Source organism: Silene latifolia, chromosome 2, assembly GCF_048544455.1.
Source record: "Silene latifolia isolate original U9 population chromosome 2, ASM4854445v1, whole genome shotgun sequence".
NCBI classification, from domain to species: Eukaryota; Viridiplantae; Streptophyta; class Magnoliopsida; order Caryophyllales; family Caryophyllaceae; genus Silene; species Silene latifolia.
Window position 1 is genome coordinate 185,521,587 of NC_133527.1, and position 70,262 is coordinate 185,591,848.

Here is a 70,262-nt window from a genome sequence, read left to right on the forward strand (position 1 = left end):
GACAATAAAGATGTCAGTATATATGTACCAAATAAATGAGGTTACATTACGCGTGAGCTTACACAGTTAATCTCAAACGCTCCCGTGATTTTCACGGGTACAAAAGCTAGTTTCATATTAAAACTTTACAAGTTATAACTAACAAAAATAAAATTAGGAAGGAGCTAGTAAAATTGATGAACAGTTGATGTGTGTAAGTGTAACACAAATTATGGAGTACGTAAGACACTTTTATATTGTGAAACAATCCATTTTTATAAGAAAACAATATAGGTAGTGCTAATAATTTAGCGGTCTTTTTATACCATAGAACGTCTCACAATATAACACCGTCTCACGCAATAACTAATAGATGCGTAATTGGATAGGCCTTAGGGCTGAGCAAAAAATCCGATTATCCAAACCGATTCGATGTGCGATCAGAATCGGATCCGATTTTTTGGATATCCGATTTGAAATTTAAGTTTTGATCGAATATCCGATCCGAAATCTTTGGTTTTGGTTGGATATGGATATTAGAACTAAAACATTTGGATGTCCGATCTGATTCAAAACTATAGTTTTCTAATATATTTTCGAGAAAATACAATTTCGTCTGATACACAAAACTTAAATAAAGTTTAAAATATTAGAGAAATATGCAAGTGATACTAAATTTTATGGCGAGAAAATTGGAGTAAGAATATTATAATTTCAAAATTTGGATATCCAATGGATATCCGCATCCGATCCGATAAATTTGGATATACAAAAATTGGATATCCAAAACATTTTGTCTGAATATGGATATCTAACTCTAAGAATTACTAATATGGTTATTCGATTCAAACTAAGACTTTGGATTGGATATCCAATCCGTGTTAGCCCTAGATAGAGCCCAACATTGGATACCATCTATATAAATCTCTGGATACTTCAAAGTCGAAACCCTACACCATAAGATCCGACAACAAATACTCATTTCCCCTGAGAAGCAGACAACAAAACTCAACAAAAAAACAATATAATAATGGCTCTTTCTCGTACACTGTCCAACCTCCACAAACACATTTCCTCCACCACCAGCAGCACCACCGTCATGACAGCCTTCCGCCACCAAATCCGCCGCAACAACGTCTCAGCAGCCATCAAAGACGAGATGTTTTCAAAGAATGAGGTATACAACGGTAATTTAGCCAAAGGCTACCCACTCCCATACATCTTTTATCACACCAACAAAAGCTACGTGTTCCGTCTCGATGTACCCGGTATCCGTGACGCCGATGTCCGTTGCTCCGCCCGTGGTTCGAAATTCAGTTTTTCGGCCCAAGAGTCTAAACCCCACCGGTTCGGGTCGGGATATTGGGAACCAAGGTATTATGAGGCTGAGTTTGAATTTGACCCTGTTGTTTACCAACCGGACCGGTTCACTACTAAGGTTAAGAATGGTGTTCTCTTGATTCATATTCCCAAAATCCCGGGTTCAGCTGATATGGGTTGGATGTGTCTTACTATCGGTCGGCTTAAGTCACACATAGATGCGGAGGGCAAACCTGTCTCTATTGTGCCCAATCCTAATTATTAATTAATTACTCTATCCATCCTAATTATTTGTTTATCTTTAATTAAAAGACTTTATTAAAGATAAACAAATGACTAAGACGGAAAGAGTGTTAGGAGTATTATTGATGGGGCATATTCTGCACCGCTGACCAAGTCAACATATTGAACGAGGTCAAAGATATCCACAGCAAGTCAACGACTTAGACCGCCTAGCCGATGCAGCCCATCGGCCTGCTAGCCAGGGTATCGGCATGGCAACCCGCCAGCCGGGGCACATATCAGCGTACTCACATCCAAGACCCTCGGCCGGCCTGCCGTAGGTCCATCGGCTGAGGGTAGAACGGTCTTTCCACCTGATCAGCCACTTGGCCACTTGGTCACCACGCACGTGCCAGGTGAAAGCCTATATATACTCCTCAACCTTCATTGAGGAAGGATCCCACAACTTAACCTAAATACACTATTCATCCAGTAATATCTCCTCATCTCTCTACAATACATACCTAGCCAAGCAACACAACTTAATCCTTTGAGTTTGCTGACTTGAGCGTCGGAGAAAGACGCAGCGCACAAAGCCAAGCCCGCCGATTCGTTCATTGTTGCAGGAGAGGCCGAGAGGAACGATAAGGACAAGAAGAATCCAACCAAAGACATTACTCTACAAGCCACGGGTGGTAACGATACTTGCTCTGGAATTACACCCGGAACAATTATATCTATAATCTATCTAGTTAATTAATGTTATTTTAGTTGCTGCGGCTTAGCAATTCTAACACGGCTATGTAATTTCCGGCAGTAGTGTTCTTTTTTTCAATTAAGGTTGTTGTTTAGGAGTGATTTAATGGGGATTGGATTTTCCTAATTAAATACCCCATTCCGGCAGTAGTGTTCTTATTTGTTTATTTTAATGCTCGATGTTTTTGTTTACTTTTATCTAATTTTAAATGCGTAATAGATTTTACATGGTGATAACCCAATTATTTATTGTTTAAAATCGTCTAAATTTAAGACCCTTCTCGATTCTCACATCCGATAAAAATAGAAGTGTAGATAAAAAAGATTGTAAAATGTCTTAAATTACTACGGGTTTAGACAACACAAACCGATGGTTAATTGGTGATAGTAGCAAAATCAAAACAAATATCCCCAAGTACACAAATTCTTATTTTAGACTGACATATCCGTCTGAAATTGTCAGACGGATACCATTTCCTCTCACAAAAAATCCATTTAGGGTGTGAGCTTGTAAAAGGTCTTATTACGGTCTGAAATAAGGCGGTCTGAAGCAAAACGGACTGCCCCAAGTAAAGGCAGGTGGCTTACTTTTTTTTTGAAATTGTCATCTCATTAATAATCAACTAGGCGTAGGTTACAATGAACACTACTACAAATCCAGGCAACTACAACGCCCCTTTAACAACGAATATTCACGAAAATCACAATAGACGTTGTAGAATGTATGGCGCGAATTTTACTAAAATCAATTACAACGGGTATGGTTATAAAAACCGTTGTTATTCGTTTTAACAACGGGTCACACATGCACAACCGTTGTTAATAATTTGGCGCAAAATTGGCGCAAAGTTAGTGAAAAGTAATCACAACGGTTATTTTTGAAACCCGTTGTTAAAACTTATTTAACAACGGGTGTTTTCTACAACCGTTGTTAAAACATATTTCACAACGGTTGTTGTTTAATAACCGTTGTCAATACCTTCCATACTATAAACCACACAAACACAAGTCTGCTGCAGCCCCAAAACACAAACCTTAATACACAAACACAAACCCAAAGAAAGAACCAAACACAAACACAAAACACACACTTTCTCATCGTCTCTTTCTCTCTTTTTCATCGTCGCTTTATCTTCTCGCCGTCACTGTGATTTCATCGTCTCTTTACGTACGTTCGTAATTATCGTGTTTGTTTCATCGTCATTATTTTATTGTTCTAATTATTTCATTTCAATGTATGTGTTTTTATCGACCATTAGGTTCCGTTCAAAGATCTGCTAATTATTTCATTTCCATGTATGTGTTTCTAATTATTTCATTTCCATCTTCTTTGGCGTCCTTGAGACGGATCGAGCATAGTAAGAGTCTTAAGGATGATATATCATTCATTTTGTTGGAGTTTGGAGTTTGTTTTGAAAGATTAAGGAGAGGGTTAATTTATTTGAAGTTTGTTTTAGCAGTTAGGGTTTGGAGAATATATTGAGATAATGGAAATGCATGTTAGTTGAGATAATGCAATGTATTTATACTAATGTGTGGGTTGAGTTGTTTTTTAATTAATATATATGTTAGGAAGTTGTGTCATATATGTTAGGAAGTTGTGCCATAATCAGATCTTGATGATGATCGATAGATCTATGGAGTTGAAAAAATGGAAGCAAATCAAACAAGCATAACTCAACACTTTCAAAATGATCATTTCATTTAATTTTAAACCAAATACATTAAAGCAATTATCGTAAATCAAAAGATGTATAATAAGCCGGAACAACCCCGGTTAAGCGTAAAAAGCGCTTCTCAACCTGCCACCAATCACGCCACTCTGGTATACCGCTAACTTCCGGGTCATTGGCTTCATATTTTGCAATAACAGATTGAATATATGCAAGGACACGACTTGCATGTGGAGATAAGGTTGGAAGAGTACAACTCAACATATCTCTGCCGCATTGCGACCAAGTTCGAGTAACAAAGCCGACGAGGGTATGAAGATGATGATGATGATGATGATGATGAGGCTTTGTTGACAAGCCGGACCGCTTCACGCCTCTTAATCCAATAATTCCGTTGATGTTCAAGGGATGCTTTGATTAATGGGTGTTGATCGGAAGGAAGCTTGGCGAGAACCTTCCCATCATCTTCAATCGTTTGTGTAAGCCATTCTTCGTTGTTGATAAAATTAGGGTTCATTGCCATGTTGTTTCAATTAATGAATGTTAATAAAGGACGCTTTAATATGTTAGTAAAGGATGCTTTAATATTTATAGCTAGTAATATTTAATTTAATTTTTTTTTATTTTTTAAGAACAAACAACAACGGTTATTTACAAACAACCCGTTGTTATAACTTTCCCCCCAAAATTGAGTCACACTTTCCACAACGGGTTTTTATACTTAAAACCGTTGTTAATATTTTTCACAACGGTTTCCTTAAGAAAACCAACCGTTGTTAAAACCTTTTACAACGGACGCTTTAACAACGTCCGCTTTTTTATATAACAACGGTTTTTGACCGTTGTTATAGCTTGTATCTGTAGTAGTGGAAGATAACAAAAAGACAAAGGAAAATCAAGATTGCTAACGTAAAAAATACATTCAAAATAACTATCTAAATACTGGTAATGGCGCTGCCGCTACAAAATCATAAATTTCTTGAATCTATGAATAATCGATGTCTTTGCATCCTTCTTGATGGAGGGAAACTAAAGAATTTGATATTGGGTGAAAGATTGATTTTGTATATATTGAATTGAATAATTTACATGATACAATCTATGGTATATATACACCCAATAATAACATAAAATAATATATCAAATATTATCACTTTCCTAATTCCTAGGCCTAGATATAACTTGTCGTACAATTAAGTATATCACAATTAGGAAAGTATAATTTAATACTCCCCCTCAAGTTGGAACGCTCGGTAACGTAAGTCCCAACTTGGACTGAAGATATGAAAATGCTTCTCCTCCCAAGGCCTTAGTAAATAGGTCCGCAATTTGCTCTTTACTTCGGACGTGCGAAGCCACAATATTTCTATTTAGGAGATGATGACGAACGAAATGACAATCTATTTCAATATGTTTCGTCCGATCGTGAAAAACCGGATTTCTGGCGATGTGCAAGGCTGCCTGATTATCACAAAAAAAATTCATTGGATGTCCATGAATAATTCCAAGTGAGCCAAGAAAAGACTTTAACCAAAGCAGCTCACTTGTGACACCTCGTAGTGCGCGATATTCAGCTTCAGCCGTAGATAATGCGACGGTGGTTTGCTTCTTAGCTCGCCATGAAATAGGCGTGTTGCCTAGAGCCACGAAATAACCAGTAATAGATCGTCTCGACAGTGGGCACTTTGCATAGTCGGAATCCGAATAACCACGTAGCAAAAAATCACAATTCTTGATAATGACAATTCCTTTTCCCGGACAGCCTTTAATATAGCGAATAACTCGTAACGCTGCTTCCAGATGCTCTTTTCTCGGGGCATGAACAAACTGCGACAGAATATGTACGGAATACACAAGGTCCGGCCTAGTTATCGTCAAATAAATCAACCTACCAACTAGCCTTCTATACTTCATGGGATCACGTAAAAAATAACCATCAGCCAAAGCAAGGTTGTGGTTGGGCTGTATAGGCGTGTTTTCAGGCTTCGAACCACTCAGTCCTGCTTCAGTTATTATTTCAGTAGCATACTTGCGTTGACTGAGAAATAAACCTAGTGGACCATGCGCTATCTCAATTCCTAGGAAATATTTTAATTTTCCTAAATCTTTAATTCCAAAGCTTCGGTCGAGAAATTGTCGTAGTCTCATGCTTGCCTCGTCATTATTGCTTACAATAATCATGTCATCTACGTAGACTAGGACTCCAAGAAACACTCCGTCCTTATTATAGGTAAATAAAGAATAATCGGCTAAGGACTGAACAAAACCGTACCTTGTTAAGGAGGAAGTCAATTTTGCAAACCAATTCCGCGAAGCTTGCTTGAGACCATATAATGACTTTTGCAACCGACATACTTTATTTTCTCCATGAACCTCAAAACCCGGTGGTAATCTCATATATACTTCTTCACTCAAGTCTCCATGAATGAAAGCGTTGTTTACGTCTAACTGGGCAATACTCCATCCTTTCGCTACTGCCACTGCCAGGAGACATCTTACGTTTGTCATTTTAGCAACCGGTGCAAACGTCTCGTGATAATCCACTCCTTCGATTTGACTGTATCCTTGAGCTACAAGCCTTGCCTTGTATCGTTCAAGGGTTCCATCTGCCTTCAACTTCACTTTATATACCCACTTACAACCAATGGGTCTTTTGCCAGACGGTAAGGAGACGACCTTCCAAGTACCATTATCTTCGAGAGCCTTAATTTCAGCTGCCATAGCATTCCTCCATTCGACATGCTTGGATGCTTCAAAATAATTATTTGGCTCTTTAATAGCATCGACACGAGCTAGGAAGTTCCTGTGGGATTTAGAAAAACAATTTGCACTAACATAATTGACAATTGGATAGCGAGTACCTGACTTTGACGATGAAGTTTGAACCGGGATTGCCTTTGGAACGGGGTTTACAACTTGAGTAGACTTGCATATATAGTCGCTTTTCCAATATGGATCAAATTTCTGCCTAGCTCCACGCCCCATCTGAGCTTCTTCGACATCCCCTGTACTCCCAACTTCACCATCATCGGCATTTGTCTCATCTTCTCCCTCACTATCATCATTCACATTACTCTCACTATTCTCGATCAAATCAGGCCCCTGCCTCTGATTAGTAACACGCGGAACAGAGTCCGAATGGGGTGCTGGTTCGGTTTCATGCTGTTCGGCACCTCCTTCGAAAAATTCAGCAGATGTTTCTTGGTTCTCAATACCTTTCGAATTATCACTAAAGTTTGCAGCATCATGATTTGTAATGAACGGAAATACATGTTCATAAAATGTAACATCTCGAGATACGAATGAAACTTTAGTTTTTAAATCATAAACCTTCCACCCCTTTTTATTTGATGGGTATCCAAGAAACATACATCGCTTTCCTCTTTCATTAAACTTGTCCCGTGGTTTATCTTTGTTGTGAACATAACATAAACTGCCGAAAACCCGAGTATTAGAAAGGTTCGGTTTTTCGCCATTTAAAATTTCAAACGGTGTCTTTCCATTAAGAATTCTAGTAGGTGTCCTATTAATGAGATAGGCTGCCGTCAATACACACTCTCCCCAAAACCCTACTGGTAAATTCGCCTCAAATCGCAAAGCTCTTGCCTTCTCTAAAATATGTCTATGTTTTCTTTCTACTCTCCCGTTTTGTTGCGGGGTGTCGACATTACTAGTCTGAAAACGCATACCATGTTCTTCATAATAATCCTTCATTGTATTTGATAAGAATTCAGTACCATTGTCACTTTGTACCACTTTTACTTGTTTTCCATATTGGGTTTTGGTCATAGTAAAGAAATTGATCATTAAACGACTAGTTTCACCTTTATCTCGCATTAAGGAAACCCATACGGCCCTACTACGGTCATCTACGATGGTCAAAAAATATTGAGCCCCACTTGAACTCTTAATATGATAAGGTCCCCAAATGTCACAATGTATAAGGGAAAACAATTCATCACTTCTTTTATTATTTAAATGAAAACTTGAACGAGTCTGTTTTGATCGACAACACGAGTCACACACAGTACTAGAATTCCAAAATAATTCACACCCAACTAAAGGAGAAAAATAAGATAAAATACTGCTTGAAGGATGGCCGAGTCTTTTATGCCATAACCGAGAATCCGCACTTGTGCTTGTCTTAGCTACAACCTCTTCTCGATCATACTTCAAGTAATAAACCCCGTCCTTGAGCTCACCGCGTCCAATCTTCATCCTCGTAGACTGGTCCTGCACAATACAATGATCAGTAAAGAATGTAACAGTACAATTGTTCTCTCTAATTAATTGTTGTACCGATATCAAGTCACAGGTCAAGGAGGGAACGTATAAAACGTCTTTTAAAAAAAAATTATTATTTATGGTCACTGAACCATATTCATTAGCCATAATCTGTGAGCCATTCGGTAGAGTTCGATCGCCGACGGTCCCCCCGTCTTTCGTTCCTCTAATAACTCGCGCCTTCCCGTCATATGGTGTGAGGCACCACTGTCAATCATCCAATGGCCAAGAATTTTACCTGGCGTTAATTTTTGATTCTGATTTGCACCTGTTTTAGACGCCAAGAAAGTCTTCAATAGACTTAGTTCATCCGCGGTCAATTCCACCTTATGATTGTCACCTTCACTTGTCGAAGTAGCATTAGCGTTCTTGTAACACCCCCATACTTGATGTGCCTTACCAGGACCACTCAGGTATAAGGATGCCACCATCTCGGTTACCCGAGGCATGATAATCATAAGACAATGAAGAAACATACTTTATTAAATAAGTTTAAGTGATTACATTACAAAACCAATTGTAAGCAAAATACAACTGTTCTCAAACTATAAACCAACTGAAAGGGACTGTCCTAACAAACACAGCGGAAGACTAAAGACTCTGATATGTGATGACTCCATCCCCTGACTAGATCCCACGCGTATCCAAGATATACCGCAAGCAAGCAAATCGCTCACCACCCCCGAATGGATCACCACAGTTTTAAAACATTTAAACGGGGTCAGTACTAATCACACAATTTATATAATCCAACAACACAACAAACAACACAGCTCAAACGGTCACACAAACACAATCACACCCACTCCAATCAATCTCCGTCACCGACTGTCCACTGGACCAGCCCTGCCAGTGGGGGACCGCAGCCGTTCCCACCTAAGCCCCGTTCATCATACCGAGCGATAACCCTGTCCCATTAATGTGCACATCCCCTTCCGTGGCGGGTTCCACGAAGGGCGAAACTAGGGCGTGAAGTCACTCCCGCAAGTGACCCCACTCAGCCGAGAACGCATCTCGAGAACCATCAACAACAATCACAACCACAAACACAGTATAATCATCATATCAAACAACCAAATACAAAGACATCACCGATATCCCATTATGGGACTAATACCGAGTAGAAATCCTACCCGGAAAGCAACACAATCATCGACGATCTAGCAATTGCCTCAAAACCTCTCCTTTACAAATCCTTCTCCTATCACATAATCACATAATCACAATCTAACCATAACAAATCATAAAAACCCCCAATCCCAAAATTAGGGTTTAACCAAATCAAAGGAAAGACAATAAAAAGGGTACATAGATCTTACCCTCGACGCAAGGAACTCAACGGTATAAACAACGACAAGAACCGACCGTCGAACTCCGGAATTGCTAAGAATGCGATTGAGAAGATGAACTTGTTTGCTTTCTCTCTTAAAAGTAAATTTAGGTTTTGGAAAAGTGATTTGGAAACAATGACGGAAGTGTTTTATACTTTAATCGCATTATTAACAAAACCCGACAAAACAGCCCCCGCAAACCGGCTACTCGAACGAGTAGCTAAGGTACTCGATCGAGTGCCCCCTTACTCGATCGAGTACCCTAGTTACTCGATCGAGTACCCAACAGGTCAGAAACTATTTTATATCGCAAAACTCCCTTACTCGACAGAGTAAGGCCTACTCGATAGAGTACCCCAAGACTCATAAATACGGAGTATTACAGTTCTGGTAGTCTGACCCGCGACCTCCGCGTCCACGTCCACCGCGTCTGCCACCGCGGCCACGTCCTCTGGATGGAAATCCGTGCTTAAGAAAGCACTTATCTTCGGTATGCCATAACTTCTTGCAATGGGTACACCTAGGGGGCTTGATTTCTTCCTCGATTTGCGAGTCACTGGACACGGTTTGAACAGCCATGGCTATCTCAATGACTTCCTCCTTGACTTTCGTCACAGATTTGTGTCTTTCTTCTCATCGCGAGGGCATATGCTTTAGTCAATGAGATTATATCATCGTCCATCAAAAGATTAGAGCGAACGTGCCCATACTTAGCCGTGTCTAAGCCCATTAAAAACTGGTGTACTTTCTCCTCTTCACGCTCCTTTATGAAAGCCGTCGCAGATCCGCAAGTACAAGGAGGTATACGGATATAATTTGCTAATTCATCCCATATAGCCTTGAGTCGGGTATAATACTCGACAATAGTCTCATCCTTCCCTTGTCGACATTCGCTGAGATCCGCTTTTAATTGATGCACTCGTGGTGCATTAGCAGTGGCATATCTTTCCTTTAATTCCTTCCAAATTTAAAGACAAAGTGCGAGAAAAAGTAATACTTGGATGAAGTCGTGTCTCGATGGTATTACGTAACCATGACTTGATCATAGCGTTGCACTGTCGCCACGCTATAGCTTCAATATTCTCGAGTTCCCCTTCACCGATTTCAGGCTTCATAACGGTACCCTCGACTAAAGCTAATTTATTTTTAGCGTCGAGACCGTTCTTAATTGCATCAGCCCATAACTCATAATTGTCACCGTCAAATTTAATTTGTGTTAATAACAGGCCAGGATTGTCAGAAGGATGAAGATACAACGGTGAAGACGGAGCAATTGTTTCATGAGTGTTGCTACTTTCGCCTTTCTTTCCGTGTATGCCACCCTTAGGTCCGTCGCCTTTGTCTTCTCCGGTCATGATGAAGATTGTTCGTGATTGATTTAATCTTTTCCAAGATCAACTGCTCGAGATACCATAAAGAATTTGATATTGGGTGAAAGATTGATTTTGTATATATTGAATTGAATAATTTACATGATACAATCTATGGTATATATACACCCAATAATAACATAAAATAATATATCAAATATTATCACTTTCCTAATTCTTAGGCCTAGATATAACTTGTCGTACAATTAAGTATATCACAATTAGGAAAGTATAATTTAATAGAAACAGTGTAGCCGTCTTGATGTATTCATCCACGAAACAAATCTGATAATCTCCCCGTCGATTAAAACTTATTATATTGAAAACAATCCCACGAAAAAATGGAAAAACCCCGAAAGAAGGGACGGAACAACAGATCTCACCAAAAGGGAGACTATTATTGAAAATAAGATAGATCTGCATAATATTAGTTGTTTAAGAAAGCTTTTGTGGGGCTTACCATCGATGGATGATCGATGGAAGCCCCCGAATAATAATGGAGGCTAGGTTTTTAGAGAGGGTTTTTTTAGAGAGAGAGAGAGTTGGCTTTCAATCTTGATGGCAGGTGGCTTACTTGGTTCAACTACAATCCAATAGGTTTGACATGATAATTCAAGTCAGGGCATGTGGCTCATGGCTGGGCAAGCGCACGTTCACGTTGGGCTGTTGGCTAAACAAAAAGCCCATCATATCTTATATTTTGACCATATTTGCTTCAACGACCAGTCAGGCTAAACCTGTTAAATGATAACCCGATCCAAAAAATAGAACAACACCCTTTCGAAAGTAATTCGAATATGAAGACGAAAGTAATTAGACGTGATCCATATTTTATCCAAACCCAAAATAAACCAACCCCGTAACTTGCCCACCCAATCCGTTTGACAGGTCTGGTTATGGGGGTTTAGATAGCAAAATAAAAAGTATAAAATGATCAATTCTTTGTCGACCATCGTCATGGGGATTTATCAACTCTACTTAAACGGTGCGGAGTGCTTACAAAAGACTGGCGGGGGAGGTGGGTGACATGGCTGGGGGTTCGGACTGGGAAAGAAACAAATGGTTGTGGTCTCGGCTTTGGAAATTTTCGGTTTGGCCTCGCGTTAAGCTCTTCTTCTGGCAACTGTGTAGTGAAGCACTGACAACAAGGGCGAACATCGCTGCTCGAGTGGGAGGTGAGTTCTCTACTTGTTCTTTTTGTCATTCTTCCATTGAGTCGAGTCTTCATTTATTTAGGGACTGTGGGGTGGCAAACTGGGTTTGGGAAGGGTTGGGGATGGAGAGCGTGACGGAGTGTAGGGGACACAGCGTGAAGGACTGGGTGGAAACTTGTTGGAGGGATATGGAGGAGGAGGAGAGTATGAAATTAATGGTTGGTTGTTGGGCCATTTGGGAGCATCGGAATAAGGTGGTCTTTGATAATATGGATGTTGGGGTGGATATGGTTGTGAGAAGAGTGCGGGATGTGTTAAATGAAGGGGTTAGGGATGTGGTAGAGACGGTGGAAGGGTCGGAGAGGAGGAAGCCGGTAAGGGGTGCGGGGAATGAAGACCAAGGGTGGAAAGCAGCACGAAGTGGGTATGTTAAGCTCAATGTGGATGCGGGAGTGAAAGAAGGGGAAGGAGTGGGGACGGGGGTGGTTTGCCGCGGGCAGAGAGGTGAGGTGCTGTGGGGTCTTTCGATTGGCCGTACTAATGAGTGGGAGGTTCATGTGGCGGAAGCGGTTGCGGTTCTGGATGGGTTAGAGGAAGCAGGTAGACTCGGGATACAAAGAATCGAAGTGGAGAGTGATTGTCTACAAGTTGTCGAAGCAATCAAAGGAAGGAAGACTGGCAGGAGTATCTTTGCAGCTGTTATAGACGATATTATTATGATTAGTAGTACCTTTGAGTCTTTTATTTGGTTGCATGTAAATCGTATTAATAACTGTATCGCTCATGCGTTAGCTCACTGTGTTCCACGGGTCATTGGAAGGGTTACTTGGGAGGATGGGCTGCCATCTTCTGCGAGTGCAGCTGTAACTTTTGATCGTTTATTATTAATAGAGTAAAGCCTTCGGGTTGTTTCCCTCAAAAAAAAAACTCTACTTAAACTCTCATCGTGGGTCTTGAAAAGGCAAGAATTATGTCTCGACTCTCGACTAGCTTATAGAGTAATTCATATGGACAATGATCTTTCTGTTCAACTAATAAAAGAAGATCAACTTGTTAGGTAGTCTTGGTTGGTTGATGATTCTTTATAAAAAAACTCATTTAAATGGGAATTCAATCGGACTACTAACTGGCTCAATAATAAAAGAGTAACTCGTTTATTGACCCGACCTGCGATGGCCATAACCCAATTCATTCATTGGCCAGATCAGACCGACCAGACTATTAACCTGAAATTGACTCAAAAAATGACCTAATTCGAAATATAACCTGATATAGACTCGGAAATTGACTAGAAATAAAACAACAATTACCCTCCGTCCCAATCATTTATTTGCCTTTGATTAAAATACTCCTAACCAAAAATAAAAAAGGCAAACAAATGATTGGGACGAAGGGAGTAACAAAAGTACTTAATATTAATTAATCTGAAAAGTCGGCAAAAAAACTAGGCCTCGTTTGGTTGCCGATCCAATTCATGAGACTTCTAAAATCCTATGAATTGTGGTTTTTGGAGTTTGTTTTGTTACCCCACATTTTATAAAATGGAATAGTTTCCAACCCCTACTTAATGGGAGAATTTAACTGCCTACCCCCTCACGGTCATTGAAAACTCCTAGGAAACAAACTCAAGAATGAGCAACCATGTGAATTTCATAAGACCTACTGGGAGTAACAAAAGTACTTAATATTAAACAAACCAAAAGTATTATTGCAATTCATGTGAATTTCGATGTAGGAATTAAAATCACGTGCATTACAAATTAGCACATGAAACTAAAATTCAACTCCAAGCAGTAAAATAATCGTAAAAAATCGACCTCAATATGGATTTAGGAGCCAAACCATACAAAACCTATCTCAAACCTGTAATGACAATGACCTGACTCGATAGTAACCCGACTGAATAAAAAACCCGTTAATAACTCGACCCCCTACAAAACTACCTGAATGACCCGACTCGACAACTAGGGGTAGGCAACGGTCTAAAATCGGACCGGATTACAAAAATTCCGGAGACCGGACCAGAAAAATTCCAGTCGCAGACCGGACCGGAATTTGCCATAATATGCCCACTTTTTCAAATTCCGGTCCATTGGACCAGATTGGACCGGTTGAACCGGGTTATAATATATTTTTAAGAAAATAAAAAATAAAAAACAATAATTCCGGTCCAAATCGGTCCGGACCGGAAACAAAACCGGTCTTGCACCGGACCGGACCAAAATCTTAAAAAATGGTGGACCTGAGAGCGGACCGGAATTTTTAATTCCGGTTCCGATCCGGACCGAATTTTTGCCCACCCCTATTGACAACACCCCAAACTCGGCCCAACCCGAACCTGAGCTATAAATCGGCCCGACTAACCCAACTAATAATTGACTCAAACCCGACCCGAATATAGTCGAAACGATATGGCCTGACCCAATCAAACCCAACTCAAACCGACCTGATCGACACGATTGCCACCTCTAACGGGTCGGGTCCGGATACACTTCCCCATCCCATTGACAATTTGACATCATTGTCTAAGGAGGAGTTTTCCCATTTCACGTTTCACCCCACTACCCAAGAACACCGAGAAACCCCCAAAAATGGCCAGGCAAAACCGAAACCCACCATGGTCAGACCTTCCGCAAGAACTCCTCTCCGCCATAGCCAACTTCTTAATCTCAAACCCCATCTCCATCTTCACCTTCCGCTCCATCTGCCATTCATGGCGATCCTCTTGTCCCCCTCTTTCCAATTCGTCTATTTTTTCGCCTCTCCTACCTTTCTCCATCCTTTTACCACTTCGTTCCTATACTCCTTTCTACGATGATAGCAGTTCTTCTTTCATATCCGTCACAGTAATCTATGCCCTCCGTCGCCCTCTTCAACTATCCCAAGGCCGATTCTCATCCTTGTCGCCCAACGCTTGGATTTTATTCGTCGATGAGTTCACTCCTGGAAAGTTGAGTATTCGCAAACCTTTTTCAAATGACTCGTATTGTACACCCATTAATTTTCCTAATGTTAATTTGATTGATTCTGGTTTTCGTGAATTGGGTAGGTTTTATAACCTTACTTACTCCACTGATTACGATTACGATGAAATTCGTAGGTGTAAGCGGAGTAAACCGCGTTTTTGGGATATTGAAGTTAATAAAGTGGTTATGTTTCCTAATGAAATTGCTGCAATTAGGCTTCACGAAGACGGGACTTTGGGGACTTATAGGTTGGGCGCACGGAGTAACGAGAGAATTACTAAATGCGAGTCCAAACACGATGGTAAAGGGTTTCGCTTTGACGACATTGTTGAATATAAGGGTAAAGTATTGGGTATTGATCGTAGGGGGAGGGTTTATCAGATTAACTATCATTCGTCTGAGATGACTCCCTTTGTTGCTCCCATTGCGGGTGGAGGTGGGAGGCGAAAGCGGTTGGTGGAGTCGTTGGGGAGGTTATATTTGGTGGTTAGGTGTTATGTTGATGCTGGACATAACAATAAATTGGCTAGATTGAAGTTGTGTGGGCCTGATGGGATTATTAAGGAGGAGATTAGGAAGATTAGGTTTAAAGTGTATGAGCTTATTGAAGAGAAGAAGAAATGGATTGAGATATCGAGTCTTGGTGATCGCTCTTTTTCTTTTGGTCGTAATTTCTCCTTTTCTGCTTCTACTCAGGAATTAGGAACCTCGGTAAAGAACTGCATTTTGTTCACTAGACATAGTTTTCTGTCCTATAGTTCGAATGATGATGACTTTACAGGGTTCAAAAACTCTGAGCTTGATATCGGTGTATGTCACTTGCATGAGGCTGATCATTTTGGTGATATTGAATCATACCCTGGTTACTCGGATTCGTTATGGCCACCACCGAGTTGGCTCTGGTCTATTGACAGGTAAACGTAGTAATCCTTTTGTGAGGAAATTATGAATCTGTTGGTAGTATGTTTGGTTTGAGCATCCAAATATGATTATCTCCCTTCTTTACTCCAAATTAACCCCCCTTCCCCACTTTTTTGGGAGAGCCCTTGAGTCAGTCTCGTAAATTTGTTGTAGCTGTTGTTGTTCTCGTTGTCTCCGAGAAGGCTCGTGTCCATTGTAATTGTACCTTGTGGCATAGTTTTCGATCCTATAGTTTCATCCCTTGTTGAGTATATCCTTCTCTATTCTATTTATGCCTGGACACTTCTGACAAGTCTTGTATCATGATGCTTGTGGCAAGGGCCGTAAGGCATATGATTTTGGCAGTGGCAACTGGCAAATGACATGAAATTGGTTTCTTTATTTTGTTGGAATAATGATTTTCCTAGTCCTCCACAGTAATATTTAAAAATCAAGTAATGCTGTCAAAAAATAAAATGTTAGGTAGCCGAACTCATTATCCTGAACATTTGAGGTAGTGTGTCTCCAGAAGACCCTTTCTTTCTGGTTAGCTCATTGGTTGTTGCAAGGCGGCAACTCCGCATTTATGTCTTATGGTTTACCAAAGTGTATATATTAATGGTTTTTGAAGATATTTTGCCAGTAATTTTGTAGACTTTAGAAATACAGTGGAATTGAAACTTCTACCAGTTTCCTCAAGTTTTGTACATTTCTTCCAGGTTGAAACGTATTGAGATAGTTGAAACTGCAATTGACGGAATACTTGACAAGGTTCCTAAGGACGATAAGGTTCGTTCTCTTTTATGTCCACTTCTAAAACTTTTGTTTGTAGTGTTATCCTATTAGTGCACTGTCACTGCACCATGAACTTGGGGAGTCTAGAATATGACATCCAGTTCTTGCAAGTGCTCTTAAAAATTGAAGGGGAGCCTTGGCGCACCGGTTAAGGTGTTGCCATGTGACCGCGAGGTCACAGGTTCAAGTCCAAGTCCTTGGAGCGGCCTCTTGCCAAATTGGCACGGGAAGGCTTGCCCTTATTACACCCTTATGGTTGGACCCTTCCCCGGAGCCTCGCCTTGCGGGGACGCCATTGTGCACCGGGCTGCCCTTTTAAAGGCGAGTTTTGGCTTTTAACTACCCCATATGAAACAAACATGTAGATGGCTAGATGTCCTGTTAATTGCAATTGTTCAATGCAGACTGATGTAGAGAGAGCTGGTGACCTAAAATCGCTTGTCTTGGAATTTGTGAAGGTTATTCTAAAGTTGAAGAAAATGGCGGTTAGATTCCGAGAGGAAGAAATTGAATTCAAGAAGGAACTCCACGAGGTAATGAACATCTTGAATCAATTACTCATGCTTTATGAAATTTTGTTGATAGGCTTTTTCCTCTTTAAGGTTATGGATCTGAGTATATGAAATTGAACACTTATTTGTTGTTTTCAGTTGGATGGGTTGTTTGAGCAGGCAAGAACATCGAGTCATGCGACCACTGAAGAAACACTTGGAAAGCCTGATATTTTGAAGACGAGGCAGGCTTGTAATGAGAGGCTTTTACGCGTGACATTAGACATGATGCGTATACGTGATACGTACCTATTCTTTATTGAGGAACACTTTACGGAAGTGGAATTGAAATCACGACTTGCGCCTATACTGACACTGGCTCAGTAATCTCCATACTTTTGTACACTTGAGATTGGCAGCACATTTTCGTGGCTTACGTAGTTACTTGACAGAAGTCTAATTTCTATGACATGGTTGGGTGTTTCTATGTATCCTCGACGAACAAATTTCATAATTAATTAGAAGGAAATTGTTTGGAATATTTCCTCATGGAGATTCATTAATTCATATACTGGTATCTGGTAGTATCTTGGGTAATTTATTCTAATTGGGGTTATAATCTTTTGATTCCTAATTAGGGTTCTAATTTTCCATACTTTATACAAACCTCATCCTTGGAAAATTTGACCGGAATAATCCGACCAAGTTGGACTTGGCCGATAGATAGGTAAATGTAGGATTAATTATCAATTATGTTTGTTGGAATGCTGATGACTGTAAGAGGTTCTATTACATTTGTACCGGTTTTTGAAACTGGTTTGTCAATAATGACTCTGGGCAACCGGCGTTTGTCTCAAAAGATCTGAGGGTTATTCTCAAGTTGAAAAAAATGGTGATTGGATTCCAGGAGGAAGAAATTGAATTTGTGACTAAATTTCGAAAGTCCATGGACATCTTGAATAAAGTACTCTTCAATTTTTATCTGATGGTTTCTGAAATACTTCGTATTGGTGTTACGCCTTTTTCCTCTTAAAACTTGTATGCAGTCTGATGTTTGTTTGCCGTTTTCAGGACAGCTTGTTTAAGCAAGCAAGAACAGGGACTCATGGGAGTGACGGAACGACTGAAGAAAGGCTTGGATGGCTTGATATGCTTGGTAACTTCAAGACAGACAAGCCTACTCATGATCATCTTTTACACTCGGCTATGAGCATGTTGCGCAAACGTGATCCAACTCTATTCTATATTGAGGAACAGGCCACTGAAGTGGAACTGCAAGAACAACTTGCAGATTTACTGACACTGCAATATTAGTCTTCATAACTGACAGTTACTTCGGTATGCTCTAGATTTCAAAGCACATTTTCGTGGCTTACTTGACAATAATCTAATATCTACATTGTGAATTGGTGTTACATTAGCTGTAGTCGAGAACAAGCGATTACAGCACGTCTAGTAGGTTTGGTTTTGTCTGAAATATGGTTTGGTGTTATATTAGCTGTAGTCGAGAACAAGCAATTAACTGACAGTTACTCAGTTACTCCAGTTTTGTCTGAATTATTACCCCGTATCGTTTATCAGTAAATCACATCTTATTAAAGAGACAGTAACAAAAATTCAACTACATAACTGACTACCTTGACATGATTTTAACAACAGTTTCATGAATTAAACGCTGCACAATTCCTCCTTATCTCACCCTGATTCCCAGTCTTAACCCCAACTCTACCAAGCTGTCGAATTGCGCTAACAAAGGCAGAATCGAAGTCCCTTTCACTGTTAGCAAAATTGACGACTGTTGGTCGAGACGACTGGTCAGTATAGAGCACTTGATCAGAGGTAAACAGTCCTCTTCCTGCAACCAAGTCCTGATAATACAAATTATCAAATGTGGTCGGCGTTTGAGTCTCCATAAAGACTACAAAGTTGGGGTCTTTATTCTTTGAGCATTGTTGTTGCAGGTTTTGAGCATATGAAGGGTCCATGGACGGGTCAACCTCGTTTGAAGATGAGAAGTTAGAGACCCGGCTCGCGAATTTTGAGCAGTGGGAAGCTCCTATGGTATGAGCCCCAGAGAGAGCAATCATGTCTGTTTGGGTTAGATTGTGCTTGGCAAACATTGATACAAGTTGAGCTAAGTTGAACTCGGGTTCAGGTAACTTCCCCGTCACGTCTGTTGCCTTGGAGCTGAGCCCATCTCGTCGTCCTAGTTCCACATTATATGAAGGCCCTCCTGCCTATACATAAAAATTTTATCACAATTGAAACCTTGGTATATAAACTTATGTTGCTCAGACGTCAGATCACTGTATTAAATCTAGGCTACGACACAAATATCACAACTACTTCGTGAAATTTTTAATGTTAAAACCGATCATATTTTGAACGCATGTGGGGAAAGGGTTGAGATTAGGCTCTGATGACTAATTTTGAAATCAACTTTAGATCAATAGTCGTATATTATGAACGTAACTCGAAGTATCGGACATTAGCACATGTCCAATTATTGGCAGTGGCGGAACTAGGATCTGCCGTTGGGTGGGGAATAATGTCTCAAGGAAAAGTTGAAAAATTGTCGAAAATTTAACTAGAAATTTTGGAATTTTCATTTTCCAGCGGGAGTGAGCACCCTAGTTAGCGTCCCCTCGCTCCACCACTAATTATAGGGATATTGATGAGTAATACATTGTTGAAGTTTTGCTTAAAAAATGATCAGAGACAAGTTAAGCACGAAACTTACATTTCCAATAAGCAAAAACCATCATTTAAGCATTTAATCACTCATTCCAAAACAGTAGTTTTCCTCTAATTTGGTAAATGAATCCAATTTTTAAGGAAATTTCCCTTGGAAAGAAATTAATTAAACCCAAAGGAGTCTAAGACCATCCCCAAGCAGAAGGTCGCCTTAATCGGGTCACCAAAATTTTTCCTCTTAATCGCACCTTATTAATCTTGACTCACTTTCACCTTCCCAAGCAGAAGGTCACGACCTGGGTCACCAACTCAATCATTTTTCCACTTTCCAACATTTTCAATCATTTACCACATTCACTACCCCACCAAAACCTCTCTCTTACTTTTACAATAAAAATACAATTTACAAAATACAAAATATTTAATATTTACAATACTTACATAAAAATACAATTTACAAAATATTACCACTCAACTATTTCAAAAAAATACAATTTTTATTTTAGAAAAAAACAAAAAAACGCTGAAAATTAAAACAAGGAAGTTGCCGAAAAGAAAGGGGAGGAAGACAAGCAAGGATGAAAATGGAGTATGCAGCAGAGAAGAAACAGAAGAAGCAGAGTAGCTGTAGTATTTGTTGTACTTTTTTTATTTTTTTTATTTTTTAATGTTGTAAACCAATAGAAATACGCCACGTGTAAGGTCACCAACTTTTACCAATTTCTAACTCAAGGTCACCCGGTGACCCTGAGTTATTCAAGGTCACCAAATTATCACCTTATTACTCCTTAATTACCGTCATTAGCATGACCCAACAAGGTCACGACCCAGTTGGTGACCTTGCTTGGGCATGGTCTAAGGAAGTACTTTAAATCTTACCAGAAAAACAGAATCCCTTGTAGCAAGGGCCAAAATATCAGCACATGACACAACACCAGGGCAAACAGCTTCAACAGCTTGTTTTGCCTTATTCACCGTGTCAAATCCGTCTCCTGCTAGCGATAGATTGATCGGCGCGTCCTTCTCGGCATCCCCATTTGCGGAGAATATCATGATAGACGCATCACATCCCTGAATTCATCACAAAGTTATTAATGGACTAAACATATACGCATTACTATACCAGTTCTTTGTACTCTGCTTCTAACGTAACACAAATTTTTGTTTAACACGGGAGTATCCGTCTTGTAATATTACATTTTCTTTTGTCACATTGTTGTGATCACTTATATATGCCTTCTATTTTTACCATACAAATTATTTTTTTTTTTTTTTTTTTTTTTTTTTTGAAAAAACATGTATATATGTTGTAGAGGTGTTATAACAACCTCGACTATTCGATTACACAAAAGTATGGTTATGGAGAATCGGAGGCTCGCACGACAAAACTAGAGGAATAGATCAATAGACGGGTGCATAAAACACGGAATATTTTGTAATAATTTCAAATGTATTGCTTTTGAAACAACTTTTTATTCACATAAAAGAAAACAAATCTAAATAATTTGAATCTTCCATTTAAAATAGTGTTTTGAAGACGTGTTTATATCTACATTCTAAACTGAAGTTCATAGGAAATAACAAAACACATAGGTTCAAGTTCATCATAAGAACTGACAATATATCTTGTATAAAGTACCTCAATACGAACTTATTGTTGTACTATCCACAATCCAATATAAGCCTACGTTTACACCTCACACGAGAATTTGTAAACAAGTTATTACCTCGACGAAACAATCATGGAAAAAGAGACGAATAGTTGCCTGAGCAGTAACTGAAGTCTGACTGAATTTGGTAGAAACGGCCTGTCTCACAATAGGTTCGACAAACGGACAACTAAACCTGTAGAAATTCTCAGACAATTGAGTTTTACCCACCCCTATAATCATCACTATTATCATCATAATTTTGCATACATTTTTCAATAATGCAACCATCTTCAAATTAATACGTTTATTATTATGATATGGTAATAATAATAAGATAAAACTTGCATGGCATGAACTCGTACTATATATATAGGCTAATATGTAGTGTGGACTAGCTAAACAACCAACCTAGAATAAATCTAGGTTATTTTATAGTATGGGTGATTGGTAATTGTTTTTTTCATGTGATGTTGAACATTCAATAATATGTGGCACGTCATATTTATTTTACGTTGGTAGCGTAATTCATTTCATCAACCAGAAATTACTGAATTTAGTCAATTTGTTAATCATCTCCAACCTTATGGTATGGAATTGGCCTCATGTTTCATGCATCATTGATTGCTAATATTACCCGTGGAGGACCTTAGTTATATCGGAAGGGGGTCTGACCTTCGGCCCACTGATTTTTCATATTTCAGTGTTGTTAATTTGTCATCCCCTTAACTCAATGATTGAGTATAATATTCACACGCAAAGTTAATAAGAAATTAACTTTCGGAGTTCGGTTAATGTTTGCTCCAAAATCCGCCACTAAATAATTACTCCCACCGTCTCAACTCTGATTATTTATTTACCTTTGGTTTTTACTAAAAGATCAAGGAAAGAGAAGAAGACCAATTATTAGATGATAAGTGGACCAACTTGAGTGTGTTCCTACTTCCTAGAATATAAAGGTAAATAATTGACTGAGATACCCAAAAATGAAATAGATAAACAAATGATCGGGACGGAGGAAAGACTATATATAGTGACCCCTACGTGCTTTTGAGTTTAATTGTTTTCATTATTCATTGTTCGAGAATTACTATCTATCTTCTCTTTTTTCCATACATTGCAACTGTAAAAATATTGGAAAAATTAATAATTTGATATTAAAGTTTTACCTAATTTTCGCTGGTCAATCAACTCTTATAATCTCAGAGCAATTTCTCTGTGTTTTAATTTTTAAATGCTTGTGGGTTGGATTGGGGTTGTACGGAGTATATTTGAAGGCAATGCTACTATATACTCCCTCCGATCCAAATCAAGAGTAACATTTACTTTTTCATACTTATCGAGATACGTTTTGCAACGTAAATATCTTTAGTTACACATTATTAAAAATTATAAAAGTTTGATATTCTAATAGCATTTATGACGAGGAATCAGACAAGATCTCACATGAATATATTTTGTCTTATAAATTAAGAATAATATTAAAGATTCTCTACGGCCATAAATAGTGTCAAAAAGTCAATGTTACCTTTGATCTGAATCGGAGGGAGTATACTATTGTTATTACCGATGGTTATGATCTTAGCTATGCTATTTCTAGTGATAATTCATTACATGGCCTGGCCTCACATGTTAAGGTTACCACTATACCAAGAACTATATGGAAATTTTCTACAAGTGACATTATTAATTGTAATTATTTACATGGCTCACATTTTCAGTGTCGTACTTTTATAATTTGTACATAAAAAATCGTCTTAAGCTCCATGATAGGATTGAAATTGCACCATGTACACGATTTATATGTCGAGTTGTGATGGATGGTGAAATGGTACATTATCTGTATATTACTCGTATATAGAATGTTACTTGTGAAATTTAGCAAGTGATGAATTCCAGTTATAAACATATCTTTGAAAATGACCAAGTACCAAATGCCAGCTAAAATAGTTGCTATGCATGCTTAGCGTGCCACCATTAATTGTCTACCTTCCCATGGACGAATGATAGTTTTAGTAAGGAACTTGTTCACATTTTATGTTAAGGGGAGGTTCCTTCAAATGTGACTCTCCAGCAATTTGGGTTATGTATGAGTTAAAGGTAAGGTACGGTTGGACTTTACAAATTTTCATATAAGACGGTATTATATGAGATCCATACATTTAGATCATAGAAGTTAAAGGTAAGGTATGACTAGTACGGAGTATTTTTTCAAAATGGGGTCTAAACACATACAAATTAACAAAATGGGTTGAGTTTCAAAGTATTTACCCAAAATGGGTCCACGTTATCACCGAAGTTAGGCTCGGATTCAAGTCGCTCTCCCGCTCAACGACCTTACCCAAAGTGTAACTTAATGTTCGCCTACTTCAAGGCAAGTCGCTCGGGGGGTGAGCGATTTCAGTTCAAATCGTCCTCCCCCACAGCGACTTTAGCTTTTGCCAAAAAAAAAAAAAAAAAAAAAGCAGTTTAGCAGGATCGAACTCAAGACCACCCACGAAATTAACACTTATTCTATACTACCTAACCAGCAGAGCAATTCAATTTATAGGTCAAAATAAAGTGCTTAAAAATAATATTGAGTAATTGTTGTACAAGTCCCAGAACGCATTTATTACTACTAACATTAAATATCTAATTTTATTCTCCCTATTAAATCATAATATTATATTGGGTGTTATGGTTATGGGTGTGGTGGGATTGTTTTAAATTCCATGTTCGATTCCCATCAGCTACTTTCTTTCTTCCCCCCCTCCCCCCCAGTCGCTCAGTGGCTGGGCGGTTTGACCTCAAGTCGCTCTCCCGCTAAGCGACCTTAATCTGAACCTAGCATCGCCAGAACCGAGCCTACGTGGACCCATTTTGGGTAATTAGTTTCAAAGTTACCATATTTCGTTAAATTGTTTGTTATAAAACCCTATTTTGGAAAAAAAATCGTTGTACAAGTATTGAAGCACTTATTTGGATAGCTATTTTGTTTCTTTTCATCTTTTGGCCAGTAATGACTAATGACAATTATTTGTTGGAATAGAAAATAAAAAGTTGGATTATTACTCGATAGAGGGTTGAATTACCTAAACAAACTTTACTCATGTGCAACTTCGGTATGAGTTTGGGTGTGAAATTGAACACAAATTGTTATGTAAGACTACTTTATGTGTAAGACAAGTTCAATTACAAAAAAACCCAATAAAATTATTTAATAAATTAGTTAAAAAATATTTTATTTTAATAACCTAATGTTTTATATTAATAACTTACTGATTTAAATGTGTCAGTATTACACATAAGATATCGAGTTATTAAAATAAAATTAAAATGCAAATATAATATATTAATAAGTTTGGGCTATTTATCTATTGGGTCAGTCTTATACTATAGAACGATCCTACAGAAGAGTTGCTATAAATTGAATTATACATTACCTTTGAATTTTGCTAAAAGTCAAGTTGGGCCAATATTGGTTCACCATTAGTTTTTGTTTTGCAAGGCCTTGGTTTAGTACAATCAAACTAAAATTTATAGTATTAAAGTAGATTTAGCCACGGGGTAAAATAACTTGATTTAAATATAAATTTGACACGTTTTGAATTTGAAAACGAGTTTAACTTGGAGAAGTCAAGCCTAGAAAATAAATAAAATGACACGACCCAAGCATGGAATGATGTGTTTCATGTCGTGTCAATGAAATGGAAATGTTCGCCTAAGCAAGACACAACCCACAACGTACCATGTCGTGCTTGGGCGTTCCCAACAATTCCTATACTTAATTTTTTCTTCTTCTTCTTGAGTGTGCCTAGGCGTGACAAAGCATATCGTGTCTGGGCTAGGCACAATCTTTTTTCTCAAACTTCGGTCAGTCACATACTCACATGCCATAACGTGTCGTATCATGTCGTACTGAACAACCCATGACATGGGTTGTGTTGGGACATACCAGCTCAACGAGGACAACGACCAGGGGCGGATCCAGCCCATTGGCTATATGGGCTGGAGCCCAACCTGTTTTCTGGAAAAAGAGTGATATAAATATTACATGTAAAATGAAATTTGTAAACTGGAGTTGGTCTATTGGTAGAATATGTGTCTACCAATTAAACAACTTATTAACATCCACTTGTACCTTTAATAGTTTTTTGGTTCGTGAGTTTGAAACCCAGCGAAAGAGCATTTGTTAGTACTCTATTTTATTTAGGCTTTTAGACTTTCACAATTTGCCAAACTTTTTTTTTTGTTCACTTTACCTCCTCTTAAAACAATTAAAACAACTTATTAACATCCACTTGTACCTTTAATAGTATTTTATTTTTTTCTTAAAACTTGTGCAAAAAACTTATTTGTACTGGGAAGTTGAATGGAGGTAGTATAATTTAGTAATGAGTTCTTCTACGGTGTACATGGTACACTCGTATTTTTTAAATTCTCCGTGTGATCTCTCATCTTTTGAAACTATCACTAATATTCTGAAACTTAATGAAAACTTCTTAAAATACCTAAATGCTCTAATCCGCCTGTTTTATATGTTCAGTTTTTTTGCACTTATTATTGTTTGACAATAATTTATGAAACATTTATAACAAATAGTGTTTAGTCAGTCTTAAACATATTTTCTTTATTAAATTTGGTAGTATAGGATAAAACGGGTATAATTACCAACTGCAAATCTTTTATAGCATTTCAAAAAAAAAAAAAATTATCATAGAACAAATTATCTAACCCACCGTACATTTAAATCCTGAAACCGCCCCTGTCAACGACCCGCATACCCACTACCATAATTGCCCACAAAAAAAGAAAAATATGGACAAGTTTGAACCCAAATCCTAATTGTAATACACCCATTTCAAAACACACCCAAAAATTCAAGTTTGAAGTTTGAGTTTGAACGACGACATTCAACAAGCACCGTGTTCTGTGCAACAATCCTATTGAAAGCAAAGATCATTTCTTTTACGAATGCCCCTTGATTGGATCTGTCATCCAAGATCTGAACATTATTAGTTTCGATGAGTTTGTGTCAAAATATGATAATATTACAAGTCAAAGTTTTCTAACGAAACTTAATTTTCTCAAAGATTTAATTTCAAGAGATGATTTCACTAAGATTATCTTTATTTGGTGGAATGCATGGTTTCATAGAAATGACATTATCTTTAATAATGTTAACTTAAATATCAGCAAACTTATTACTTTATGTAATAGTAGTATTAAGACCTGGAATGTGACGAGATTTAAGGATCTCAACAATCTCGAGATAGAAGAGTCAGCTAGAAACAATCCTAGGAAGGAAGAAATTTGGTGGGAAAAACCTAGAAACGGTTTCCTAAAGCTAAATTTTGACGGATCGAGAATAGAAGGTAGTAAAGCTGCCTTAGGATATTCAATAAGAGATCACAATGGTAAAGTCGTTTTGTTAGGAGCAAAAAAGTGCGGTTCCAATAGTATTCTTGTTGCGGAAGCTCTCGCTTTAAAAGAAGGCATTTTAGCAGCTAAATATTTAGGAATCTCAAAGTTAATTGTGGAGGGTGATAATTTATGTGTGATTAACTCGATTAGAGGTACCTGACAAATTCCTTGGGAAATTTCTAGTATTATTAAGGATGTGAAATTAGACCTTCATTTTTTCGATGAAGTGATAATTAAACATTGCTTTCGTGAAGCCAACAAGGTTGCTGACTTCATGGCTTCTATTGGACATTCATGTCCAACTCTTTCGAGGTGGTTTGATAGCCGGTGGCTTCAACTCACCTCCCTCATTCGAAAGGATGAGATAGGTTGGTCCTACCAAAAAAAAAAAAAAAAAAAAAAAAAAAAAAAAAACGGTGTATCTCCCTAACTGACATTCCACAAGTGAGATCAATTCATACATTCAATCGTATCGCCATGGAAATCGTTGAAGAAAACGGTAAATCGAAGTTTCTAGAAACGGAGTTCCCTTACTGGATTTCCTTCCGTCGCAAGTTTCCTCCCGATTCTCCCTTCTTCACCTCCGGCGACATTGAACGTCAACTTCTTTCTAAACAGGTCTTAATTTCTTCATTTAATTACCTAATTTTTCTCAAATTGTTACAGTAATTCACTGTTTTTCTTTGTTTGATGTTTATGTTGTCAATCGCTATGGAGTATATCAGATTAATTCGATTGCGATGCGTTAGGGTTTACTGAAATTCATGATGATCATAGTTTTGCTGTTAATAGCATAGTTTATTCGATTGCGCGAAGAAGTTAGGCTTTCCTGTAATCTTCATTGATCGTTGTAGAGTAATACGCTGTTATTAGCATAGTTTTGCCGAAATTCCTGAATTGTTGTTCAAATGGAGGCATGGAGCTGTCTATGAATAACGCCATTGAGATTCATAATTGGTGATATAATTAAGTGAAAATGCTGCGAGGAAAATTGAGAGAATATTGCCGGAGTTGTAGAGCGAAAAGTGGAAAGAAGATTTAAGGCATTGAATGAGTCTCTATTGTACAGCATTGTTAGCGACATGCTAGCTAGGAAAATTTCCGTTTTGGTGCCTTGAGGTTAGGCTAATTCCGCTATTATGTTGCCGAGATTTTATAGACTGCGCTTTAGTGACCTGAGAGATGAGAATTTTCAGACTTTGGTGACTTGAGTTTGATAAGTTTTACTTTTGTGTAGGTAAGGTATAACACAGTAGCTAAGTTGTAAACCATAATGAAATGGAAAATCAGCGTTGGATTAAATATTATGGTGAATTTTGCACATTTATTTACCAAAAAGTTAATAACTACAGAGTATTTAACGATTCTTAAAAACATCTGTGACTATAGGTCAGCTGGAAGTAATAGAAAGTTGGGGCGAGAAAAGTAGATTTGTGAAACCTCCAGTAAGGAAGTAACAGAATTGGAATTAGCTCAAATCTCAGGCCACCGCACTTGAATTTTTTCCTAACTAAGTAGGCTTAGGTGCTTAGCTGGCATCTGCTTTATAGGTTGGTTATACTCCTTTGGAAGTTGGCTATTAATGTGTTTTATTGCGTATTTTGTTGTGATGTTAGCTCACTGAGTTTAACTGCTCCTCTGAATTGATAAGCAGTTTCCTCAAGGTGGAGGAAGCCTAACATGAGTAGGATATAATGATGATTAATTGTCTTTAATTCTACTCAAGGGCTTGGTAAAAACATCTGGAAAACAGTAGGAACTTATGAGAGTGAGATAATCTCAGAGAAAGTTATTCTCAGACAGATAGATAATTCAAATCAATGTGCTTTATCTTCTTATGAAAACATGAGTTTTACCAATGTTGATAGCATTTTGGTTGTCACTTAACGCTAGGGTGGGTATGATAACTGGCAAATTTTAACTCTATGAGCAATCTTGATAACCAGCCTAATTTTGCAAAGGACCCTGAAATGGCATGTCGCTTCTTAGACTTCCAGGATAGGAGGTTGACTCCATGGAAAACAACATTCCAACTAGTACTTTCTTAAATTATTTACATTCTTCATGCTTTGGGAACTACTTGAGGTTTTTCTTCACCGGTTTCAGAAGCACATTTATATTGATAAAGCAGGACATTAACATTTATGAACTAAATAAGACCCTTTCTATAGGCATGTATGTAACAACTGAAAGTCTCTAACAGTGATCCATTGGCCTCATCAGCTTTATGTTTACCCTAGTCTCTAGCAAAATTTGCTTCTCATAATACTCAGGGATGTATGTGATTTCTAGTATTCTCTTGAAGTACCATTTAGACTCAATATTGTTCATTGTTCATTGTCAATGGTTCATATTTCCTTAGAATTAAGGTTAAAAGGTTTATGGTTTATGATAATCTTGACCCTATATAACTCATTTGACTTGGTTACATTCTTGTTTTTGACTGTTTTCTGTATCCAGGTTGCATTGGACGTGAGTGAAGATGAAATGCAACAACTGCTTGTGGAAGATCGTGAAAGGTAGCCCCTTACAATTATCTTCCTCTCTGATTCTGCTTTTCTTTATGATCCTTTCTTCACAATCTTTGAACATTTGTTCATTCTGCACTGCTTAGTTTAGAATTTAGATTGCAGAAGTTTGCATATGTATGCCGCTTTATGATAATAACTGAAGCTTAATAAAATGATTTTAGGTTGATGTTTTACCTTCTTCACTTAGCTATTTGATTTTATATACCCTAAACTTGCAGGATAAAAGCTAAATTCTTGATCAACTTTTGTAGCTTTAGGAATCTGTAACTTGAGATTTGAGTTTTTGTGCTAAAATAAATGTAATTCATATGACATCACTTACCTCTTTGTTTTCAACAAAATATTAATTTCAGTTTAAAGTTTGCATGTACTATGGTCACTATTCACTAGTTTAAGTATTTTTACCATGCAAATTTTATTTTGTAGATTTGCCTGCTCTGATGCCATCATAGAATTTGCAAAAACAATGAAAGTTGTTCACATAAAATAGTACTCCATCTACGCTAGACTAAAATCAACCTGGAGTATAAACTCTTGTCAATAGAACAAGAGAAAACCTAGAAACTTGGCCAATCTGCCCAAAAAATTGCTATTGTCCAAGGAATAAATGAATAATGTACTTGTGAACAGGACAAAAAAAAATTAACTGAATAATGAGAATGAAAATGTACATGATCTTGGAGGAAAACTACCAGTAATTTGGGGATGTAAAAACTACTTACTGATAAATCTGATAAGTAATCAAACAAATAGAAATACGCGTGCTCTATAGGTTCTTCATCGATCATATATAGTGAAGTAAATGTGATAAATTTTAAGCTCAACTAATGATAATTTTACTAGTTTGATTTCACTTTCTACTTTTTTTTGTTTGAGTTTATACATTTTACCTCTCAACTTGAGGTGTACAATTTGAATACTTTAACTCACTGTTATTGGATTAGCTATTGTTTAACAAGCTTGTTATAGTAAAACATGATGCTTTTGAGTAATTATTTACCTGTGCTGTGTTCATTAGTTTAGTTAATTTTACCCTGTAGATCTGTTCTGCTATATTCTGCTTTGAAAAATTGAGATTTGTGAGGATATTAATATTATCAACATCTGCATTATCTGAAATATGCCTAATTTCCCATTTCATTTCATTAATCGTTTGCAGGAGTATTGTATGTCCCATTGTCGGCTGTGATGCACAATTGAACTCTCTGGAGAGCTTTGAAGATCACTATAATGCACGACATACTGCATCATGCTCAGTGTGCTCACGAGTCTATCCAACACAGCGCTTGCTAAGCATCCATGTATCTGAAATGCACGATTCATTCTTCCAGGCAAAAGTTGCAAGGGGATTTCCTATGGTATGTCATAATGTCCCTTAAGTTGATGTTGGCACAAAGCAGTATGCCAGTATTTAATTGAACAAAATTGTCCTATCATGTCGGTATAAATGACGTTGATGTTTATGTAATGAGTCATTTCATTGCTATTATTCAAAGCAACTCTGGCGAGGGGCAAGACAGATTACTCTTAGTTGTTCCTCATCTCTTCATTCTTTTGGATGGTGTGGATTTGTTTGACTTTTGTGCCTCTGTCAGAGTTGTCGCAGGACTAAATTTTTGTTGATTGTGACTGCGACTTCGGAAATCCTTTTGATAACCAGAATGAAAATTAGAGGTCCTGTGTTTTTATGTTAAACCCACTTCCTCATTACTGATTGGTTCATTGGTTGTTTGTTTCAGTATGAATGTTTGGTCGAAACATGTGGGTTGAAATTCAAGAGTTACAAAGCAAGACATAGGCATCTTGTGGACAAGCATAAATTTCCTGTTTCATTTGAGTTCTCCAAGAAAGTGCATCAGTCCAAGAAAGAGAGACAAAAACTTCATCGTAAGCATGTTTCTCACAAGGAGGAAGCTTCAAGTGCAATGCAGGTTGAGAATGATACTATTGAAGGCTTAGTTTCTGGTATCTCAAAATTAAGTACATCAGACTCAATGCCTTCTTCAATCAGCTTTGGCCGCCGCCACAATCGTGGATTGGCGTTTGTTCCGCGGTCTGTTCAGCAAGGAAAAAGGCATGTCTTCATATCTTCTATAACACAATGTTAATGATTACAGCCAAATGTTAAAGATAATAAATGACCTCGGCAAGGAATTCTTTCTTGGCATCTATTGCAATCTCGCATTGTTACTTTTGCATTTTCATTCTTCAGTTTCATCACCCATGATATATACCCTTCTCCCTTCCCTTTTGTTTCTATATATTGGTAATAGAATAGATGTGGTAATGACTTGTGCTAATCTGATAATACATGAATTGCTATGCAGTAAAAACAGAAACACTCAAGAAATGTGACATTTGCCTTGGCAGGTCAGCGTGATTTACAAACAATAAAACTACCAGGTTCGTCAAGCTTTGGCCTATGTCCCACCATCAAGCATGGAACAAGGAGCTGCTGCTTGACCGTGCTGCCTTACACCATCCGTCAGTTTTCCGAAGACCGAGCACTACAAAACAGGGACAAGTTGCTTCTATCAAGTGCATAATATACCCTAATGACCCGACTTGTAAGATCTCTCTGCCTCCTGCAAGCTCTAAGTTCAGTTCGGCATTGAATATATCAGCACGCCTGAGCGACCTAATTTAGGTATAATGATACTATAGAGGGTGACACTTGTTATATCTACCTTAAGTTCTGTACCAAGTTTCCTATTGCATTCCTTGTGATTTGAGACATCTGACTTTGTAAGATCACTAAATTCTACGTAGTTATCTTGTTGAGTACCGAGTACTCCGTGTTTTTGTAATGCCCTTTTTTTTCTGGGTGGCTTTTGTGACTTATTCAATGAAATTGCTCCATTTTAACATTTCGCAAATTTTGAATTAAAAAAACCATCTCTTTTTCCCTTTTAACAATTTTTTTGACACCGCCCCATAAATTTAGTTAAATAGGGCATTCTTTTAGTCTTACCACTGTAATTGTGACAGTTCATTTTTGTGCAAAAACATATTGGGCGATTTTAAATAATCAATAGATACTCTTGTCTTAAATTATTTGTTTTTCTTATTTATTTTAATCAAAAGTAAACAAATGATTGAGACGGAGAGTATTTGGTTCAAGCACTTTTGGAAATGAATTACTTCGTATAATTTTGACATTGTTCTGCAATGGCGCACAAACATAATAATTGTATAAAAAAACACAATTAGTTAATTAATGATACCTACTGGCCAATTCCAGATTAGTGTGATCAAATTACTTGCGTCATACCCAGTTAAGACAAATATATGCATATATGATGCTCTACATAATTACATTATCTAAAACATATACGTCACCCAGTTACACTACTCTAATGCAACTTCATGAATCCATGATCATATTGAATGGACAGCATAATCTAATTATTTATAGCATTTCTAGTGAATACTCCACTAATATAAGTCTGATTAATCCTTCTTTGATGTGTAACTAAGGGAAATATAATTGGAAACTAATATGAAGAAATGGATAATATATTGTATACTGCTAATTCTTCTTTGTACAGAGAATGTAAAAGCTGGGAAACTGATGAAGAATTTTTATAAGCATAGTTGCCCAAATGTGGAGAGCATTGTCAGTGATGCTGTGTCGAAAAAATTCCAACAGACTTTTGTAACAGCTCAAGCTACTCTACGACTCTTCTTCCACGATTGCTTTGTTGAGGTAATTAACTACCCACAAATTCTTACTTGTGACAACTCACACCCGTAAAAAGGAAAAGGAGGTTGTGAGATGTCACAAGAAAGACTTGCTGTTTACTACCTCAATGATTCAGGATTTTTTTTTTTTTTTGCTTGAGAGCTTAATGCTAATGATTTTACCATGGTGTTGAAAAGGGTTGTGATGCATCAATTATGATTGTCTCTCCGAATAGAGACGCAGAAAGAGATGCGCCAGATAATCTGTCATTGGCTGGAGATGGATTCGACACAGTGATCAAGGCTAAGGAAGCAGTTGAAGCTGTTTGTCCTGGTATTGTCTCTTGTGCTGATATCCTCGCTCTTGCTACTAGAGATGTGGTTTCCTTGGTAAGCTGGTTTAACTACTACTAACTGTAATATTAGCAATGTCTCAAATGCTCTTTATTGACCTGTCAAAATCTAACTCGACTCTCCACTAAAGTCGCTTTTCTATACCTATGAACTCGTTAATCCTGACAAATGACCCCAAAGACCGTACATATTTACGTTTCTGAAACCAGAACCCATCAACTCGTCTGCCTCTTGCTTGTAACGCGGTAAAAGAAGTTGGATACTCGAATTTACAGTTTCTATTAAAAACCTGTAGGATTATGTTTCTGACAATTGAATTCTAAGTTTTCCCTATTCCTAGATAATATCTAGAATATTCACATATATCCAACTAAATTCTCCCAGACAGGAGGGCCTTCTTACAAAGTAGAACTCGGACGGCTTGATGGGTTGGTCTCCAAAGCATCCAATGTCGAAAACAACTTGCCGGGCCCACAATTCGACTACCAAAAGCTCAAGGCCATGTTTGCAAGTCACAAGCTAAGTGACACTGATTTAATAACATTATCCGGAGCACATACCATTGGATTTTCACACTGTAACCGCTTTGCAAATCGCCTGTACAATTTCTCGCCTGCCACGCCAGTGGACCCATCTCTTGATCCAACTTATGCACAGCAGCTGATGCAAGAGTGCCCACCAAATGTCGACCCGAATATTGTTGTTGGGATTGACCCGGACACTCCTAGAACATTTGACAATTTGTACTACAAAAATTTACTTGATGGGAAAGGGCTATTTATTTCGGATGAGGCTCTATTGTCTGATCCAAAATCTCGTCGTACAGTTGAGGCATTTGCAAGCAACATGAGCAGGTTCAGTTCAGGATTTGTGAAGTCAATGGTAAAGCTTGGGAGAGTTGGTGTCAAGACTAGCAATGGAGAGGTTCGAAGGGACTGTACTAAGTACAATAAATGAAAGAAATCGAACAAATTTCATGAAAGATCAATTGATCATAAGTTTCTGAATAATAAGACTTGCCACTCATGTATGACACGATTTGTTACGGTTCAGAATACATTTTCTGTGTGTATAGTTTACAGTTAGTTTGTATTGATCTTTTTGTCGTACGTCTTAAGCCTTATCCTCTGTGTTAAGAGGATCATAATATAACAGACGGGTATGTAAATCATTTATCGTCATATTCAAGTATCCAACGGAGTCAAATATTAACAGTCGTTTATACTTGGAGGTCGGTATATGATGAAAGAAAAAAAAAACGAAAATTTGTCATATTTTGTGAAGTAGCAGAGCCTCCTCACAAGGTATGCTGATGTTATTGATGACTGATGAGTGATGATACAGGCAGCCTATTTATCAATCCAATAATGCCAATTGCCAACCACTATCAGATAAGAAGACTTCCAAAAGCAGGGATGTCAGCAAAACTGTTTTGTGAACTTTTGCCGTGTTTCGAACCTGGATATATGTTAGGTGTTCTCGGAGGGAGAAAGTGTGAATAACCTTTTACAGAGATATAGTAAGTTATGGAAGGTAGTGCTTATGAGTTAGGTTCGAACGTTGTCAACATCAATTTCGCACTTGTGGTTCCGTTTACACAAAAAAAACAAGAGATATATTAAGTTCCAATATTTTTAGTAGTCTCTTTAATGCTTACAGGAACAATTTCGCTCGACTGTATAATCTCTCGAAAACTATATCAAGGCATATTATGAAAAGAGAAAAAGTTTTAGTCAAGAAAATTTATGGTATCTACTATCTAACTGTATAATCGCTGGGTAAGGCATACTATTACAGTCCCCTTTGATTGTTTCTTGATATAACTTAAAGTGAGGGAACATTAGACATGAAAGTCGATATGTCCGAGTGGTTAAGGAGACAGACTTGAAATCTGTTGGGCTTCGCCCGCGCAGGTTCGAACCCTGCTGTCGACGGTTTTGCTACTTTATTTTTAGGATTTTTTTAAGGTAAAGCTGATACGTACACTCAAATAAATGATCAAAAATCAAATATGACTGATCAGAGTGATCACTAGTGAGTAATGTGCTTACACAGTCACACAGATGATATACGGAGTATTCCATACCATGTATGCATTTGATTATTTTCTATACCGGTGGCGGGTTACTAAGGACATGCATCTGGTTAAATTTATTGTTTTTTCCTTTTTCGGGTTTTCCATCCTATGCATACTGGGTAGGTGGACATAGGTTAAGAAAGCAAAAATAATTGTATATTACAATTTTCCATAAAGATATCATTAAATTCTTTTTTTGGCTTTCTTAACCTATGCCCACCGGCCACTGGGCATAGGATAGAAAAACCGGTATTGCTATCAAGTAAGTAAAATTGAACCACACGGTAAATGACTCGTATAGTCGTATAGTTTACAATTAGTTTGTAGACTTGTAGTGATCTTTCAAATGATTAATGTATGTGTGACAAAGGCAAGTCCATCTTCAAACGTTCGTAACTCCTTCGTCTTAAGCCTAATCCCGGTGTTAGAGGAACGAATATAACAAGGATAGGTATGAAATCAGTTATCGCCATATCCAAATATCCACATGGAGGTCGGTATATGATGGAATAAAATAAAATGGACCGAAAATTTGTCTTACTTTGTGAAGTAGAAGGGCTGCACAAGGTATGCGGGTATTATTAGTGAGGATACAATAAGAGCCTTTTTATCAATGCAATAATGCAAACAACCACTATCACATACAGAGCAGAAGGGACGACTTCTAAAATAAGAGGATGTCACTCATGTCAGCAAAACTGTTTTGGTGAATTTTTGCCAAGTTTCGAACCTGAAGATATGTTTTCCCAAAGCGAAATAAAAATACAAATACCTTTCACAAAAATATATTTAAGTTCCAATTTTCTAATAAAGTCTCCTTCATGCTTAGGGAGTTAGGGGAGCAATCGAGCTCTCGATCACTATAGTTTTTTTTTTTTTTTGGTGCCAAAGAGGGACAACCCTCAAAAGTTAACTACTAGCTCGATTACTATATAGAAGTAATGAAGTATATATATTACGACATTATGAAAATAAATTATTTCAAGTTAAAATAATTCATGGTATCTCCCCTTTGTTGTTTAACATGATGATAAAAACAATGATGTTAAATTGAAAACTTAAATAGATAATTCTTCAAAAAAAAAAAAACTTCAATAAATAATGGAACCGCAGATTCATTGCGTTTCTATGATACATATTACTAACCAAGTCAACACTAATCACCAAAGTCGATATGTCCGAGTGGTTAAGGAGACAGACTTGAAATCTGTTGGGCTTCGCCCGCGTAGGTTCGAACCCTGCTGTCGACGTTTTTTACCAATCAACGAAAGAAAACTAATTTGCTAGAGAAATTCCTTTTTTTTTTTTTGAATAATTTGCTAGAGAAATCCTTGGTTACAAGTTACAAAATAAAAAATTATAATTCTGATTAAAATATCAGATTTTCAAGTATTATTCATAAAAAAATTATAATTTAAACAAAATAAAAAAATAATTCTGGTTAAATAGGGTACATAAATTTGTGTTTTTACAATGCTATTATAATCCATTCTTTTGTCACATAATACATATGTAAAAAGCTGATTCGTACACTCAAATAATTAATCAAAAATCACATAATGTATGACTGATCAGTAATCACTAATGAGTAATTTGCTCAAACAAATGATATTTCATACCATGTATGCATTTGATTATTTTCCACATTTGTGAAGACTAAAGAGATGTATCTAGTCTAATTTATTATTATCAAGTAGGTAATTAACCCATGAACGACAAAGTAAATAACTTATTTAACATTTTATAGACAAACGCTAATTCACTTTTTACATCATGTTTTAGTAAGACTGATATTCTGACAATGTAAAACGGTTTTAAACAAAACTTACGACTATTAATTTTCTACGGATTGTGCATATTGACACATTAAAGTAGGAAAAAGTAGGAACCCATCTACAATAGGTGGGTAACATTACAACCTTAAGATAATTGATTATGACTTTCTTACACATTAAAGTAGGAAAAAGTATAAAAAAGAGACGTTATATTTGTTTGCTTGTGCGACATCGCTAATACCAAACGTGATGGATCGCAATACCTTAACTTGATTCCATCAACCTCTCTTTACATTTAATTAGCATACCACTTTCCTTCACTAGCAATCCTTTATTTGGTCACTTTTTTCACTTTCAAATAATCGAAAAAGCCCATATTATAGTACTCCTATACATACATACGTTTATTTCTAGTTTACAACTTGAAAACTTGGACCAAGTGATCAAATTCTCATACATTACATAACACGGTATAAAACGAGTGAGAGCTCGAAAATGGCAGATTGGGGGCCGGTGTTTGTGGCAGTGGTGTTGTTCATAATACTTACTCCCGGGCTGCTTGTCACCATCCCTGGTCGGAATAGGGTGGTCGAGTTTAGCGGGTTTCATACTAGTGGAGCTGCCATTCTCGTTCATACTCTCATCTTTTTCGCTCTGATTTGCATCTTCTTGCTTGCCATCAATCTTCACGTCTATATTGGGTGACACCAAGAGCCAATGCTGCTGCTGCAATTATTTTAAGACCAAGAGTTCGAGTACAAGATTGAAGTTTTTCTATTGAATTTAGAGTATATTGTATTTGATATTTTACTTCTGGAAACAAAAGATTTGTCATTCATTGTTATGAGATTGTAGTTCAATTTTGATCATCCATTTTCAGTGTACCCAAAGTTCAGTGACGTTTTCCGTAATTTTTTCCTACCGCCCCCTTCTGTGTATAACTTGGTTGATGTTCATGCAAGGTGAGTTCGTACATTTTCACATATTGCTTTAAATTCCGCCTTGTATGAACACACCAAGTCACCAGCCATGTTGAAGTTAAGTGACATGAGTTGGATGATGCGAGTAAATAAGGATACGAGTATGAGAACAGTTGCGCAATTCTAAATTCGAAACAGAGGTTTTTTAACACATGCCTGAAGTCGTTTGGTTACATACGGGAACTTACAATGCCTAGGAAGTGTCATATCACATGAATTTAGAATTCATGTGAATTAGAAAATGTTGTTTGGTTACATGTAGGCATTGTAATTCATGTAGGCATTCCCACTTACCTAGGGGGATCTAGGTAAGCAACTTCCTCCATTATGGAGGAATTGGAATTCATGGGAAGTTCCAATTCATGTGAATTGGGGTAACCAAACAACCTACCCATTTTGCAATTCACATGAATTAAAGTTCCTGTGTAATTTAGTGGGCAACCAAACGACCCCTTAATCTGGTCATGGTTGAGTATGGATTCCGTAGTCTAATATCCTTGAGTGTCTTTTAAGATACGGCAATAACGAGGGAATGAGGGAGGGGACGAGAGACAGAGCAGGGGCTGATCACTTCTATCAGAACAAGGGTGTTGCGTAGCAGGGTCAGAGATTTGACTACCATCAACTGTCCGGGTGGGGTGAATGAGCAGAGGCTGGATTGGGAGGGAATGATGAGGAAAGGGTTCGGAGGAGAAGGGCACTCCTCCTACTGTGTCCCTGGCACCTCAAAGAGGAGAACAAGGTTAGTATAATGTCTTTTCCAAGAACAAGTCTAACTTTTATGGGTGTATTTGGTTATGTCTCAACAGTGACCAAGTTAGGTTCAAATTCTATCTAGGGCCGAAACATCAATCTTACCTATAATGCTAATCAAACTTAATTTTTCGGAAAAAAAAAAGTGTATTTTTTTTCTTAAAAAGCTCACCCGGCCAATGTCATGCTCGGCTTGTGCTTAGCTCCGTCCCTCTGTCTCAAGTATAAAATCGTAATTATTCTCAATCTCGACCAACTACCTTAATAGGTTAATGAGTCCGGTGATTAAGGGGGCCCATAGCAGATAAAGCTAAGAAGATTAAAGAATACTCGCATGACCAATCCATAAAGCAATAGTCAAATATAAAGGTCCTTCTAATGTACCAAAAGGCTCTTGAAAGAAACTTCTGGGTGACTACAATTGATATGGTTAGAGAAAGACATGACTAGACAAAGACGAGATGTTACGACTGCTTAATGCAATTGACTAATAAGCGTAAAGCTGGTCGTTCTATATCCATTCCTTTTGTCTGAATTGGAAACTTGCATCATACATGTTTCAATGCAGGGTTTTCAGGACACATTATTTGCTGTCAATCCTCAATGTGTGGATTACAGAAGAGTTTAATCAGTGCATGGGACCAAAATTCTACTAAGACGGCTAGGATGCGAAGTTTACCACAGTTCTCATATAAGTAACTTTCTATAAGGGTTTATCAGCAATGTTTCTCATCGACTCATATGCAAGTGCTTGTCAGACATGACAATTTTGTGAACACGAATACTGTCGTTTACCAAAAATGACAGCTTTGAGTCATGTGACTCGTGGGAAGAAGCCGTGTCCAAATAATGCTGGTAAACTCAAGTGTCAAAAATAACATAGCTAATTAGACAGCCCATGGAACATAAGAATTGAACATAAGAGAATTAAGGCGGAACATTCTCGTCATGATTTTCAGATAGTATTATTCATATATTCAAAATATTCATGCTCAAATTGGCAGTCATGGGTTACAATTGTACATGTTCGGATGGTCCTGCACAGATTACTGAATTAGACAAACAATAAAGTTGATCATCATCCGAGAATCCGACTCCATTTATAATTCTATGACCCTTTATTTGTTTCTATCAAAGTAAAGAACATATTACAGGATTCATGATTCACTTTGTGTATTAGAAATGAAAGAATATACCTTGCGATTTTTTTTACACGGAGTTCCATCACAGTAAGCGCCCACTGGGTCACAGCCACTAAGGTGTGGCATTAACAGTATCCCCTAAAAGTGTTTCTTGCAGCTACTAGTAGTCCACTGCCCTTACACCACCGACTCACGGAGCTTTAAATTTGTCGCTTCTAGTCTCCTTGCTTGTAAGCTGCACGATTTCAGTTCAATAAGCTCATGCTTATATTGGTTGGAAGATTTGTCATTACGGCCTTAGTTTTGCCTCCAGTCCAATCTCCTTGATAATACTTAAGATCTGCCATCACCTTCGCCCGACTCCACAGGTCAAACATGTAAACATAATGTTCCACAATAGGCACAATACCGCATTTGTCAATCATGTAACTGAAGTATCTCAAACCTTCATGTACCCGATTTGTACGAACACAAGCACCTAACACCCCAACAAATGTGATTGCATCAGGCATTACATTTTGTTTAATCATCTGCTCAAAAAGTGACAATGCCTCTTTCCCTCGGCCATGCACACACAAGCCAGAAATCATCGAATTCCACGTAGCTAAATTCCTCTCTTCCATCAAATTAAACGCTTTTTGCGCCTCTTCTAAGCTACCACACTTACTATACATATCAACAAGCGCCGTCCCTAGATAACCACCCAACTCAAACCCATTCTTTAACGCAAAATCATGCACCCAAGAACCCAATCTTAGACTCCCTAACTCTGTACAAGCTCTAAGCAAGCTAACCAGGGTAAACTCATTCGGCATCACTCCTTCCTCCTGCATCTCCGTAAACAACTCAAACGCCTCCTGCGGCCTCCCAATTGTAACATACCCATTAATCATTACACTCCAAGAAACCACATTTCTCTCCGGCATTCGATCAAACAATTCCCTAGCACAATCCACTTCCCCAGCCGCAACAAACCCAGAAACCATCGTTGTCCACGACACAACATTTCTCACAGACATTTCATCAAACACCTTACGTGCATACCTCAATTCCCCACATTTCAAATACATATCCATAACCGTATTCTTAACAAACGAATCCCTTCTATAAAACCCAGTTTTAATCGCATACCCATGAACCTCCATCCCCTTTTCGACAGCCGAAAAACCGGCACACGCCTTAAAAACAAAAGGAAACGTGAATTTATCAGGTGTAACACCACTACAAATCATAAGATTATACAAAATCACAGATTGGCGGGAAAACCCATTAATTGTATGAGCTCTAATAATCAAATTCCAAGCAAAAGTAGGGGGAGATTGCATTTGATTGAAGATGGAAGTTGCGTAATTGAGATTACCATAAGATGAATATAATCTAAGTAAATTTGTGCTAATAATTTGGTTTTGGGTGTAAGAAAAGTTGGGTGATTTGAGGAGTTTGGCATGGATTTGAGTAAGGTGTTTTGAGTTGGTACAGTTATGGAAAAGAGAGATTGGGTCAAGGTGTGGTAGAGATGGAGAAGAAACGTACGAAGCCATGGAAGCTTGGAAGGTCGAGGATTGATGGGAGGGAAAGGGTAAGTTGGTGTGGACTGTGGAAGAGTGGATCAGGTGGGTCCACTGCTTCCTGAGGGTCGAGGTTCACTCATCTCTTGGTTGAGTTTTGCTTGAGTAGGCATTTTGGGACGGGCCAGGGCGGGCGGCACGAATCCCGCGTGGACACGGTGAAGAAAATGAAGTGGCCCGGATTCGATACAAACGAGTAAGAGGTTGGCCGCTACGTCAAAATTCCAAAATTGTGCCAAGGCCGGCCACGAGGCAGGACGGGTCAAGCACAACGGTTTTAGGGGTAATTGATTAAAAAAAGATCTGAAGCACAACAGGTGGCACGAGTCCGGCATGAGCCCGACCCGACTTTGCCCGGGCCAAGGGTAGGCCACGGTTGGGGGTGGGGGGCGAAAGTAGGGAAAAAATTGAGGCTATGCACGACGGGCCGGGATCTAAGCCGGCGCGGCATGGCCCATTGCCTTCTCTAGTTTTGCTACGACTCCATTCGATATTTCGTTCTACCTTCTCCATTACTCAGAATCTTGTTTAAGACGGATATATTTACAACGGTTTAAGTAGTGTAGACGAGACACGAGTTGATTACACATTTGCACAAGGAATAATAAAAAGCTTGTCTCATTATATCCAAGTGGCTTGACCTGTTTCAATCTTAAAATGAATATTGTCGTCTTAGAAGAGACCCGAATTACCATCCCTAAGTCCCTAACTAGAGGTAGCAAAAAATGACACGATACGAACACACGACATGAAATTAACGGGTTTGGGTTGAGGCTTATTACCATCCCTAACTAGAGCTGGCAAAAAATGACTTATATATTGTAAGTGCGTCAATTAACACAACACGAAATTTAATTGGGTCGGATTTGGATGACCTCTCTGAACACGAACCCGACACGAATACCTTTTACTAAATTTCGATAATAAATACTTTGTGCAGAGCGTGACATAACATAGAGGCAAGAATCCCCTATCTGCTAAAAAAATAGGTAAACTCACAAATTTTCCCTTCAAAAAACATTTTTTTAAATAAGTAAACTATTGATAATTTAATCGTATTCACTAAATAAGTAAATTAATACTCCGTAATAATTATAATGTATTTCATTATATAATTATTTTTATTAAAATTAATTTTTCATTAAATTATATAATTTAGAAATTAATTAAATTATATAATTTTCACTAAACACTAAACTATAATATTTTAATTAAAGTATAAATAATACTCCTTCTGTCCCGCTCATTTGTTATCCTTTTCCACATTAGTATGTTTGAGTGAGTTGTTGTCTTTTTTATTTTAAGAATGAACTTGATGAACAATTTGACCAATCACCCTCAATTTCTTCCATTCATCATTTGGTAATTGGCCCTTTCCTCTTTCCTTGATTTTTGTTCCAAAACCAAAGGACAACAATTAACCGGGACGGAGGGAGTATAAGACTACAAACTTTTAAATCTTTTACTGATATTATTATTTGAAATGACTTGACTCATTCTATTCATACTATGTATAAACAAACTATAAATGGTTTTGATTACTTTCATAACAAGAATAATTGAGACAATTTATAAATTGGAATCATTAGCTTTGTGTTATAAAAAAAAACTTTTTAAAAAAAATACATTTGGGCACATTACTCAATTCACTTGGATAAATTTCCAGTTTTACTTTATTTTTTTGCTCGAAACAAAATAAATTAACGAGAAAAATAAACAAGTAATGAGATACCATTGTTATTTTACAGTTCAATTTTACTCACTTTTTCTTGAATAATTTTACATCAATTTTTTTTACTCATATCAAAATATAATGACATGAAATATGAAAAATCAATGAAGGGTTAATTTAACTTGATTAAATGATACAAAAATAAAAATTCTATAAATATTGTACATTTATCGCGCGAAATCTAAACTACTAATTATTTAAACGAATAAATAGTTGGGACTCGTATTATCTTTTTTTTTTTTTTTTTTTTTTTTGACAGAAGGTTGAATAACTTCCATTATTGAAAACAATACAAAGTAAGCTACTCGACTAGGTAGCACCAGACACTTGACGACTATATCTAGCACTACAGAGCCATACATCAATATAACATAACATTTAATAAAAAGGAAATATGCGACATTAAGATAGCCAAGATAAACGATGGTAGAATGGCAAAAGACGGCAGCTTGGTCACGATCGTTGATAACATCTTCAAAAACACAGAAGACCTCCAAATACCGTCGATACATACAAGCGCTGGAGTGACAATAGCAAGGTGTACTTACGCTCTTGCGAAAAGAACGTAGAAAGAAAAGATGAAAGGCAAGACGAAGTCCGCCCTCGGCGGAGATAAATCTCCTACACCTTAGAGATCGCACCCATTGATCGTAGGACAAACGGACCGAGACATCCAACATGCAAAGAGTAACACGAACCCCCAGAGACACAAGCACCACAATACCAACACCGTTGAAAGAGCTTGACTTATCATTAAAGAGACGACTACAACTCCTATAGAAGGAGGTTATTAGAAGAAAAAAACAGGACATAAAAATAAACAGATCCACCATTCAAAAGACGAGGACCACCGTCTCCGACCCCAACCAATACCACCATCGAACACCCAAAAACCACCTACCCAACACACCTCAAACCGACAACAGTGGACCCAGCAAAATGACCTCATTCCACCCAAAAAGCAGCAGGACTCGACAACCCATTCACGAAAGACACGGCACAACCGTCAAACCTCAAACCACTGAGACTCCAAATTCCAGACGAACCCCCCCAGGACCATCGGCAGGCATGCAAAGACAACCAACCAAAACCCAACCGACCGACACTAAACAAACGGAAAATGAACCGACCTGGTGGGGAAGGGGGCGAGGGGGAGGGGAAACATCAGATCGACCCAAATCCGTCACCATTAACAGAAAAAAGCGCCACCAAGATGAGCTATGCTCATCGACCGGACACAGACACAACAACAACTGACTAACCTCTAGAAACCGGACCAACCCAGAGGTGGGGAAAGGGGCGAGGGAGAGGGAAACACCCCTGGAACGCATGCGCCACTTCGATGACAGGACAGGAGAACGCGGAACGGAATAACCTCAGAACAACCACACGTCAGACCAGCCAACCCACCGGACGATCAGAACAGAAACGCGGTCCGAAGAAAGAAGGAGCGAAATCAGGCCCAAGGGGACCGCAACAGAGAGGAGGCATGATTGATCACCGGAGATGGGTCAAGGAAGGACCCCATCTCCGGTGATGGGTAGGGGAAGAAGGGAGGAGGTGAATGGTAAGGGGGAGGCGGCGGATCAGTAAAGGGGATTTAGGGTTTCTTTTTTTTTTAAGAGAGAGGTGGGAGGTTTATTTTAGAGAGAGACTACACTTATAATGGTCATTTGACATGGGACTCGTATTATCAAGTATACCTTTTTCCTAGATACCCATGAGCCTAAAGTGCTGCTATGATTAATGAATTCTGATTCCAATATGTGAATGGGATCTGGCGGTCTGGGTGTTATGAGTGGTGCAAGCACTCCAGGCCAAGGCAACAAAGGGAGACTACTGCATATAATTCATGATGAAATTCAGCATTAAAAAACAACTGCCATCAGTAGAACTGCATACAATTATACAAAACGGAAGTGTACCGGACCATGTTTCAGACAAGACCTACTAGACGTAGAGTCGCGAACTCCACACACTTGTTCGCCTCTGACCCGCTACTGCCTTAGATAATAATGTTGCTGATTTATGGGCATGTCAGTCCATAAAATGAAAATGTGCTGTCAAACATATAGTGTACCAAAGTTACAGTTTTGGAGACGAGACTACTGTGTCGGTAAAGGCCCAAGTAGGGATTTCAGGTACATTTCCACTTCAGTGACTTTTTCCTCAATAGAGAATAGACACGCATAACGTGTACACAATTTGCTCATTGTCAACCGTAGATGATCTTGACAAGTCGGGCTCGTCTTGAAGTTATGAGGCGATCCAAGTCTTTCTTTAGTTGTCCCATGACTCGATGTTCCTCCTGACTGCTGAAACAAGTTGTCCACCTAAAAACGACAAACAAGAGTTGAATCTCATAAGAAAGCCTGTCACAAAAATATACTCCCTCCGTCCCGGTCAATTGTTGTCCTTTCATTTTGGCACAAAGACCAAGGAAAGAGGAGAAGGCCAATAACTAAATGACAAGTGGAACAAATTGAATGAAAATGATCAAATTACTCATCAAGTTCATTCTTAAAATAGAAAGAACAACAAATGACTGAGACACCCCAAAATGGAAAAGGACAACAAATGACCGGGACAGAGGGAGTATCATAGAGCATGAGATAATAATTATGAGTACTTTGTTCAAGATTTCCATGGACTCTCGAAGGCCATGCATGAACTCGGTTTCTTCCTTGCTGTATGCATTCACCCTTATCCTTAAATTGATAACATCCGTCCCAACCTCCAGGGCAACCCTCCCAGCTTCCATGAAACGTATTTGCCCACGTATTTGCAAAATGGTATCCAAAGAGTCCACCGGTCTCTCTATCACGAACTTAGTCTGCATTGAACAATTGCAAATTTACAAGACTTGCAACATTTTTTATAGTTTTTCGTTTTGTAAATTTGTAATGCTACCCACATATTGTAGGTGGGTTACATTTTTTATCGTTAATACTTGCATGATGTGCTCAAAATTTTCAGATAACTTGCAAGAACCTAAGTATATGCCAGATTCAACATTCCCAACTATTTCACAAGTTGAAAATACGCATATAAAGACAATAGCATCAACAACATTATGTTAGTACCTTCAAGGCTCTTGCCTATAGCAACATAACGGGTCAAATACACGTAGCCTTGCCCCTAGGTTTTGGTTCAACACAAATAGGATGATTATAAATAATGAGCCATGACAAAACTGCATCAATAGTTTCGTTACCCAAACGCTACTTCACATTAAAAGAAGCACATACTTTATCGTGAGTCATTTGCGTTATTTCATCAGATTCCAAAGTCAAAGAATAGTAAGTAGTTGGCTCCACTGAAAGCAATAACCACTCGGCGGCTATTTAGGGTCCGTTTGGATTGAAGGAATTGGAGGGAAGGGGAGGGGAGGGAAAGGGAGGGATTTAATTTCTTTTGTTTGGATAAAAAATATGGGAGAAAGGAAATGGAAGGGGAGAGAAATGAGGACTTATTTTCCCTCCTATAGAACAAACTATAATCTTTCCAAGAGTGGCAAGATTTGGAAAGAAAACATTATTTGGACTCTAATTATACCACTAGCATCCTTCAATCCTCCATCCATTCTTCATCTCCCTCCTTCCTCCCCTTCCATTTCCCTTCATAATTTTTGTTATCCAAACACCCACATCCCATTTGCCCTCCCCTTCTCTCCCCTCCCTTCACCTCCCCTCACTCCCCCTCCCCTCCCCTTCCCTCCTAAAATTGTATCCAAACGGACCCTTAATCACTGTATGACTAGCACTAGTGGTTCTTAATATATTTCCAATCGTTCAGTTCGTTAATGAGAGCATTTTTAGAATTATTACTCTAGCTAAATCAGTGGTAGTCAATATATTTCTATCCTTTGTGTCTCCACTCTCCAAGTTTATGATGGAGATAAATACAGATTAGAGTACAAACACTAAAACAAGTCTTAAAAGTTGGCACGAAAGATGAAGAACCTTTATGTGCCCACCAACCCTGAGAAGCATTTCATCAACTGCGGTTTCAACTATCCCAATACGGTTCAACCTGAAAGAAATTATGAACAATTGGAAGATTTTCAGTTAACGAAATCTTTGTTCTAGCAAACGAAATAAGACCCCAACTTAAAATTACCGAAAGCACATGAGTACGGGATATCTATGTCATTTGCTATTTTTTATCCAAATTTCATATTCTCTCTACCATTCCCCTTCATTTTGCCTCCTTCCAATTTCATCTTATCTTCATTTTTCTTCAGTTTGAAGGAGGTCGGAGAGGGGAAAAGGTATAACTAAAAAAGTAAGAACTTTTAATTAAACATGAACGCCTGCATAAATGCAAAACAGAAATGGAGTACTTCAAACCTATGAGGTCAATACAGTCAAAGACTCCTCACTGCAAGCATCGTGATACAAGCCTTGTCACAAACATCAAGGTACAAACGGAATAGGAAAAAGAATACTGTACTTAGCAAGAGATGAAAGTTGGGTAAACTCAGATAGGGGAAGAGGAAACTAATGTTATGAACCTTTGAAAGGGGGATTACAGAAGATGATTGAATTGGTAGTAATATTCAAAGATGATGAAATCAATTACACTGGTTTCATAATTTCATCACCTAACTTAAAATGAGATTAGATGTAATAAGAAAAACAACGGCGCAACAAATATAAATGAAATTGTTACCAAAACCATTCCTATATTTTACCTGTCAATATTCCAAATCCAACTCGGTGGTGGCCATAATAAATCCGAGTAGTGAGGGTATGATTCAATAGCATGATCAGTATCATCCAAATGCCATACTCCGATATCAAGTTCACTATTTTTAAGTTTGGGGAAGTCCTTATAGTCATCATCATACCCACTATAAGTTCGGAAACTGTTCTTCACGAACAAGATGCAATTCTTCATATAAGTTCCGAATTCCTGAGCTGAAGCAGAGAATGAGAAATTAGGGCCAAACGAAAAACAACGATCACCAAGACTAGCTATCTCACGCCATTTCTTCCTCTCTTCATTGAGCTCATACACCTTAAATTTAGGCTTTTTATCAGATTTCCGGAACTCCTCTTTAGATCTAACAACCAAATACAACAACCCCAACGACTCCACCAAACGCTTTCGCCTCCCACCTCCGCCAACAATGGGAGCAACAAAAGAAGTCATCTCAGACGAATGATAGTTAATCTGATAAACCCTACCCCTACGATCAATACCCAAAACCCTACCCTTATATTCGACAATGTCGTCAAACCGAAAACCTTTACCATCATGCTTACTCTCGCATCTACTACTAATTTCCTCATTAATCCCCACATTCAACCTATACATCCCCAATGTCCCGTCCTCACGAAGCGTGATAGCAGCCGACGCATTCGGAAACATAACCACCTTATCAACACCACTTGTTAAACAAAACTGCGGTTTATTAAGCTTATAACTTTGCTGATTACCGTAATAACCAGAATCAGAAGAATAACTAAGATTATGAAATCGACCCAATTCACGAACATTAAAATCAATCGAATTAATGTTAGGAAAATTGATGGGGGTAGAATACGATGCACTTGAAAAAGGTTTTCGAATACTTAGCTTTCCGGTGGTAAATTCATCGACGAATAAAATACAAGTGTTGGACAATAACGGTGAGAATTCAATGTCTGATGATAATTGATGTGGACGATGCAAGACGTAGATTATAGTGACGGATAAGAAAGAGCAGGAAGAACCTGGGACAAGGGCAGATGGAGCGGAAAGGATGGAAAGAGGCAAGAAAGGTGAAAGAATGGAGGAATGGGGAAGAGGTGGGCATGAAGATCGCCATGAACGGCAGATGGAGCGGAAGGTGCGAATGGAGATGGGATCTGAGGTTAAGGTGTTGGCTATGGTGGACAGAAGCTCTTGCGGAAGGTCTGACCATGGCGGATTCCGGCAAACCATTTTTGTGCGTTTCTCACTCTCGTGTGGTTCGTTCAAATGGGATTTTTTTTTTTTTTTTGATTGTAGACTTGTAGGTGCTTGCACCCGAGTATACACAAGTGTAAAGCCAAATTGACACGTTGGCAAAAACTATGGCTGATAAATTGGTAAACAAAAAGTTTTTCTTAAAGAAAAAGGGAAAATGTACGCGGTGTCCTTGAAGTTGCGATTTTCGTCCGAAATACCCATTTTTTTCCGAAAAATTTTAAGAGGCTATAACTCGTGTCTACGTGTGCATAAAATGATAAAAAAAAAAAATCAAATCGATTATCTTTCTGAGAACTACGATTTGAAAAAAAAAATTATTGTATTTGGATCCCGTGGCCTAGTGTGACGATCCGCACACTTGAACCCTTAGATTTATTTATGCTTATGTAATTTCTTTTCCCTTGTACATTTGTAGTAAGTATTTTCTTAGTAGTTTTAGAATAGGTTTCCATAAATAGGTATATCGCTATTCGAACTAAACCTTGTAAATTCAATGTTTCATGCTACCAGGACCAAATAATCAAATTTGCCTCTTTGAGAGGTGCTAGTCAATGAAAAACCGCTTCTCATCCAAAAGCTTGTTGTTGCTTGTTGCTTGCTTTCAATAATCGTATTGCTTACTTTTATTGCTTTTGTGTCTTGGGACTTGATAATCGTGACTAGGATTCCCGACACACACCGACCCGAGACCCGAGTATCGTGCTAGTGGGCGATCCCTCACTAGTACGAAGATCCTTGTCGCTTGCATCTTGCCTTGAGACGGGCAGGGCGCGCGCCGGTCCGGCAAAAAAGTAGCCGACCGTGACATTTGGTATCGAGCCGGTCTTCGGACGGGCGTCGCAAGCCGCATTTGTTTATCGAGATCGAGAAAATGGGCGAAACAATCGAGGACCGAGTGGATGCCTTAGAGGACGCAATCGACGTCAAGCTTCCCAAACTCGAGGACATCGTGATGCGGATGGCCGCGAGCCTCGAGGAGTTGCAAAAGACGGTTTGTGACCTTGAGACGAAGGTAGACGGGATGGACATTCGCATCCAAGCGATCAGTGGTGCGATCCCCGACGATCGGGAGGAAGAGATCAATCATCTGCACCGAAAGGTCGAGATGTTAGAGAACACTTGTGCCACGCTCGTGAAAGCGGTGGGCAATGACGGGAAATCTATGGGGAGCCATAAGGTGAAGGCACCCCCACCTCGTGCCTACGATGGGGCGAGGGATTCGAAAGCGGTGGATAACTTTATCTTCGATATGGAGCAATACTTCCGAGTAAGTGGGCTCGACGCAGACGCGGAAGTTGTCACGGCAAACATGTATCTAGTCGACGATGTCAAGATGTGGTGGAGGGCTAGGTACAAGGAAATCGATGCGGGCACGATTACGGTGACATCGTGGGCCGACTTCAAGAGGATCTTGAAGGATCACTTCTACCCCGAGAACACGGAGTTTGTTGCTCGGAAGAAGTTGAAGGAAATCAAGCACACCAAATCAATCCGGGAATATGTGAGGGAATTCTCAGCCTGCATGCTCGAGATTAGCGAAATGTCCGAGACGGATAGGACATTCGAGTTCATTGACGGGTTGAAGAGGTGGGCACAACAAGAGGTCTTGAGGCAGAATCCCAAAACTCTGTCTTCGGCCATATCGGCTGCGGAGCGCCTACTCGACTTTCACGGAGAGCGAGAGGCACCAAGAGTTGTGGCACCAACGGGGAATGCTGGTACGTCACAAAGTGGGTATAATGGACAAAGGCCACAAAACAGCGCCATTTCAGTTGGGAATAGTCGGTTCCGCTCGCAAGGAAGTCAAGCCCAATCGGTGAGCACTACAAACTCGCCCTCAAGCTCGTCTTCGAAGGCGGGAAACTCTACTGCTTCCACAACGAAGAGACCGTTCGCGTGTTTTGTGTGCAAGGGTCCTCACAAGATGGCCGATTGTCCGAACCAAGCGGAGTTCAATGCCATGTTCAAGCAGATGCCGAAAGGGGCTCAAGAACGTCTTGATGGGGCGTTGGCCGACTATCACCAAGAGTGTAACGAAGACTCGAGTGATGGTGAAGACCAACCACGGATGGGCTCACTTCAAAGGATCAGCGCGATGGGGAAGTACGAAGATTCCTCCGCCAAGAAATCCAACGGGCTCATGTACGTGGACTTGATAGTAAATGGGAAACAAGCATGAGCCTTGATCGACTCGGGCGCCTCCCATAACTTTGTTACGAAAGAGGAAGCGGATCGGTTGGGGCTAGTTCTGCGGGATGCTAATAGCTGCCTGAAGCCGGTCAATGGGAAAATGAGACGCGTCCAAGGAGTGGCTAGGAAGGTCGCGGTCCAAGTGGGTGAGTGGGCAGGGGAGCTCGACTTCACCACCGTTCCGCTGGATGACTTCAAATTAGTACTCGGGATGCAGTTCTTTCAGAAAGCATTGGTAGTATTGAAACCAAGTGATGGATCGATGCTACTAATGGGGTCTATCGTAGTGAATACGGTAGATGGCGACGAAGACAAGGGGCAGCATCGAATTTCGACTATGAGGGTGATACCATTGCCGAAACAAGGGATGCGACCTTGGAGAATGCCTAAAGGTTCGGTGGAGCCGAGGGCGAACAAGACCCAGGCTAAATACGATGCTAAGTGGCCTGGGGGACGAAAGAAGAGTCTACCCCCTCATCGAGGAGTAGACGATGAGGGCAGAGATGCCCAAAGAAGTAGGCCTCGTACCATCAGGGGGCCGCGTCGATGTGCTGAATCGACGTCCTGGTTTGCGGGTCAGTCGACCCAAGAGAGAAGGCCTCGTACCATCAGGGGGCCGCGCCGAAATGCTGATTCGGCGTCCTGGAGGACTCACATTCCCTTGAATGCAGGTGTTGAAGTGACGAGAGACAAGATGAAGGTCCGTTGGAGCCAGTACTTGGAGAAAGCCCGAAAGAGTTCTTTTCAAGCAGCGGCAAAGTGGACTTTCCCGAGAGACAAGGAGCATGTGGTGGACTTGGAGAACATGATGTTCGGCAGCTTCTATGTCAAGGAACTCCAGCCTATCCTTGAAGGGACGAAGATGCCAGTCATTGTTTGGGATGAAGCGCAGATTCAAGCCGAGTTGTACAAGTCAACCCCCAACACCGCATGGAGAGTCAGAGCTCACCGAGGATGTCTCACGGAAGCACCATTCAAGATTTTTGTGTTGCCGAGGGCGGCAACAGATTAGGTGGGGGAGAGTGTGACGATCCGCACACTTGAACCCTTAGATTTATTTATGCTTATGTAATTTCTTTTCCCTTGTACATTTGTAGTAAATATTTTCTTAGTAGTTTTAGAATAGGTTTCCATAAATAGGTATATCGCTATTCTGAACTAAACTTGTAAATTCAATGTTTCCTGCTACCAGGACCAAATAATCAAATTTGCCTCTTTGAGAGGTGCTAGTCAATGAAAAACCGCTTCTCATCCAAAAGCTTGTTGTTGCTTGTTGCTTGCTTTCAATAATCGTATTGCTTACTTTTATTGCTTTCGTGTGCCGGACTTGATAATCGTGACTAGGATTCCCGACACACACCGACCCGAGACCCGAGTATCGTGCTAGTGGGCGATCCCTCACTAGTACGAAGATCCTTGTCGCTTGCATCTTGCCTTGAGACGGGCAAGGGTGCGCGCCACGGTCCGGCAAAAGTAGCGGACCGTGACACCTAGGTTGCACGGACACTCCTCCTAATCAGCGTTCCCGTGTCAGACACAACACTCGTCGGACACACGTCAAAACGTGTCGGACACTTGTAAAGCCGTGTCTAACTTTCATCTTTTATTTGGGCACGTGTCCATGGTATTTTGAGCCGTGTCCATGGTATTTGGACACACCTCCAAACGGAATCAAGTTGAATTTAAGGTAAATGACGAGAATTGTTATATGGTTGAATTTGGTGGGGAAATAAGCTGAATTGGAGACAAATGATGTTCTTTAGACTAGTAATGAAATGTCGAAATAGATTGATTATAAGTTGGTTTTTGGTTTTGTAAATGAGAATGAGTTATAATTAACGTAAGTTTTACTTTCACTTATTTAAATTTAATATTCAATACTTTTTCAAAAATAAAATCACACATATATAACTATAAAATATATATTTTATTAAATTTAAATGATGTGTCCCATGTCCTAAATTTCATGGGATGCCGTGTCACGTGTCCGTGTCGTGTCAGTGTCCGTGTCCGTGTCCGTTTTGGTGCAACCTAGCCCGTGGCTAGAAGTTTTTGTACGTCAAAGTTTTTTTTACCGAACAAACTTTGAGTGACCATATCTCTTGCTCACGAATTCCAAAGTCGACAATTTTTTTTCAAGTCGTAGTTCTTGAAAAGATAATCAATTTGAAAAAAAAATCGTCACTTTCTGAGCTCGTAAACACGAATTATAGCCTCTTAAAGTTATCTGGATCAAAAAATTGGGTATTTCGGGCAAAACATCAAAGTTCAAGGGCACCGCGTTCATTTTCCGTAAAAAAATGGTAAAAAAAACCTAGTTACTCTTTTATAGACAATACTAGATTTTTTGCAATTCATGGACTATACAACCAGTTGTATATGTTGTACGGTGTAGAATCTGAGTTTTGTGTCAAAGTATCCGAGCTTTATATTAAAGAATATGAGCTTTATTAGAAAGTATTGAGTTCATTCATTTACACATTAAAAACATGAAATTTAAATTAGCTCAGAAAGAATACACATAAGCTCGGATTCTTATACTTGGTTGTACCATGCTTATGGTACAACTGGATGTATAATCCTATTTGTGGATTTTTTGCATTTTTTTTCCATGGTTTGCATGGAGAGAAAAAAAACTCCCTCTAATTCTCTTCCACACAAAATTAATCAAATCCGTCAATTAAATAAATATGGATGCTAATTCTCATATCGATCAACGATCGTCCAAAGTATATGATGTTCATTGTTTACGTTACTGCTTGTTTCTATTTTTATTTTATTTTTGTTTTTTGTTATTTCTGTAATTTTAACTTCTTTTTTTTGTATTTCAGGACTCGAACACGGAAGATTTTGAGGAGGTCATCAAAACCGGCCGGTGGCGCATGGGGGCGGCGGTGAGGTTGGTGACTGACGGGTGGTGGTAATTGGATGGTGGTAGTTAGCGTGAGATAATTGAATTGGAATGAAAGAGTACATAAAATCATTAAAATAAAAGCGGTAGTCATTTAAGTCCATGGAAAAAGTAAAACTCTTTCATGAATGAGCACCATCCAAAGTAGTTGCTCTTTCATGGACAAACATTACTTTTCCATAGATTTTTGAGTTATATTAAAAATAGGGGAATGATAAATACAACTCAGTGGGTTGTATTTAGGCATTTAATACCCTTCTAAATTTGGTATTAATTTAGAAATTATGGAATAAATTACACATGAATCAATGCAATTAATGTATGTATTACTCCCTCCACTTTTTAATATATGACGTTTTGCTTTTTTCGAGGCGAGTCTTTGACTTTAATATTTACAAAAAAATATTTGGTAAAAAATTACAAAAATTATACCATTAAATTATTTATGAAAAACTCTTTCATATGAGTATACGTATCACTATATATAAACATATACTCCCTCCATTCAATTCCACTTTGCATGTTTCTCTTTTGCACACTATTCATAAGCGGACATTCAACTTCAATTTTCTCTCGATACATAAGTTAAAATATATTCATGTGGGATCTTATTTGATTCGTCTTTAAGAGTAAATTAAAAATATCTAACTTTTATAATTTTTGAAAAAACGTAGCTAAAGATATTTACCGAGTAAAAGTCGCGTTGGCAAACGTGATAAAGCAAACATGTAAAGTGGAGTTGAATGGAGAGAGTAATTTGAGAGATATTGAAGAAAGAAGTATGTGTCTCAAAATGTGAGAAAGTCATATATAGAAAAACAGAGGGAGTAATATTTATTTCCTTTTTTAGTTCCTTATATACAATCCACTAGATTGTATTAGCATCACCCATTATTTATTACTATTAGCCTTGTAAAACTAATGATTACATGATTTTGAGATATGTTGACTTGAGATGATTTGCCAACAAATGAAAGTTGAAGCATTTTATTTTAGTCACTTTTAGTGGTTAACGACAATTAGTGGACTTAATTAGGGACCCCCTTAATTAGGCTGACGAGAGAAATCCGGGGTTTGATTGAGTTTTCATTACTTGGCTATGATTATTAAGTTGATGTCACGAAAGTGAACTAATGAATTGATCGAGACTTTAATTGGTTGTTTGAAAGAATGCAAAGTTAAGATTCTAATCGACAATCATCACCTAACTTGACTGGCTAGTTAAATGTTATGTTTCCGTTTTCCTAGATCGAAACTTGACTAAATTATACCATGACTACCCCTAACTCCCTTGGTTAATTATTTTACTAAATCTTTTCTAGTTACTTATTTTTTGTTTTGTTATTATTTTTTCTCATTTTCGTTAGTTTAACTACTTTTAGAATATTCAACAATAATGTAGCTAACTAAAACTAAGACCTTCGACTTAAAGCCTAACACGCCATCTCTGTAAATTTGTTGTATTAGATTGAGCCGATCATGAATAATGTCATGAGAGAACATTAACTTTGCGAAACAAAGAGACGTATCGATGCTCGTATGTAGGACATAACATTTCCATGAGTACTTAAATCAATTGATTAGAGATTGTTCTCGCATGTATACACCGGAAAAATTGTAGGGAGTAAGACAAAAACAATATAACATAGAGCCAAGAATCCTTATTCAAGCAAAACAAGGTCGTGAACTGAAAACACAAGACACACACAATGACATCAAAGGAAACAGAAAAGTCTTAACAAAAGGATCTGGATTGATGACTGTTCTAATAAAAGACAGAGACTAATAATCAAGGCATTAATCTCCACAGAAGAACTCAGCATTCCTAAACAACACAGGCTACGTGCCGGTTTTCATTTTGTTTCCAAGGAAAATAGTAGTCAGCACATCTTTGGTCTCCATAAAAGCTCTCAACAGTGCCAATCCCTGCATAATAAGCATCAAAACACGATTCACAAGTTATATACTATGAGACCATTATATGGTGCGACCACATAAAAAGCGACTATTTTATTTTATATGTTGAGTTAAATTATTAGGATATTAGGCCCATTAGGGCCGGCTACCATTAGGGTTTACCGTAACAATACATGTATTTATAATACCGAAATCCAAACCCTAATACGGTAAACCCTAATGATAGCCGGCCCTAATGGGCGTAAAAACATAGGGAGTACCTCTTTGTGGCCAAATTGGACGTCATCCTCGACTAAATAATCAAAATCAGTGACAAGGGATTTGATGAGAGTGAGAGACATAGGCTTGACCTCCAAATTATCCGTCACAATATAAGGTATTGCCTCCTTCACAAATCCCGGATGTACATTACTTGATGATGGTGCCACATAGGTGAACGTAACCTGAGACATTGGCTTTTTACAAGGACCAGAAGTAGGATAGCAGTAAACATTGCAAGAGCAAGTTTGGCCACTCCGATCAGTTACATAGTTATGATCCGGACACTTGAAATGGGTTAAAGTGGCGGGGTTGTGATGAACTATTGATAAGAGTGGAAGACTGATAGGATGTTTTGGAAGGAGAACTGTGTCGCAATTTGCATTCGGCAGAAAGTACTCCGTCTGCAAGGATTCGACACTCTTGTAGAGAGATTGTAGACTGCCTTTTGCTTCTTCATTTTTCAACAGTTTAACAACCGTTGAAATTGGCAAAGATAGAATGTGGAACAAGAAATCCACGAAATCCTTTTTGGCTTCTGCAAATATAACCTTTTTGGCCTTCGGATTCACTAGTATCTTCAAACTAAACTTCACTTCATTCGCAGTCGTTGATTTTGCTTCTGCACTCATTTTTTAAATATAGATGTCCCTTCACTAGTATAATACGTACGAGTATGATATGTAACGCTAGCATCAACGAATGTTTATATATATAGACTAGGCAGTATCCCGCGCTTCGCCCGGTCTGTTTTAAAATTTAATTATCTATATCTATATCTATATCTATATCTATATCAATACTATATATTAATTCCAGAAACCAAGAGACTTCAATGTAATTAAATAAATCTATACAAATTAATTATACTATATAGTTTTTAATCATAGCACTGTGTGATGGACCTGGACAAGGGACTTCAATGTAAATATTATATAGTTTTGGTTCATCAATACTATATATTAATTCCAGAAACCAGGGGACTTCAATGTAATTAAATAAATCTATACAAATTAATTATATTATATAGTTTTTAATCATAGCACTGTGTGATGGATCTGAACAAGACACTTCAATATAAATATTATATAGTTTTGGTTCAAATATAAATTTAGAGAATACCAGAATATGGTAGGTTTCCTTAAAATAAACAGGCCCCACTTATGGTATTAATTAGTATAAAGATGTTAGTTATTTAACATACACAAATATAATATAAATATGTTATATTTTGGAAACAATTAAATGGTAAATAAATCAATCTAGATTTCCAAAAAATATAATATTTCATAATTCATTAAATTTATAATTTAATTAGTAAAAAATAATGATTGCTCTTTAATAATATTATAATTTAATATTTCAGATTTATTTAAATATATAAATCTAATAATATTATATTTGTTGAATCGATTGGTAAGCTAATCGACGCATTGTGAGTAGTAAAATCAACAATAATAGCAGCGGAAGTAGTGAAAGCTATACTAGCAATAAGGGGAGTAGTGAAATTAACAATAATAAATGGGGGAGTAGTAAAAAAAAAAAAAAAAATGACGGCGGAAAAAGTGAAAGTAATAGCAGTCACAACACATGTAATGAAAGTAACGTAGGAACAACGGAGAGAGTATGAAAAATCAACTAACAATTCGATTTTAAGAAAATATTAATTTTATTTAAATATATGAGTTTGACAAAACTAACGGGTTAACCGTAAAAATAGCAGGAGTAGTTAAACAAACAACAATAACCGAAGAAATAGTATTAATAAGGGATGTAGTGAAAGTAATAATATTAACAGCGGGAGTGGTGAACGTATCTCATAATTTGTTGATGATTTTTACATTTCATCATAATTTCAAGATATAAATTGTAAATGTATGTGTTAACCAAATTTAGCGTATCATATTTCATAGAAATAAAATTTAAATGGTAAATAAAGGTAGCCCGCGCGTAGCCGGGCACCAAACCTAGTAAAACTATAATAGAAGAACCACTACCCACTAAACTTGACACATGTCGCGATCTCCTAAAAAATTTTCCCGCCTAAGTAAAAATATATTCATTGAATATTTCTTATGATAATTGCCAAAAATATGACAACATAATCTATTAACACCTATGAGTTTAATTATAGGCTATATTATAATTACTAAAAATAATCTATTAACATTATTACATAATAATAACCATTTGATTTACCTTAAAAAAAAGTTGCATTATTAAAAGGTGCACTTAAATTTTCTTTTATAATCAATTTTTTTTGGGTTATTATTTTACTTCGAATCATAAGTCATTGATTAATTTTACCATTACTTAGATGCTCCTTAGAAAACCATTTTTATACAACAAACATGTTTTATGAGAGACTAAAACTATCGATAGTATGATTTTATCAAAATTTATAACGTAAAATCGTTTTATATAAGATATATTAGTTATTTTTATATTTGAAAATTGCAAACCTTTTGTAAACGAGTTTCCAATTTCACAAATTCTTAGTTAAAACCGTTTTAAGTTATGACAACACTCATAACCAATTTATATAAGACATAAATAAAATGCAGGTTGTGAAAGGTCTTAATTTATAACGGTCTTAAGTAAAACCTACTATGTTAATGTATTTATGTTAGCTAATAAAACTCATTAAAAGTTCCTCATATATGACATGCAATTAATATTGACCACACAAATTGTTTTACTCCGTATAATATAAGTCAATAGCAATACGTCAAAAGGTATAACTCACATGTTTTTTTTAACTTTTACAATAAAAATAAGTGTGTCTTATGATAAAACGGACGTACAACTAGATACTATAAATTCTACTATTTCATAATCTATTATTTACGTGTATATTATTATATAAGAGTACCATACTTACACTTTGTATGGAATTTTTTTTATGAAGGTATATACAATTAGCCAATTATTTATGGTTTTTTTCAACATCATAACTATGTTCTACTAAGGGTGTTGAGTAAGAAGATTTTAGTGTAAAATCGTGTGCTAAAAATTTATGTACCCACACCAAAAACATTGATAATAACGAGTTTTAGTATGTAGGTAAAGTTCTATTAGGCAAACGGTGGATGTAAAAAACTTTATAATAACGAATAAGGTTAACAAAATATGCTTAACAAGGTTTACTATCAAATTAAATTAGTAGAATTAGGAATTTTTTTTTTTAATAATTAGCTGATTATATGAAAAATTTATTATCTTCATATTTTTAAAATTATAAAAAAAAATTCCTTTCATATGGTTCATTTCTACCATGTTTTTAATAACTTAACTTCATATGATCCATATCGTACTATGCCTTTAAAAATTACACGAAGATTGTTTCGTAGTGTTAAAAACATAAGGAAAAATTAATCCGTAAAGATCGGGTGTTTACCTCTTAAGCAATACAATACGTATTTTACACGTGTACCTTTTAATTATAATTATCTGGATCATGTTGTGATTATTAGTAAGGAATAGAGATGTTAGTTGAGCGAGTACAATGGATGCCGCACGTTACGACGGGTATGGGTAAAGCATTCGTTGAGGGCTACGGGTACAAATATTCCACTTGTGATGGGTGGCGTGACGGGGCTATACCCGCCTACACCCCAAATATATTTGAAGTTTTCATGATTTAAGAATTTATTATATTTTTTAATTAATGAATTTTAAAACTTATGGGACGAGTGTAATTCGCTTACAATCAAAGTTATCATCGAAATGAAATAAGATATAAACACATTGGTTTATGAATGCTTGGGTGAAGATATGAGACACGGGTATAAAAAAGTCTTCACCGATTATTATATCAATTATATATCAATTTGGTTTAAATGTTCGGAGTATTATAAATGTTGAATCTCAATTCAATATTGTACTTTAACTTAAATGTGTAAAAATTTGTACATTCATACTATAATATTGAATGATATTATAATTATAAATTTTAAATAACTATTTATATATTTCCCATTTTTTATACATATCCGTGCAATTTTGCACGGGTTCTAAGCTAGTTACTCGTATAATTGAAGATAAATAACATAATTTATATATGATCTTTATTTTTACTTATAAATAAAAATAAATAATTTTTTCTCAAATTTAATTTTTTTAGGTTTATTTTCAATAATTTAAAACAAAATACATACTATTTTAATTAAAACTAATAAGATTATTTTGTGACTGATCAAATATCATATTAATTAAAATAAATTTATTCGAATAATGTAACAATCAACATTAAGTTCTCAAATTATATCATTTCACAATATGTTAGGTTCCAAATCAATTAATATTTATTCAAAATGATGTGAATATAACTTTATGTCATTTTTAATTTTTTATGTATAACGTGTGATATTTATGTATCAAACATATAGAATTCAAACTCAATTTATTCAAATATTTTGATTGTGTTTTACATTTGTTATGTGTCAAACATATCTATAAATATTGCATCTTTTGTATTTTTAAACAACTATATATAAATTATGTTTGAGAGTTTAGATGTAAATAAAATAGGTTAAACTTTCTCAAATAATATTTTTTGAGGCTTAAATTCAAATTATTTAAAATATAACATATAAAATATTTAACTAAAAGTAATAATTAGCTAGTCATAATCAATATTTATACTTGACGTATACGTATTTTAATTGAAAATATTAAAGAAAAATGTAACGTTTTTTTCGTACTTTTTCATGTCTTTTATAATACTATAATATTTAGGAAAAATGGCAAAATACTACCTATTATATTCAAGATTTTTCAAAATACTACATATTATATTTTTTTTTTCAAATTACTACCTATAAAAATACTAATCTTCTCAAATTGGTACCTTATACCTAAATTAGATCTTAATTGAGGTAAAATGACCAAAAACTCAGATTTTAATATGTTATACCAATTTTGCCCCACATTAAAAACTCCCTTAACCCATCCTCACCATTTCTAGCACCACAAAATCCACCACCACCATTACTACCACCACCACCGCGTCACCACAACCTAACCACGCGCGCAATCAAAGACCGTCTCGATCACCCTAATCCAGTCACACCCTAAACCGTATCCACCACCAGCCAAGTCCCACCACCATCATGACCAGCGCACTCAAATCCCTACCAATCGATAATCCTAGATCTAAGGAGTACGATTCCTATAGGTGCGACAACGAGCTAATTAAAGGGTTAGGTCTCGTAATGGAAGGCAGGTGGTTATGAAAGTGGTGGTGAGGGTTACGGTGAAGGGTTTCTATGCGGCAATCGCATAAGTGGGGCAATAGGATCAAATCGGAGGAAGCTTAGAATGATCGTTTGTAGTGTAAGAGTGGTGACCTTGAGTGTGATAAATAGTGGTGGGTGTTGATCGGTGATGACTAATAATGGTGAGGTTGTTGAGGGTGGTGGATATTGAGGGTGGTGGTGGGTGGATGAAAAATCGGAGGAAGCTTGGAATGATCGTTTGTAGTGTAAGAGTGGTGACCTTGAGTGTGATAAACAGTGGTGGGTGTTGATCGGTGGTGACTAATAATGGTGAGGTTGTTGAGGGTGGTGGATATTGAGGGTGGTGGTGGGTGGATGAAAAATAAAGGATTAGTAAGGGTATTATGAGTAGATTATATAGAATTCAATTAAAAAAGGGGTAAACCAATGAAAGTCACCTAATAATGGTTAATTATGGTTAATTAAGTCCTAAATCTAGGTATTGGGTAGCAACTTAGGAAAAGTTGTAGCTTTGTAGGTAGTAATTTGAAAAAATAAATATAATATGTAGTATTTTGAAAAATATTGAAAGTAATAGGTAGTATTTTGCAATTGAGCTGCCTATTATTTAATAATCATTACTTTTGTTTTGATTATTCAAATGTATTCGCGATCACTGTGTATATACATACTCGTACACATACTCGTTATCACACTATTTAAACCCAAAATCTCATATGTATTCAATTTATCACAAGATAAGTTTTTACATTTTAGGATTTTTATCAAAATAATTTTTTAATAAATTTAGAATCAAATCACCCTAATTATTTAATGTAATTTTATAATAAAATTTATTAAGCTATAATTAATATTTTGCTAAGATTTATACAACATTTATTATGTTTATATTTAATATTCAGTTGTAATTAATAGTCGTATTTAAAGCTGGGTTGACATATACTCTATAAGATAGTAGATGCCTAGATGGTATGCGCTATGTCATTGCACTTGCTCTAAATGTGGCATGAGTTCCCAAATCCACTGCCTTCATTAATAAGAAAGATGCAGAGCTAAGAGCAATAGCAATAGAAGAACTCTATATAATGTTCTTCTCATGTCATATCATATTTGTCTATTTCCAATATTTAAGAACTTTAATTCACAATAGAGGAACTTTTTTTCCCCTTGGAAATAGACAAAGTTTTAAGACACTTCACATTTACTATGCATTGTCATTGGTCATCACATTTACATATGCTTATCAACCTAGTTCTTATTTTAGAACTCAATTCTTAAAATTAAGAACCAACTTTATGATTTAGTAGATCAACTCTTTAAATAAAGTTCTTGTTGAAGATCTCAAGAATAAGAACTACTATTGCTAATGCTCTAAAATCCCCAAAAACATGAATATTATTGGTGGTTGGTTGTATGCCTACTCCATTGGGAATGAACGAGGACCGCCGGACCGGTAAGTCCCTTGGGAAATCAATTACACCAATTGCCGCGCCTTTTCATTTTCTAAAAAAAAGTTACACCTATTACTTCTATACTAGTATAGATCCCGCACAAAATGTGCGGTATATATAGAATTTTTAATTTTTACTGTATTACTTATAAATTTTAGATTTATATCTCATAAATTTTCTTAAAATTAATCAAGAGAATTGAATATTTCCTTAAAGTGTATTTTTTATAAAAATATTTTAATTATCTCAAATTATTTTAATAAATTCTTTTTTCGTCACGAAGTTAATAATAGAGGTAATACTGTAATAGTTTATGTTTATGAATAGTAGTCGTTTATAGTTTTATACAAATTTTGTTTTATTTTAGTTAAAGGATTATATTTTTAAATTTGATGATGAAAAGATTATTTTTAATGAAAAATTAGTTTAATGAATGAAAATGTAATTTATTTCCATATTTAAGCTTGAGCACTTTGGAGAGGAAATTTTAGAGAAATTTTATTCTCTTTGTATATAGGAAGATTATGACCATAATTACATGTTAATATTTATGGTATATAATTAAGGGTAATGATAAATACAACCAAGTGAGTTGTATTTAAGAAACCAAAAGAGGAAATAAATTCTTAATATATGCATTAATTGTATTGGTTAATGTGTAATTTAGTTCTTAATTCCTAGTTCTTAATTCCTAAATTAATACCCAAATTAGAAGGTATTTAATGCATAAATACAACCCACTGGGTTGTACTTAGCATTGCCCTATAATTAACGCAATTGCTAAATTCCGCACGCCGTTTTACTTTATCATACACATTTTACCTTCTTTTTCCATCACTACCCTCCGCATAAAAAAGTACGGAGTAAAAAAAAATTTTGTTCTCTTCTCTCTCCCCTCTCAACACCTACACAATTTGTAATAGTTTGACAATTATGAACCGTAATTCGCATATATCACAATTAATTTCTTCATTTTAATAACAAATAATTTATTAATACACATTTTTTTTATCGATTGAATGAGTTTTTTATTTTTAAAAAGGGGGTTTTTCAAACAATTGGGGTTTGGATAGGTTGTTGAAGAGGGCGACTGTGAGTGGTTGCGAATTAGTCGGTGGTAGGGTGGTCGAAGTATTGTCCGAGGGAGAGCGGTGGTGGGTGTCAAACTATTGAGGCGGTGGTTGTATGGCAGATGTGGTTTTAAGAAGGCGGCAGCCAACGACTTTGAGGAGGGCGTCAGTTGTGGCAGGCGAAGGGAAGGGACAGTTGCATTAGGAGGAGCGAGGGAGGAGGAAGGGTGGTCGGCGCTGGCCATTGGGGAGGGTGGTCGCCGCCGGGCTGGCTGGTGTGGCAGCAGGTGGGGAGTTAGTCGTAGTCCGTAGGTTTCTGTTTTGGATTTTTTGTTTTTTTTTTTTTGGTGATAAATGGGAGGGATAAAATCGGAAAAAGATGAAAAAAGTGTGTATGATATAGTATTTTGTGTGTTGGATTTAGCATGTCCCATAATTAATTAGGAGGTAAATTTTGTAATAAGAGTAAATATAGATAGTGAGATCAATTAAATAGAAGGAAAATATTTTATTGTAGAGTGTCACTTAGGCGGGAAAACTCAGCGGGAACATTTAAAGATGTGTTAATGTTTTAGTATATAGGGGATGAATAGTAGTCGTTTATAGTTTTATACAAATTTTGTTTTATTTTATTTAAAGGATTATATTTTTAAATTTGATGATGAAAAAATTATTTTTAATGAAAAATTAGTTTAATGAATGAAAATGTAATTTATTTCCATATTTAAGCTTGAGCACTTTGGAGAGAAAATTTTAGAGAAATTTTATTCTCTTTGTATATGGAAGATTATGACCATAATTACCTGTTAATATTTATAGTATATAATTAAGGGTAATGATAAATACAACCCAGTGAGTTGTTAAATATTCGATGTAAAATAATTTAGTTAATTTGGATGAAATTTGATTAAAGTAGTCCATTTTAATTATTTTAGGTGAGTCTGATTTATTAAAATGGATCAAATTCGCAAAAATGAGTCAAGTTGACTTCTAAGTCCAAGCCCGTTACACAACTTAGAGTTTCCTCATCATCTGTTGAAGGATGGAAAAAATAGAGCATAAAGTGAATGACTAGAAAATTCATTCTCTCTACAAATCAAATCCTTCTAAGTTGAAATAAGATCAAATTATCAACATCTCAAAGGATCGACATCGTTGAAGCACTTCAAATCCGGCGTCATCATAGCTGTCACAGAGGAGTTAAATCATCAAAGAAGAACAAGTAAGACGACCCTCCGCCGAATCAAATCGTCTACAGTTATCAAGTCAAGCGACCCTCCTCCATCAAATCGATCATCTCTTCAAGTTCTAACGTCAAGCACCCGAAATAGTGGCAGTCAAGAGTGAAGAAAACAACATCTCATCAAAGAGGATAACCAAGTCATTGAGACCCTCTCCTTCAACATATTTATCGGAGTCACGTGGAGATCGAACCAACGGATTACGTTAGAGATTGTACCCAAATTTCAAATCCAATAAATATATTCTTCGTTACCAAATTTGTGTTTGTCATTTACTAGTTGAATCGCAAATTTGTGTATACAGGTTTGGATTGGGCCGATTATTTGATCTGAACCGAATTCATTCTGTTTCGGTCCTCGATTCTCATTTCTTGAAGTTCTAGTTTTCGGTTTGATCAGTCCGGTTTAAAACGGTTAGTTTAGTCCAGACTGAATGAATCGAATTTTATGTTTTTCAAGACTAAATATTATGGAGTATAATTTATGAAGAAAATGGGCAAGTTATTTTCAAAAGACATTATAAACTCAATATTAATCCTTATTTAAATTTAAGAGTAGTTTGATTATCTATTTATTATATTTGATTCGTCGAAAGTATATCCAATTATCGTATACATAATAGGGAAAAAAATATACTTTTGGTGGGGTCAGTTTAAGATCGGACCAAATGTTCTAGGTTCGATCGCTCTCAGTTTAAGACTGTAACGAATATTTTGGGTTCGATCTGATCAAAAACTGAATCTTGTAGGGTCGTTTTTCGTTCCAAAGAAATTTAGGTCGTGAGTTGACCTGCTCGAGTTTGGTCTAACCTTCACACGGCCCTGTTTTTTTGGGCTGAACTGAGCATAATGAAGCTAAATTGATTGAAGTGAAGCAACATAATTTGTAAAAAGATAAACTGAATTAAACTGAACCGAATAAAATTACGTAGTTGCTCATTCATGTACAGGTTTTACTCATTCAAGGACTTTTTTTCATTTTTTTCCATTGTATGTCCTTTGCCTAAAAACAGAAAAAAAAAAACTCTCTCTAATTCTCTCCCTCACAAAATTAATCAAATCCACGAAATTAGTCAAATTACACAATTAGTATAGATACTAATCTCATATCGATCAAGTAATAATTTGAGAGAGCGGAGATAATAGCGAATTGAAATGCGAATATGCGACTCCCCATTTTCGGCATGTGATAGAGGCACGCAGCACGTCATTAGCAGCCATTGAGCAAATACCAATCAATCTCAGTGGTGACCAGATACACCAATAGCAATAATTTTGTAATCCCAATAGATCAATTTTATTTCAAAGTGTCAAGTAAAGAGAGTGCTGACAGACCCGATCTTGTATACCTAATGAAACCTGTGGACAATAAGTACAATTTCTGGGGGTGGTCCGGTGATGTTATTTATGAATCGCCGTCTCGGTGGCGGAGTGGTTCAATCTGTGGCGGTTTTGATGGGGTGTAGGGGATGCACCTGCACCCCCTTTGTTCAGAAATATGTAGAAGTTTGTTTTAATAAGGAACATCAAATGTTTAGTGGTTTTGTGGTTGGGTACTTAATTTTCAATCTGAAGGTCTTGAGTTCAATTCCTAAGGCAATCATTTTTTCACCCTTTATCTCATTTAGTTATAAATTGTGTTTTAAATGCTTAGTTTTAGTTTTTAATTTTCAAAATTGTGTTAGTTATAAATTCGTTCTATTATTTTTTGTTAGTTTCATCAATTTTTATATAATTGCATAACTTATAAATTTAGCATTAAATTTATTTTCAATTAAATAAAATCCTCGTATTTATTTAATTACGATAAAATATTATGTACTCAACTATCTATTGCATTTAACATAAAGAAAGATATCATATTAGTAGACTAATTATTTGGATCCAATTTTATTTTAATTTAGTGTTTTACTTTATCGTTGCAATTTTCTGTGTTTAAATTTTAGTTTCCGACTTACCGTCGCCGAAATCATTGTTAAATTTGCACCCCCTGTGATCAAGTCCTAGAATCGCCCCTGGGTTCAATGGTGTTAGGGAAAGGGATTGGTTGGTGGAAGTTAGAGTGAGAAAATTGAGAGAAAAAAAATGAATCGGAATGAAAGAGAATGAAAACATTAAAACACAAGGGTATAATGGTAATTTATGTAATTAAATAGACTTGAGATAACCTAAAATTAAGTTCAAAAGATTTGAACCTATGGACGTCAATTTCACCCGCATCCATCAAAACCCGATCCACTCGATCCTAAAAGATGGATGAAAACCCGATTTAAACGGATGATGGATGGATGACGGATGAAACGGATGATGGATGACGAATGGGTTGGATGAAGAAATTCCACCCGCCATCCATCCATCACCCGATTTTATTATTTTTTATTTAACTTTTTTTTTTACATATAACACATTATTAAGATATAAAATATTTAAATTTTCATATTTTTCTACTCTGAATATAAATATTTTGTGAACCTACCCACTAGAAAGTTAAACTTAATTAATTATCTAACTTTATTTTTGTAGAGAAAAAAAATCATCATTTTTTTAACTTGAAATATATAAATAAACAACACCCGATCCACCCGTTTTATCCATGGATGATGGATGGATGGATGACGGATGATATGTTTCACGGATGACGGACAAGTTGGATGAGATTTTAAAAAGACAGATGGATGACGTATGAGGCTTCACTCGACCCGAACCCGATCAATTGACATCCCTATTTGAATCTAAGTCTTATATGAGCATTTTTTTTGGTTGGTTTGGTCCAATTGTGTGAACACCAATATCGGATTATTGGCTGCTTGTACTCCGTATTCAGTTATTCACTAGTAAAACAATCAAGTGAGTCACTCCCTCAAATATTAAAATCAAAAACTGCATCATTTGATTCTTTCCAGAACACCCAGCCTTTCAACTCTACGCTATTCCCTTCTTTCTTCTCTCTTCCACCGTCCTCACTACACACCCCCATCAAACTCAACAAAACCCTAGAAGAAACTCAATCAAAGTAACCGGCAACCGGGATAACAAGTATGGCAGATTGGGCACCAGTACTAGTAGGAGTTGTACTATTCGTATTACTATCACCGGGACTTCTGGTACAGTTACCGGGATATAACCGGGCAATAGAGTTCGGAGGTATGAAGACTAACGGCAAAGCTATTTTTATTCACACCCTTCTTTTCTTCGCTCTTTATACTATTATCATCCTCGCCCTCCACATGCACATCTACACCGGCTAATCCCGATATCAGTTAGCTTAATTGGTAAAGTCATAAGAAACCGGGTTTCAAAACCCGTCAGCATCAGAATCATCCTTTGTTACATTTAGTGTAATTCCTGTTTAATCAAAATTGTAATTTGTTATATTAGCTTTATTTTGTGTTGCTTCTTTTATAATGTAATCTGTAATACTGTAATGATGCTGAAAAGCTGGATGTTTAAAGGGTTTACTCCTATTTCATTTGGTACAAGTCTTTTGAGAAACCGTCTCATGTTAAATTAGTTGCAATGTTATTGTTCGAGCTGTTATTGATAGGTTCAATAATACTCCCTCCGTTCCAATCATTTGTTTACCTTTGATTAAATTACTCTTGAAGTGAAGCTAGTAAAATTGAGCCGAAACCTGGATTGGATCTGAAATAATGGATCAGAGCCTCAGAGGCCATGAATACATTTTAAATTATAGTCTAGTTTATAGTATGTAAATCTTACTGTAGTTCTTACCCAACTGAACGACAAATTGGAGTGTTGAATGCGACTATTTTGTTATTTTGAGCTGAAATGTCAGTGTCCGACACACGACATGTAACCAACCAGTATCTTATATTTTGGTATCAGTGTCTAACGCAATTGCGCAAGTATCAGAGATGTAAATACTCTGGTTAAAGTTGGTACTCTGTATAATCAGCAAGACTGCAAATCAGAAGACTAAGTTGGGGATGATATAAAACCTGCTCAAGAGTTAAGCGGTCTCATTTCCGTTCACCCCATTTATATTGTTTCTCGAATGATGAAACTAGACAGAGTATATGTCTTATCCCTACATGTATTTGGAGAAATCGTTGGTCAAATTGCAAATCTTTTCCCACAAAAGTTGGGCGATAGTTTTGGGATGCATTAGCATTTTGCCAGCAATTTTTCCTACTGACATTTAATCCGTATACAGGACGGAGCTTGAAACCGAATGATTGATCAAAGTAAATACCAAGTAGCTGCTATAATCATTCAGCTATATTTCAGTAACTAAGATTTTTAGAGGGAAAACTTTACACAGTTTCTAAACAGTCTAATACAGCAGAAATTACAGTTGTATTTCAAAGAAAATAAATTGCAGGTTGAAAGACGGAAGAAGATGAGAAAGGAGGAATACGGAAACAACAGGTACTTAATCAGTACCACTACGTAAATGGATACCAATAGCGACAGTGAGTATCGTAAGGAT

General features: G+C 37.1%; 9 protein-coding genes and 2 non-coding genes across 14 annotated transcripts in view; 6 read left to right on the forward strand and 5 right to left on the reverse strand.

Moving 5' to 3' along the window:
• Window positions 1–14,606: 14,606 nt before the first annotated feature.
• LOC141643740 (putative F-box protein At5g60060) lies at window positions 14,607–17,863 on the forward strand. Of its 2 annotated transcripts, none has more exons than XM_074453033.1 (4): window positions 14,607–15,969; window positions 16,675–16,744; window positions 17,209–17,283; window positions 17,401–17,863. In XM_074453033.1, the coding sequence occupies exons 1-4, from the start codon at window positions 14,681–14,683 to the stop codon at window positions 17,626–17,628; spliced, it is 1,662 nt and encodes a 553-aa protein (XP_074309134.1). In that variant the 5' UTR covers window positions 14,607–14,680; the 3' UTR covers window positions 17,629–17,863. The 2 variants fall into 2 exon arrangements, with proteins under 2 accessions (XP_074309134.1, XP_074309133.1); XM_074453032.1 differs by having other exon boundaries at window positions 14,608–15,969; window positions 17,155–17,283.
• Window positions 17,864–18,821: 958 nt separating this feature from the next.
• Window positions 18,822–21,948, reverse strand: LOC141643741 (peroxidase 55-like). The gene is made up of 3 exons (XM_074453034.1): window positions 21,663–21,948; window positions 20,815–21,006; window positions 18,822–19,478 (listed from the first exon to the last, which is right to left on the reverse strand). Exons 1-3 carry the CDS (start codon window positions 21,873–21,875, stop codon window positions 18,903–18,905), a joined length of 981 nt encoding a protein of 326 aa, XP_074309135.1. The 5' UTR covers window positions 21,876–21,948; the 3' UTR covers window positions 18,822–18,902.
• Window positions 21,949–26,397: 4,449 nt separating this feature from the next.
• LOC141643745 (uncharacterized) lies at window positions 26,398–32,397 on the forward strand. 2 transcript variants are annotated; one of them, XM_074453039.1, is made up of 6 exons: window positions 26,398–26,493; window positions 27,408–27,608; window positions 29,451–29,509; window positions 30,681–30,879; window positions 31,261–31,595; window positions 31,849–32,397. In XM_074453039.1, exons 2-6 carry the CDS (start codon window positions 27,468–27,470, stop codon window positions 31,874–31,876), a joined length of 762 nt encoding a protein of 253 aa, XP_074309140.1. In that variant the 5' UTR covers window positions 26,398–26,493; window positions 27,408–27,467; the 3' UTR covers window positions 31,877–32,397. The 2 variants fall into 2 exon arrangements, with proteins under 2 accessions (XP_074309140.1, XP_074309141.1); XM_074453040.1 differs by having other exon boundaries at window positions 26,399–26,493; window positions 31,892–32,397.
• A 270-nt stretch (window positions 32,398–32,667) lies between these two features.
• On the forward strand, window positions 32,668–34,745 carry LOC141643744 (peroxidase 16-like). The gene is made up of 3 exons (XM_074453038.1): window positions 32,668–33,227; window positions 33,401–33,592; window positions 33,941–34,745. Exons 1-3 carry the CDS (start codon window positions 33,021–33,023, stop codon window positions 34,511–34,513), a joined length of 972 nt encoding a protein of 323 aa, XP_074309139.1. The 5' UTR covers window positions 32,668–33,020; the 3' UTR covers window positions 34,514–34,745.
• A 663-nt stretch (window positions 34,746–35,408) lies between these two features.
• Window positions 35,409–35,490, forward strand: TRNAS-UGA (transfer RNA serine (anticodon UGA)). Its single transcript has one exon. It is a non-coding gene; the product is annotated as a tRNA-Ser (tRNA).
• Window positions 35,491–36,801: 1,311 nt separating this feature from the next.
• On the forward strand, window positions 36,802–36,883 carry TRNAS-UGA (transfer RNA serine (anticodon UGA)). The gene has a single exon. It is a non-coding gene; the product is annotated as a tRNA-Ser (tRNA).
• Window positions 36,884–37,668: 785 nt separating this feature from the next.
• On the forward strand, window positions 37,669–38,279 carry LOC141643747 (uncharacterized). The gene has a single exon (XM_074453042.1). It carries the CDS (start codon window positions 37,904–37,906, stop codon window positions 38,111–38,113), a length of 210 nt encoding a protein of 69 aa, XP_074309143.1. The 5' UTR covers window positions 37,669–37,903; the 3' UTR covers window positions 38,114–38,279.
• Window positions 38,280–40,081: 1,802 nt separating this feature from the next.
• Window positions 40,082–41,991, reverse strand: LOC141643743 (pentatricopeptide repeat-containing protein At3g26630, chloroplastic). The gene has a single exon (XM_074453037.1). It carries the CDS (start codon window positions 41,822–41,824, stop codon window positions 40,529–40,531), a length of 1,296 nt encoding a protein of 431 aa, XP_074309138.1. The 5' UTR covers window positions 41,825–41,991; the 3' UTR covers window positions 40,082–40,528.
• A 3,435-nt stretch (window positions 41,992–45,426) lies between these two features.
• LOC141643742 (F-box protein SKIP23-like) lies at window positions 45,427–49,582 on the reverse strand. 2 transcript variants are annotated; one of them, XM_074453036.1, is made up of 5 exons: window positions 49,301–49,582; window positions 48,277–48,502; window positions 47,546–47,615; window positions 46,213–46,416; window positions 45,427–45,916 (listed from the first exon to the last, which is right to left on the reverse strand). In XM_074453036.1, exons 1-5 carry the CDS (start codon window positions 49,509–49,511, stop codon window positions 45,689–45,691), a joined length of 939 nt encoding a protein of 312 aa, XP_074309137.1. In that variant the 5' UTR covers window positions 49,512–49,582; the 3' UTR covers window positions 45,427–45,688. The 2 variants fall into 2 exon arrangements, with proteins under 2 accessions (XP_074309137.1, XP_074309136.1); XM_074453035.1 differs by having other exon boundaries at window positions 48,277–49,582.
• A 6,663-nt stretch (window positions 49,583–56,245) lies between these two features.
• LOC141631631 (uncharacterized) lies at window positions 56,246–57,497 on the reverse strand. Its single transcript, XM_074444274.1, has 2 exons — window positions 56,817–57,497; window positions 56,246–56,565 (listed from the first exon to the last, which is right to left on the reverse strand). Exons 1-2 carry the CDS (start codon window positions 57,444–57,446, stop codon window positions 56,479–56,481), a joined length of 717 nt encoding a protein of 238 aa, XP_074300375.1. The 5' UTR covers window positions 57,447–57,497; the 3' UTR covers window positions 56,246–56,478.
• Window positions 57,498–68,746: 11,249 nt separating this feature from the next.
• LOC141643746 (uncharacterized) overlaps window positions 68,747–70,262 on the reverse strand; it is a 1,945-nt gene continuing 429 nt past the window's right edge. Inside the window, exon 1 of the mRNA XM_074453041.1 lies at window positions 68,747–70,262. This exon is cut by the window's right edge and continues 429 nt beyond it. Coding sequence (XP_074309142.1) covers window positions 70,206–70,262 — 57 coding nt within the window. The 3' untranslated portion in view covers window positions 68,747–70,205.

What these genes read in the sequence shown, in the direction of transcription:
- LOC141631631 (XM_074444274.1), bottom strand. Translation starts at nt 57,446, where the DNA reads ATGAGTGCAGAAGCAAAATCAACGACTGCGAATGAAGTGAAGTTTAGT. An exon ending in TCCAATTTGGCCACAAAGAG is followed by an intron (nt 56,566 to 56,816) that starts GTACTCCCTATG and finishes CTTATTATGCAG; the next exon opens with GGATTGGCACTGTTGAGAGC.
- LOC141643742 (XM_074453035.1), bottom strand. Translation starts at nt 49,511, where the DNA reads ATGGTTTGCCGGAATCCGCCATGGTCAGACCTTCCGCAAGAGCTTCTG. An exon ending in TGGATTTGGAATATTGACAG is followed by an intron (nt 47,616 to 48,276) that starts GTAAAATATAGG and finishes AATTTCTTTCAG; the next exon opens with GTTGAACCGTATTGGGATAG. An exon ending in GGGTTGGTGGGCACATAAAG is followed by an intron (nt 46,417 to 47,545) that starts GTTCTTCATCTT and finishes TGTTCAATGCAG; the next exon opens with ACTAAGTTCGTGATAGAGAG.
- LOC141643744 (XM_074453038.1), top strand. Translation starts at nt 33,021, where the DNA reads ATGAAGAAATGGATAATATATTGTATACTGCTAATTCTTCTTTGTACA. An exon ending in TCCACGATTGCTTTGTTGAG is followed by an intron (nt 33,228 to 33,400) that starts GTAATTAACTAC and finishes GGTGTTGAAAAG; the next exon opens with GGTTGTGATGCATCAATTAT. An exon ending in CTAGAGATGTGGTTTCCTTG is followed by an intron (nt 33,593 to 33,940) that starts GTAAGCTGGTTT and finishes AAATTCTCCCAG; the next exon opens with ACAGGAGGGCCTTCTTACAA.
- LOC141643741 (XM_074453034.1), bottom strand. Translation starts at nt 21,875, where the DNA reads ATGGTTGCATTATTGAAAAATGTATGCAAAATTATGATGATAATAGTG. An exon ending in TCCATGATTGTTTCGTCGAG is followed by an intron (nt 21,007 to 21,662) that starts GTAATAACTTGT and finishes TGATGAATTCAG; the next exon opens with GGATGTGATGCGTCTATCAT. An exon ending in CAAGGGATTCTGTTTTTCTG is followed by an intron (nt 19,479 to 20,814) that starts GTAAGATTTAAA and finishes TTTTATGTATAG; the next exon opens with GCAGGAGGGCCTTCATATAA.
- LOC141643747 (XM_074453042.1), top strand. Translation starts at nt 37,904, where the DNA reads ATGGCAGATTGGGGGCCGGTGTTTGTGGCAGTGGTGTTGTTCATAATA.
- LOC141643743 (XM_074453037.1), bottom strand. Translation starts at nt 41,824, where the DNA reads ATGGCTTCGTACGTTTCTTCTCCATCTCTACCACACCTTGACCCAATC.
- LOC141643740 (XM_074453032.1), top strand. Translation starts at nt 14,681, where the DNA reads ATGGCCAGGCAAAACCGAAACCCACCATGGTCAGACCTTCCGCAAGAA. An exon ending in TGGCTCTGGTCTATTGACAG is followed by an intron (nt 15,970 to 16,674) that starts GTAAACGTAGTA and finishes CATTTCTTCCAG; the next exon opens with GTTGAAACGTATTGAGATAG. An exon ending in AGGTTCCTAAGGACGATAAG is followed by an intron (nt 16,745 to 17,154) that starts GTTCGTTCTCTT and finishes TGTTCAATGCAG; the next exon opens with ACTGATGTAGAGAGAGCTGG.
- LOC141643745 (XM_074453039.1), top strand. Translation starts at nt 27,468, where the DNA reads ATGGAAATCGTTGAAGAAAACGGTAAATCGAAGTTTCTAGAAACGGAG. An exon ending in GTCAACTTCTTTCTAAACAG is followed by an intron (nt 27,609 to 29,450) that starts GTCTTAATTTCT and finishes TTCTGTATCCAG; the next exon opens with GTTGCATTGGACGTGAGTGA. An exon ending in TCTGTTCAGCAAGGAAAAAG is followed by an intron (nt 31,596 to 31,848) that starts GCATGTCTTCAT and finishes ATTGCTATGCAG; the next exon opens with TAAAAACAGAAACACTCAAG.